Source organism: Stegodyphus dumicola, chromosome 2 (assembly GCF_044657685.1).
Source record: "Stegodyphus dumicola isolate Sdum_Otavi_A_Nest chromosome 2, ASM4465768v1".
NCBI classification, from domain to species: Eukaryota; Metazoa; Arthropoda; class Arachnida; order Araneae; family Eresidae; genus Stegodyphus; species Stegodyphus dumicola.
The window spans coordinates 16163811-16235899 of NC_140769.1; the positions used below are offsets into that span (position 1 = coordinate 16163811).

General features: G+C 32.4%; 1 protein-coding gene across 1 annotated transcript; it reads right to left on the reverse strand.

Annotated features, from left to right (window-relative positions):
* Positions 1-316: 316 nt before the first annotated feature.
* Positions 317-30962, reverse strand: 14-3-3epsilon (tyrosine 3-monooxygenase/tryptophan 5-monooxygenase activation protein epsilon). Its single transcript, XM_035371473.2, has 5 exons — positions 30685-30962; positions 18294-18493; positions 12596-12702; positions 12042-12385; positions 317-3365 (listed from the first exon to the last, which is right to left on the reverse strand). Exons 1-5 carry the CDS (start codon positions 30746-30748, stop codon positions 3310-3312), a joined length of 771 nt encoding a protein of 256 aa, XP_035227364.1. The 5' UTR covers positions 30749-30962; the 3' UTR covers positions 317-3309.
* Between the last annotated feature and the right edge of the window lie 41127 nt (positions 30963-72089).

Here is a 72089-nt window from a genome sequence, read left to right on the forward strand (position 1 = left end):
CAGTTCTTGAGGCATCAGAGATTTTTATAATTGTTGTGATTTCTGGAAAACATGTGCTGCTATCTAGTGACAAATTTAGCATGTATTTCGTTGCAGTAACCTTTTTTTCTTAGATAAGTGATTTGTAGGTAATTTTAAAAAATATTGAGTCTGTTAAATTAAAATAAATCATATGTTGCAGAAATGCAACAGTGGGAAGTTAAGGGTTAAATTAAAACTTACTTCACCACTTTTTATATACTTTAACATTAATTTTACAAAATAAAGGTGGATTTCCATTTGACATAACCAAATACATATAAATAAAATCAATCAATAGAGGAAACAAAATTTGTGACATTTATTAGTTTATTACATCATAAAACACACTTTGAGATATCTTCTACATTCCGCTGGAATGACTGTATATATAGCAAGAACTAACGAATATGTTGTACAAAAAGCACACAATGTTCTGTTCTACAGATGGAATGAAAAATGTGAAAAGATGTCAGTCAAACCACCACATTACAGTGCCACTTAATGTTACACCATCTCGCACAATGAACAAACAAAATTCCGTTTACAAAACATCTGTACAATTTCTTAGGTCCTGGCTCAACCGCATACTCAATGGTACAGTGCTGGTGACAGTCTGAATGTGCCATGTATATTAAGATAAAAATAAGATTTCATTTTGTACAAAAGGGCTCCAAATAGCTTTGAAAAATGAAAGCAAAAATATATTAATTTAGATATAAAGATGCATTTTGCCAAAAAGGGCACTCACCAACACTACCCATGAGCATTATAACTAGTTTACATTATTTCCAAAGAGTTACATTATGTGTGCAAATATATGGAATTTCAAGAGAAAGAATTATTAAAATACAAAATAGATACAAAAGTTGTTAACTCAGAGCGTAAGCTACAATTCATTTCTATTAGGATAATAATGTTCTTTTACATACATACTTTCAGGCATAACTTTAAAAAAAATTACAATAAGCAATCATTTGACAAGCAGATCGTAAATATATGCAATAAAATAAGACAAAGAAAACATCTACTTCCAAACTAACCAGTAACTATCCCAAGGCACTGAAATCATACCAACTATATTCCTGTATTGATTTGATACCACTAATTCCTTGGTTACAGAACACTTTTCTGTCATCTTTACCACAATGCTATCACTTTTCCTTCAGATAAATAAATATATAAAATTTTATGAAGAAATACACATTTGAAAATAGCAGATTTTTATCAAATATAAAAAATACACAGAGAAGGTATAAACAAAATGAAAAGAAATAAATTTCATTTCTTTTACTAAAAGTTTAATTTACATAATGTACTTCATACATTTAAAAAGAAGCATTTCATATCACCCCAGTAAAACATCAAAAAAAGAAGTTCAAAACCATCAATGACTGCAATGAGGAAATGCTCGTGAAGTTTATCTATGACGACAACAGATTACACTGAACACAGAACACTCGACATCGATACATCCTTTTAGGAAAAGCTACAAGAATTTTAGCACCAGTTTCACGAGAAAAATACAAAAAAATTTCTAAAATTTCAAACTAATAAAAAACACACATTTCAATGCACAGTGAATTAAGCAGATACATGGCAAAAATCATTTCCAACTTTAATGGAATGAATACAAACTGCTAGAAAGTGAATTTATTAAAAAATCTTAAAAGGAAAATAAAAAGCCATTATTATTCTGAATAAAAATGCTATAACCAGTCCAATATTGGCAACCTGTTATAGACAACATGCATACTTCTTCAGAACAGCCCACATAAAAAACATCGACTGTTGTTTCGATGACATGTTTATAGATTTCTAATTCTTCATCGAAATTCTTTCTAAGATAGTTATAAAGTATAGTTAATCATACAGGAGTACAAAAGTGGTTTTCTGTAATCGTGTTAGCGGAAGTCGAAGATCCCCCCCCTAACAACACGGTACCTAAAGGGATTCCTCAAAGCATGCTCTTCAAAAAGGAACAAAAATGGTTCTAAAATAGCATGATTCTAGCCAGAAAGAGAAAGGGATTAAATAGCACGAAACTTGCGCTAACGTGTCCCTGTGCATTGCCTACAAAGATTTTAGTCCCAAATAGTTTCCGGCGGATGTGCCGTTTTTCTCCCTAAGTAGATCGATGGTTTGTATCGAGAGTACCTATTTTTTTTTCTTTTTTTTCTTTCCAAAAAACCTATAGTATACTAATGTGACATATAGATCTATGCTACTTATGCCTGAGTATGAAAAACTTCATGGAATAAGTTACATATGTGAAATATAATTTTCATTAATATATATATATAAAGAGGATTCATAACAAAGCAAAACATGAAGATACAGATGCTTTATGCCAGTTTTTTTTTAGTTATAATTATTCCTAGTATGAAACTTTTTAATACACATAAAAGAAAACACATTACTCTTCAATACATGTTGCTGTCACATTCATAAACTGCAACATGTTTATTACACTTAATATATCACAAAACCATGCACTTGAAATGTAAATGAGAGTACATGTGTGAGGTTTTTCAAATATTAACTTACACAACAATAAGCAGAAACTATCAATATACACAAGATTAAATTAGTGTACATAAATCTAAAATGCAAAAGCAGAAATAATACAAAACACACATCCATAATTTAACTTTACATATATATTAAAAAAGGATTACTGTAAAATTTAACTGCAGAGATAATCCTATTAAAATTAATCAAAACCCTGCATATGCCACACATGCCCACACAAATACATATTCCATCATTTTATAAAAGTTCTCATATTGCATTTGAAGGAAAAACATTAAAAAAACTTTTAATAACATCTTTTTAACATGAAAATTTATACAGATGCGTGTTTCCCATTAAATAGGACTAACTCCCGTCCCCTTAAATATGATGGATAATTTTTGTTTATTACATTTAGACTCAAGCATGAAAGTGCATAAAATTTTAGAGGAAAAAACTTTAAAAATTTTATTTTTTTAAATTTATATTAAATGAATTTTATTCTGGCACATTTTGTACACCACAACTTCTGAATAAAGACAAGATAAAAATAAACTCAACCTACAAATATTAGACAACAGTCTAAAATACATAATTACCAAAGATATTTATGGCTGGCAAGCTTCCCCATTAAGAGGAAACTTTTCGCATTCTTACAGACACAAAACATCTGCGGATCGAAAATGAGCAAAGAAAATACCCTATGTTGCAATAAACACAAAACCATCTCACACTGTAACAAATTAATGGAATACGTGTTTTTTATGAATATAAAATGACTTATGAAACATCTTGATCTTCAACATCTTGAACTTGCTCTTTCTGTTCACTTTCACCTGAAAATAAAATTTTAAGTTGAAGACATTTCAAAAAATATTTCTTAGAAAATTCAATGTTTAAAAAGCTTCATATTATTAATTTAAAAATATGAAATAGGCCACAAAAAAAGTAGTATGCCTTCAATATCAGAGAGTAACATATGGAGGATGCCATAGCCCCTGCCTTGCTCTGAATGTCTATCTGCCAAATAAAACAGCATTATGCCTTTATTTTGCTATCCTGTTCAGCCCTATGTGCATTGCATCAGAAAGATGAGTTCTTGCAGGAACAATAAATAATGACTACAGATGGCTATGTGGGAAGGAAAAACACGAGGCCTAATTCCCATCTCCTTAAACTGTGGCAAATACGCAGGAGTTAAAAACCACTGAATTTTATGTTCAGTCTGATTCAGAAATGCCAGCAAACTGCCTGTCACAAACACATGACTTGACAACAAAGATTCATGAAATGTTTACAAACAAAAGGTGAACAACAAGAAGTTATGGCCACCACATTCCTCAAACTTCACCATATAAAATTTTTATCCATGAAAAAATTTAAAGCAGAATGTGTATACTAACTCTGGACGAACTCAAAGAAAATAGCATAAACACTATCTGCGACATCGCCGTTTAAGAATTATAAGCAATTCAGCCAACATATTCCACAATGTCTGCAAGTTCATAGACATGAACAAGGACCACTTGCAGCATCCATTGTACTGAGTAAGAAAATAAAACAATCTACTAGCTTGTCTACCATATCATACTATTGTCAAACATGGAATACTTTTCCGTGGCCCACCTTGCATTCTGGTACTTGAATAGTAGTGGATATCAACTAATACACCACAAAAATCCTTTGGGACCTTTTATCAACATCAGTATTTTTTTTTTTTTTTAATTATCATCAAGTATGTTTGACAATTGTATCAATTAGATTGTTAGTCTTTGCCTCCATATGAATGGTGCTAATTAAGGTTAGAGACTTATTTCAAAGCTTTCAGTTTTGATCACCAGCTTCTAACATAAGTTCATCACACAGTTTCACTAGATAAAAATTTTAAATAGATGTTATATTTTATAAATTTTAAATATTTCCCTAAAAAATACATATGCACTAAAATAACAGATAAATGCAATAAAATATGACATGAACAGACATTGTAAAACTTTTCATGAGAAAAGCTTACCAAAAACAATACAATGCAAATGTGGAATTGCTCTAATTGATATGAAAATTGACAATGTACTAAAATAATTATTAAAAAAACTTTCCACCTTTCTTGAGGACATGAAGAACTACTCCCCAAAATCACATCTTTTCAGAAGAACCCAGAATAACTGATAGGATTATTGCAATGGTTGCAGGAAAGCAGTCATGGGTGATATTGGGGATATGACAGGTGACACCGGCTTATAAACAAGTATCAATACTTTTATAAGCAATTTCTTAACAATGAAATTTCACAAACAATGGACAAATTTACAGATGGAATGATTTATCACTGTGTAAATCTTGATAAGCTCTCATGTAAAAACTTTTTACCAAGAATCATTTTCACTTGCAAGAATTTTTAATTAAAAATATATATATATATATTTTTTTTTTAACCTTTAATTTTGAAAGGGTGACAACACTCTCACAGGCAAATGGCTGCTATTTGCCAAACCAGAAACTTTCACAATAGTGCATAAAGGTGCTAGCACTCTCAAGGTTTGCTTTCTTCAAATGAAAACTTATTTATATAAAGGTACTGGAACTATCCCACCAGAAAGGTATATGATGACAGCAATAATTTCTTAGAAATGATTTTTTGAATGGTATGTTTGAAAATAATTTCCCTTGGTAAATAGGCACCATGCAAAACTTACAAATACAGTCAAAAGTCGTTAATTCGGACACCCATAATCCGGACCTCAAAGCTACAAACTTTCTGCGCATGCGTCGCGTTGACAAATGCGAATATGCGTGTGCGCATGCCCAAAATATGTTTACGCATGCACGTTTAATGTATAACAGACGGTATAAGCTAAGCTAAAATTATCTAATTCAGTTAATGTTGCATATTGCGTTGTTCCTTAATCTTCTAATTGGATCCGGCTAATTATTTTTTGCATACTATTTGAGCAAATTTATAAAAGTTAGCTTGAACTTTCGACTACTTCAAATAGAATTTCCGATATATATTTAGTAATATGTAAAGGATCTACAAAGCGAAAGTTTGTTTCGAAGTCCATTAAACAAAAAGTGGAATTGCTGCAAAAAATGGATAAAGGCATATCCTTTGTTTGTCTAACCATTCCGAAATCTGTTTATCAATTTCACGCTGCTCTGTGATGGGGGCATGCAATGAATTGGAAGTTGATCTGTAAGCACTATCCTTATCTTCAGGGCAGATGTTTTTATTTTATTTGGCTTATAATTCCTTACTAAATGTAGTATTTCATCTCGATGTACTCCATCTTTGATATGATTTAAATCAAATTCCTCGTCATTATAATTCGCTTCCGATAGCGAAGAAAGTACAGTAAACAAATAAATATTAAGCTTTTTTTTTTGTAAATTTTGATACCCTTTAGATCACAATTGTTCTTTATTTCATAAATTACGGTTTCATATTTTTAATTTTATAATTTCTGCATGCCATCTTACCAGATTTAAACTGATGATCTATAATCTGGAATCGCTGAAGTCCCGATGAGTCCGGATTAACGACTTTTGACTGTATACTCTGTGTGTCTCCTCTTTAGTTTGCAGTGCATACAAGGTGGTCATAAAAAAACTTCCCCAATATATGAACTCCTAGCAGCTTATCTGTTCAATTGATCCAAATGAAATTTCAGATACTGTTGTTTGAAGGTATGGACTTGAGATTGTGATAAATTAAAACAATAGAGCTCTTACAGTTATGTTTACAGTGAAAAAATTTTAAATTTTCAAATGGAGACACCCATTTTCCTTCTAAGGAAATTGATCAGTGCACTGAAAAACCATAAATGGCACTGGCATGACAGATATATGATAAAAATTGCTGACATAAAACATTTGCAAAAAGCACTGTAAAGGAGTAATGACAATATAAAGAACTTAGCTTAAATTCACATGAAAAGACAATAGAAACACCAATCACAGAACATCAATTGCAAAGCACTGCTTGTGGGAAAAACCTTTAATAATAAGCAGTATGGTAAAATTGTTTCTTCAATCTGGTGTCTGAACTTGTTAACGAGATGACACTTAAAGGCAACAATGAAGTGGATCGATAAAGCTGTTTTATTTGAACAGGGGAAAATGCTGCTAAACTGTGCAAATTTAATGGCAAATAAACAAAGACGAGGCCCATGTTCCATAAATACTACATGTGATTCGATAAACAAATTTTAAGAAAATGGATATGCAATCCAGAAGACCATGTGTTTTTGTTGAAGTAATCATAGAAGTGTATAATACAATTACTGCAGGTCTATTGCATACCTCAAGTGTTGCCTGCATTTTGAATAAACCAAAAACCATAATCAATCCTCAAGCTTCTGAGCTGTGATCTACGGACGTTTCCTTATCGATTCCAGTGCATCCAGATTTTCCAAGACGAGCAATAGCATGTCAACTTTGCAAATTCTTTTCTCATCAGATATGACAAAGATAGCATGTGACCACAGTGTATATTATGGGTGGATACGCTAAAGCAAATGCGAGGTGCGCCATTGCAAGCACATTCATTCTCAGTCCACACTTCTTCAAAGTAGTCAGTTCTGTAGGTATGAAAACTTGCTCCATCACAAGTGCCTGATATAAAACAATGTTGCATAATTATGCAATTCCAGAATTACAGCAACGAAATGCCTTTAATGATGCTGTATGTATACAAGATGGTATTTCTGCTCACATTGTCACATATGTTTGGCAAGTGCTACAACAGCATTGGAGATAGAGTTGTCTCCCATAACTTTGCAGTTTCATGGCTATTGTGATCCCCAAACTCATTCCAATGATTTCTGGTTCAGGAGTTATTTGAAATCTAAGGTGTACACATCAAACTTCAGATATGTCAGAATCGAGAGATGCTACAAAAACTGAAGTTATACAGATTCCTTCTGAGATGTTACGTTCATCATTGTTAACAATTTCCCGCATGAGATGCAATATTGCCTGCAAAGGTGGGTCACGCTGAAAACTTACATTTCGAATAAAAGGTTTTGTTCCCTCTCCTATCTTGTATTGTCAATGTTCTTTGCAGATGTTTTGCCCCTGCAATTTTTGTCATTCATGTATCTATTGTTTCATTTTTCACTGCAATTATAACTGTTAGAGACTACCGTTTTATATCATCACAATCTGGAATGCATACATTCAAATAATATCTAAAATTTCGGTACTTTTCCGTTTCGCCGGCGCAAATCTCGCCAAGCAGACTTTATTGGCGACAACATACAGTATACACATAAAAAATATTTAAAAAATTTTAATTCTAAGAATTCTCTTTTTGAAGGCATAAACATTTTAATATCGTTTAAAACTTTATAAAAAGCCAATAAATAAAGACAATAAATTTGTAAAAAGACATTAAGAATTTACTATGCTTTCATGGTTCAACATACTAATTCGCCGGTTCATATCACGTGACCCCAAGCGATCCCATCACACGTAAACTACTCTACAAAAATCTAATGCTCTCAGTAATTATCTACATTAATTTCAAGTTAAATCTTAATTTGGAACACAAGTTTAAATGCAAGAAATATTTCAGTGCGTACGAATAGCTTACTCAGAAATTATGTAAAACTGCAGTGCTTCACTAATGCATTCTCATTAGAATTGATGAATTTAACCCTTGACTTTCCTTTTCTATATTTTCGGCTTCGGGTAAGCGCTGTAATTGCATCCTAATTGACTTAAACACCGAAAATGGCCTTAGACATAAAATTGAACTATCTGATAAAATTCTGTGTAATAATATGCCAGCATTGAAAGAAACAATCAATCTGATAAGAAAAAGCTGCGACTTGTTTTGAAAATGAGGCGTAAAAGGTTACCAGCGAGAATATTCTGTTTGGCATCGGTTGTACCATTATTGGCGACTTTATCGCCTGCGCCGGCAAAACGGAAAAGTACCAAAATTTCATTTCATTTGGTTGAGCTGATATGCTGCTAAGGGTTCATATATCGGTGAAGTTTTTTTATGAATGGCCGTACATGGCATTTTCTCTTTGCATTTGTTCATTTTCCCCACAATATGTTATTGCCCGATATTTACAAAAGTGGATTACTGTACGAAATTGAGTATTAGCAAAAGCCACACATAATATAATCAATATTACCGTACCTAATTAAAGCACTCAAAATATGACAGGAATTTCAAAGAATGAAGTTACTGCACGAGCAATCAGAAGATAAAAATGAGCATCTTTCAACATGCATAGCTAAATAACTATAAATGCCAATTTGGCTAATCTTTAGAATATGGTAACAGGTAGTTTGGCGACATTTTGGTAAGAAGATAAAGGTTACTAGCTAGGACTTTAGCAATAATCTGAGAAGTACACAGTTCGTATCACAGATTATTTTGTCTCAGAGAAATGAGAGATCACGAGACATGTAACGTGACATTTTCCGTACAATTCCGATCGTGATTTTAGCTAATAAGCACTTAGAAACAATTTCGCTGCTAAAGTGCAGAATCGCCCACTTACTTGTTTTGCGCTTTTTACAAGTGTAAGAAGAATTGCATTTTTGTCAATTTTCTTTGACTTTTTAAGTGAAAAATAGGTTGATGTGTACATAGATAAAGTCAATGTGTGCGCAGTGCCATTTTTGTGCAATTCTGGGATTTAAGTGAAAATAGGTCGACGTGTACATGGACACCGTGTATGTGCAATTCTTAAAAACACAGCAAGCAGTTTGCGATTCTGCACTTTCTCCCAATTTCACACCTAATCTTCATCGTGATTAAGCATTTTTGTTCCATAAAAGTTCTATTATAAGCGTAATTCGGCTAGCAGGTTGTTGGAAAAAATGTTAAGTGTAATTAAAAAAAAAAAAAAAGCCTTTACTTTGTGAAAACAAAATGGCGTCCAAAACAAAATTAGCAAGTTGCTGTAGCAGGGTTGGTCACCAAATTTTCGCCAAGCTACCATAATCTAAAGAGTCACTGCCAATTCACATCTGCTGTTACAAAGAGATGAAAAACAAGATGACAACTTGCGTCTCCCACCAAGTACACCGTGTTAATTTATGTTCAACACTTTTACTAATAGATAAAAGGCTAAAAAATGGGACTTTCTATTTGCAATCATTTCCCACTTTTGGTAAAAATTGCTCCTTTCTGGTGTATTTTTGAGTATACACACAACAATAAATAATATATATAAGTATCACACAGCTGTTTTGAGAATGTGAATTTACTTCCTTACACATGCGAACTTAAAATTTTACATTCATGTTGCTTCACTAAACAGTATCCATGGGCTGTAAAGAATGTAAATATTAAATATTGAATTTTTCCATCTTCATAAAACGCTTAATTATTGTTTATGAACAGAAAAGAAAGTTACTTGGGATACGTAAAGAACAGACTCTTCCCATCCTAAGTCACAAAGTTGCAAAAGAGTTTGTGACTTTTCATAGCCACATTTTAGTTAAAAAAATAAGCACCTATAAGCACTTTTCAAGCACATTTGAAGAAAAAAAATAAGCGCCTGTCTTATTACATTATACACAACTGCATAACCTTAAAAGAAAAATTAGACTTGCAATTCAAAATATGAGCAATGCAATATTTATTAAAAGAATAAGCATTACCTCAACCATGGAAAACAATTAACTTTTTTTAAAATTTTAAATGACAGTTCAATTTACAGAATTCGTTTACAATGAGAGAAAAAAAAAACTATGCAGAACTAAACTATATTACAAAATTTAATGATGATATTTCAGTTGAAAATATAGAAAATAAATAATAATAAGCCATATTAATTGTATTCGCTTGGCACCTAATAATAAATACAATTTATTTTTCCTCTTATATTAAATATTTAAAGAATTTAACTTAAATCAAAATTCTGAACATTTTCTAAATTTTCATTGCATAACTGTTTTCCCTTAACATATATTCCAAGTAAAGTAATTTAAGTAAAAAAGAGGAACATTTCTGAAATCTGGAGTCAGGAAATTGCTTCATGCAGTCATCCTTTAACAGTAAAAGCTTAACTAATCCGCATACTTGGAAATTGCCGAATATTCCGCATTCGAGCGTAACTGGAGGAGGGGAGATTGTAGCCGTTTTTTAGATTGCTCGGCTAAATAAATGATTTTGACATTCCGATATGTGCTTCATATAAAAATAGACCAACGGAACTGAGAAATATTCTGTATTCTGCTTAGAAAGAACAGTAAAACTCTTATAAGTGTTCATAAATAAATCTCAGACTGAACATCAAAATTAATTATCTCTGCAAAATACCGCAAACATTATTGCACAATACGTGCGGAGTAATTCTTCCATACGTGATATTACGCAATCGGAATCAACAGCTGCCGGTATTCGAACAATATAGAACTAAATAAAGGAAAAGAAAGAGACTTACTAATCTGGGGTGTTTTTGATTCTAATTTTGAACAGACCGTTAAATTTCCGGAATAGAATCATTCTTTACTTTGGTTGGGTAGACCGCAAAACTTTTAGTCCTATTCAATCCAGATTGGACAGTATGACAAAAAAAAAAAAAAAGTCCGCTGCTTCAATGTTAGAGATTTTGCGGAGAAAGGGGAAAACCTCCCAACCTCCGTACTGTATAATGTATTGGGGGGGGGGGAATTATTCTGACTATTCGATTACTTTCCTTTTATTTAAGCCATTCTGAATATTATTCCTTAGAAAGCTAATCTGTGTAAAAATAAACCCATTTTTGGAAGTTTATCTACACTTCAGTAGCTACTGCAACTATATTATATTCAAACATATGCTCACAATATAAGCATAATGATCATAATAAACACGAATATGAACTGACCACGCGGAACGAGAACATAAATTATTAAAATCTTGATAGAAATTCAAACATGTGTAGTATTTGGGTGGGAGGAAAAGAATACCGAATGTACCGGAATTTCTACGGTTTTCGCAATTCTTTGACCAATAGAACGACGTGCACCTGTCTGTACTCTCGCGCGCACCATAGGTTACAGGTTACGTTAATGCAGAGAAAGGGGGAAAAGCTATTTTTGGGAGTATGATTCACCATCTGATGTTCCATGTAAGGAAGAAAAGTTGTTTATTTAGTTTCGGCTTTGGTACGGGGGAAATAGCGCGTTCATTAAAAAAAGCACTAAAAGCAAAAAATAAGCACTAAAAACAAAAAAATAAGGGCTTTAAAGAAAAAGTAAGCACCTATAAGGGCCTTTATATTTTATTTTCAAATATAAGGACTTATAAGCACTTGTCAGAACCGCTACGAACCCTGTAAATACAAATAAGTACATACAATAAGTACAAAAAAAAAAAAAAAAAATGATAAAGAAAATATTCCAGGTTGCATTTAAGGTATGCATATTCACACAGCTTCCTTAAGCCACACAGTGATATTTATTGTACACTTCTACCAAACAAAATTCTGCTTTCTAAATGCATGTACTGTACAGTTTAAAACAATTAACAGTAATAATGGTTTGAAAAGTAATAATGGTTTTACCATCGTGTTGCATATCAGACGTCCACAACGTCAGGTTGTCACGCAAAAGCTGCATTATGAGAGTGGAGTCTTTGTAGCTTTCTTCACTCAGAGTATCAAGCTCCGCTATAGCATCATCAAATGCTGCCTTTGCCAGGCGACATGCCCTGTCAGGAGAATTTAAGATCTCATAGTAAAAGACTGAGAAATTGAGAGCAAGGCCCAAACGAATAGGGTGAGTTGGTGGAAGCTCCGTCATTGCAATATCACTTGCAGCCTTATACGCTACAAGACTGTTTTCTGCAGCCTCTTTCCGATCATTTCCAGTGGCAAATTCTGCCAGGTAACGGTGGTAATCACCCTTCCTATAAAAATAAGTCAGAATTAAAAACTCTCACATTTGCATAAATGATTATTTAAACAGCAGAGAAAAATTTACAACTGCCAACTGGAAAATTACAGGTCCAGCACACACGGTCTTAAAAAGGATGAATTACAGCAAAACATTAAATGTTTCCTCATAGAATTTTAAAATGCTCTTAAAATAAAATTTAATACAGAATATAATAACTTACATCTTATAGTAAAATACTTTAGATTCTCCAGTAGAAGCTGTAGGAATTAAATGTTTGTCCAGAACATCAAGTATGTCTTGACAAATATCCTTCAACTCAGTTTCAACCTGATTTTTCAATAAATAAAATATAAAATTTTAATTTTCTCAATTTCTCATTGTCAATTAAAACTTTAAAAGTTGAAGCTAGTTTAACATACAATTCCTAAAATTTGAATAAGAATGTACAATAGCTGTGATAAGTATTTATTATGGATACCTTTTGTTCCTGGCCCATTTTCAAATTTTGCTTACATAGGTTGCCCAGAAGAATGAAAATTTGAAATAAATTAATATTTGAAGTTTAACTTGAGCAATGCATTGTATAAAGATGACTTATATTTCTACAATTTAAAATATAAAAAATCAATTGAAATCTTTTAGATATAAATCTTAAAAAATGTGATCATATGCAAAAATGTCTGTGCTTTCAAAATTTATGCTATTCAACCTCTTTGTGCTTTGTAACTGAATTTATTTCTTTAAATAAACAAGTTTTAAATATGAACTATTAGTGTGTTATATTCATGATAAAAATTAATTATAGAAGTTTTTTCTTTAGCAAATCAATAAAAATAATTTGTCTTCTACTTCATGTCAAGTCCGTTACCTTGAGATTATTAATTAGTTTGTAAATCTGCTAAAAGGGGCAGTACATATTCAGTGACAAAGTAGTCAAGTTGTTTGACTACTTTGAATATGTACTGCCCCCTTTAGGCAAATTTATTAACTAATTGGGGGTAAAATAATCTCAAGGTAATGGATATGACATGAATTTTTATTTGCTAAATTTATATCTAAAAAATTCAATTGATTTTTATATTTTAAATTGTAGAAATATATTTATATTTATGCAATGCATTGCTCAAACTTTAAATATTAATTTACGTTGAATCTGTTTTTTTCTTCTGGGACAGAATATGTAGGCAACATTTAAAAATTGGCCTTTCTGCATTAATTTTACATATACGTAACTTTTCCTAAAAAGAAATTTACAAGTATATATATATACATATATATTTGTTAAATATAAGTACTTCATTCTTCATTCAAGAAGAATCCCAAATGCAAATTTCACAATTTCACTCAAGGCATTTTTATTCAAATTTTACATTTTACGCATATGCTAATATTTTCACAATCAACCCTTACATCTATAAGCTAGAATATATATTAGGTTGATAAAAATGTTGAGAAAAGAATTTCTCTACAAAACGAATAACTTGGGAAATAAACACAAATCTTTGAAAATTGCATTTCACATAAAACAAGTTTAAAAGCAGGGTTTAAACAAAAATCTTTGAAAATTATATTTCACACAAAACAAGTTTAAAAGCAAACAACCCATTGGAATGATAATGTACTTCACAACTGTGAATTACAATTCATAAGATGAAAAATAAATTTCTCTGCATTTTCTTTTTGCCTTAATAATACAAGGTGTGGCTATTAATTTCCAAAACTGTTCTAATAACACCAGAACAGAATTTAAAAACATAACCTTTTAATATGTTTCGAAGTAATTCCCATCTGCCGTAATACACTTCTGTGCTCGGCTGTATAAGTTGTGGAAACAGCATGTTTTCTTTTGGAAGGCTCTTCAATGTCGACGTCATGCTCTTCCCGATGTCTTCAACATCCACAAAACGTGTTCCTTTACAGTTTTGAGTTTGGGAAATAAAAAGAAGTCTGCAAGAGCCAAGTCAGAAGAGTATGGCGGATGATGCAGCTTCACGACCTCATGCTTGGCCAAAAACCTCTTCACTGGCAATGCAATGTGGGGGTGGGCATTGTCATACTCCCATTCTGTCGAAAATGGGAACGTACTCTGTGAATTCTTTGTCGAATCCGGGGGCAAGAACTTCTGCATAAAACTGTCCTGTAACAGTAGTGCCTGGTGGGACAAATTCATGATGAATAAGTCCTTCACTATCGAAGAAAACAATTAACATGACTTTGACCTTTGATTTTTGAAATCAAAATTTTTTCTGTTTAGAGAAGCTGGGAGACCACCATTCTGTGCTCTGTCTCTTGGTTTCAGGGTCGTATTAATAGCACCATGATTCGTCGCCTGTCACTATCAAATCCAGGAAAGCAGGGTCAGCGTTGTCAATGAGTTCACCACAAGTGTCCATTCTGACTTGCTTCTGATCGTCCAATAAACAGTGCGGGACAAATCTGGAATACACCTTGCGTTTCCCTAGGTCTTGCGTCAGACTTTGGCGAACTACCTCTTCGTAAATGTTCAGTTCCCTGCCCAGCATTCGAATAGTCAGTCGCCGATCCGCTGTTACAAGCTCTTAAACTTTCTCGATTGTTTCAGGTGTACCCACGAAAATCAGCCTTCCGGCGTGGGTGTTATCTTCAACACTTTCACGGCTGCCCCGAAAACGTCCATACCATTCAAATGTGCAGGAACGGGATAATGCTTGCTTCAACATTGCATGTGTTTCTGCCACACTTTTGCCAAGTTTAAAGCAGAATTTGATGTTCACCCTTTGCTCCATTTCAGCACTTCGACAACAAGACTTCACCATATATGTTTACACGCATCTTTCCTAGCCAAGCTCGAATCTACAACTTACGCACACTGCGGGGAGCATGTGCTCTCTCGGGTGAGTGATTGGTTTCCTGCTGTGACGTCAGTCCTGGATATTAATAGCCACACCCACAAACATCTGTGATCATTTAAGCTTTTCTTGGTATTTCCTAGGTACTTTCTTTTCTCAGGGTTGCCATGCAGACAGAAGAATGAACTTCTCCGATTTTTCCAGGTGGTGTTTCATGAAAATTCCAGGCTATCTGCATAGTGCACATTGGCTGCGATGAGGGTAAATTAATTATGGTACCACTTGAAAACAATTTTTTTAAATTACATATGACTTACTATATACATATATTCCAAAAGCATTACTTTTGTAATTATAATGAGTTGTTTTCTCTACTGAGGATCGAGATTTGAAGCTGACCAATTAGGATTTAAAAATGTCTTTTCTGCAGATATTTTGCAACTAAAGGCAGAAAGAAATCTAATATTTTTAAATATATTTAGGTATTTTATATTTACTTAGCAGCATACATAAATAAAAAATATATGCACTAAATTTCGTGATGGTATGTCATCATACTGCTAGAATTAGTTTCAAAAGTATGCCAGAGAAATTTGAAAGTATTATTAACTAATGATAAATTTAGAAGGAAGAGGACACATTAAATGATACGAATAACATTAAAATAAATTACTTTAGGATTAAAAACTGAATTACAAAAATTCGCAGCATTTTGGCGAATATAGTTTAAATGGTTAGCCTAGGACTGATAATTATAAATTTTTTTATTGTAAAATGGTAAATAAGCCACTTAATAGAGAACAGGTTTAAACAATTTTGTTTTATACCAGAATCGGAGGGGATTTACTTTCGTTCAACATGCACCTCACATGCGATTCTCTGGTTACTCGAGGTTATTGGAAACCAAAGATGTTGGAAACTTGCTTTGCCTTTCTAAAAGACAATTTGATTCGCACTGGGAAAACTGGCTCTACGGCAGCAGTCTGAATGTCGCTAACACGATACATGATTCACCACTAATGGTGCGAAAATCATTTTTTTGGGGATCACCATATGAAATTCTCGATTTTGACTGAAATATTTAAATTTCCCGACTTTTTGTTCAATTTTTAAATTCCCCGACTTTTCCCAGTTTTTCAGTTAGCATCGCAACCTGTTTTCTTCTTGGTACGCAATTAATATTTTCTTGAAATATTACCAGTAACATTTTTATAATCACTATCTGTTCTTTTCTAGCTACTGCTTCAGTCTGTGACCAATTCTATACACAAAAAAAGGGGGGCTGAAAGTTATATATCTCCTGTTCTACTGTGCCAACTTACAAAATTCAAATTGAGTTTTCCATGTCTCGAAAGCACGACTTAGGATATGTAATAGATTGATACATATGTAGCATTGCTCTAATTTAGTTATTTTGAAACAAAATAGGACTTTTTCTGAAATGACATGACATTTTTTTTCCATATTTCAATTCTACGACTCGAATTATGCTTAAATATTACATTTTGTAAAATTTGGTACGAAATTTAGGGAGAAATTCAAAAATTTATCTCTGCAGATTTCTTCACTTTGCGCCAAGAATAAATCACTTGGCAAACTTCTTAATATATGGCAACTTATTTCCTTTTCCCTTTTTACATTGTGCACCAGCGGAAAAAAATGCACATCATTCCCGCTTTCAAATAATTCCAAAGTGCCTAAACTACATTTGATGTTATTATCTCTTTCAATAAATATGGCAAATTTCAAAACGCGCTAATAAATAAATTCACGTATATTTTCAGAAATCTTGAATAAAAAACCAACTTTTTGCAGGAATGCTTGGAAATACATCTTTTTTAAAATGATAGTAAAAATTCTAAGATTACAATTCAAAATTTTTCTCAAAAAATTTGTAATAATTATTTTAAAATACAAATTTAAAAAATAAATCATAAAAAATGGGTGATTTATTTGGAATGAACCTAAATTTCAAAACGTGAAAGGTAGAATCAAATAAGTTTAATAAAAAAAGGAGATTAATAAATAAATATATATCAAATTCAATTAACATTGAGAAGCTGAGATTCCGAGAGCTAATTTTTTTTTACAAACTACTCGCACGATTTTATACAAAACCTGGTAGTTTGTCATAATATGAGTCGTATAATAGAAATATGGGAAAAAATTCACGTCATTCCAAAAAAAGTTCATATCCTAACTCACGCTTTTGAGACGAAACTCAAGTTGAATTTCGTCAATCGGCCCAGTAGAACAAAAGAGATAGAACTGCTCCATTTTTTTTTGTGCAGCTAACCTTAAGCTTCGTTTAGACGGGGGCGTAAAGGGCATAAGTTGTTAAAGCCGAGCTCTGTTGCCATGGCAACCAGTCTGTGCTACCTCACAAAATCTGGTTTAAGGCTCCAAGCATAGGGTTCAAAGTTTTCAACTTTACGCCAAGTTTGGGATAAGCGTTGACCAATCAGAGCGAAGCTAAAACGAAGCGGCATTCTACAGAAGATTTCACTGTTACAAAACAAGCAGAGCGAACGCTGGTAGTCAATCGAGCAGAAGAACAGCGCGGGAAAGATGTAGACACATCCACGAATGCGCAAATTTAGCTTCTCCCATTGGGCACGGCTTACACCCCGTTCTCGCAAGTGTGAACGGAATTCCCGTATTTTATGCCCTTATGACTACGCCTTACGCTGCCGTTTGAACGTAGCCTTAGACAACAAAAAGGGGGAAGAACTAGGAATAGGAAACAGCTAAGGATTACCAAAATGTTTCTGAATATGTTACCAAAATGTTTCTTAAAAAAATAAAATCTTAGCTAAAAAAAATGTGAGTAAGGATAACCGTTCAGTATTCTTTCAAGCCAATTTATATCTTCTCAAAGGTACGTTTTTTTCATAGCAATTTTAAACACATTGCAATACTCAGTTATTCTAATTTAAAAAGAACACAGAATCTGTTTCTAGACTTTAATGCTTTCTGAGAAACAACTTTTAATTTGTATGAATAAGAACTTGCTGTTATATATAAATCAGAAATGAGTGATACAGCAATGCTTTACATGCTATATGTTTAAAAACTGCCTTACACACATACCTGAACTCTGTAGGTTTTTATCATTTCCAGTCTATTTTCGGCTCCTTTATTTTCTTCCTTCTGCTCTATGCTGCTGATGATCCTCCATGAAGCTCTACGAGCTCCAATGACATTCTTGTAGGCCACAGAAAGCAAATTACGCTCCTCTACTGTTAATTCCAGATCAAGAGAAGCTACTTTTTTCATTGCTTCTACCATTTCTATTTAACACAGAAACAATTGTTAAATTCAGATTTGCATTAGCAACTAAAAAACAACTCTGAATTATTTTATAATAAACCATATAATAATCAGTATTTTCATTCTGACATCATTAAACCTTACACCTCCCCCTCCTGTTTTAAAACAATCTACTCTGATCTTCAACTGGAAATACACTAGTTTCAAAAATTAAGCAAAACGACAAAAATAGCAATAAAGCATTAAAAAATAAGCCAATCTGCATAAAATTTGAATATGTTGTGAATTAATAATTGTAAAACTGCAAGTAAAACTACACTATGCAAATCAGTGGCACTAAATCCAAATACATCATCTGCAAGCAGCATAAAAATGCATGTTTCATTGCATAAAAAATTTGGGATAGCCAATTTGTAGCAATGACCTCCAGTTACAATTTCCCCGAAGAACTGCGATGGAGGAGAAAGACAGAAGTAGCCAGATGGCTAAATGCGAGTCCTCCTGTGGTTCATAGACTTTGGCAACAATTTCTAACCACAGATTCGGCATTCAGGAGGTTCAGATAACGATGGCCAACTGCTACAAGCTCTGATGTCAGATATTCGTTGTTATGCCAAATGAAGGAACAAAACCTCAACTCAGATCCTCCCTTGCTGCAGCCACTGGAAGGTTGGTGTCAGTGTCAAACGTGGACAGGAGGCTTCATGAAGGTCTGTACGCGAGGCGACCAGCCATTTGCATGCCCCTCACCGTCATATGGAAGGGAACATTTGAGATGGGCACTTCAACATGTCCACTGGACAGCTGATCAATGAAAGGTTGTTCTCTTTGCAGAAGAGTCTAGGTTTAGTCTCTAAAGTAACAGTAGGCATTATTTGATTTGGAGAGAGACTGGAACCCATTATTATTTATCAAACATTTGTGAAAGAGATGCATACGCAGTGTCTGTGTTTAGGATGGTATCTCTTTGGGTGAACATACAGACCTCCATGTCTTTCCATGTGGAATCATGAATGCTCAGGCCTGTAGAGATGACATCCTTGATGCTCATCATGTGTGCCATTATGCAGGGGCAATAAGTTATAACTTCCTGCTACAGGACAATAACGATAGATCATACAAGGCTCACATCGTGGATGATTATCTTCAGCAGAACACAATTCAGCACATGAATTGGCTAACTCAATCACTGGACCAAAATCCCATCGAGGATGTTCGAATGCTTTAGAAAGAAGTACAGCTGTTCTCAATCCTCTTGTTCAGATCCTTGCCATGCTTGCAACTCCTTTGCAAGAGCAAAGGCTCTTACTTCCTATGGAACTGCATAATTGACAGCATCGCACATCGCTGTATGTGTTGTATTGCTCCTAAGGGAGATCATATTCCATACTGAAGGTAATTTCTTATACCAAACTGACATATCTGATTTATTCATTTTACACCTAGGCTAATTTCTATAACACCATACCTGTCTGGTAATTTCTTTTCATGTTACTTTATACGTTACTACAGGTTGTATACTGTAAGTCTCTCATTAAATTCTACAAGTAACTTTTTCAGCTATTATTATTTTTGTAATTTTTCCTTAATTAATGATAATCAGTGTATAAATAGCACTTATTTCAGCTGGCAGAAGTTTCAATAAAATGCCAGATCACCATGCATCTTGGGCAAGATAGAAAGACAAATGTTAAGGAGAATCACTGATATGTAATCCAATTTCATATCAAAGCAAGAAAAACTAATATAAAAAACCCTTATTTAATCAAATATTATACAAGGCTGCATGTTATGAAGTCAACATATATAATTTAGACAATTTCTAAAATATAAAATTGGTGTATTGGATGAGAAATATGTAAATTATAGAATTACTTCAAAACTTGTATAAAAAAGATCTACATCTATGATAAGTGAGAAATTATTGTCTACCACCTTTTAGTTTGGGCACCAATTACACAGTCATCAGGGTTTTTGATGCTGGAGATGCCAAAAACGTGCAATGCCTTCACCTGGGACTTTGAACCGTGGACCTCTCAAATATACTTTCAATTACACCATAAAGACATGTAAAAAGGAGGGAGAAAAATAAACTGTATCTTACAGATTCCATTTCTGACTTTAATTCTTGGAGAACTGATAGCATATCATGCCAGTGTGGTTCGAGCCAAACTAAAAAAGTGTTATCAAACGACATGAATCTTATGTCCAAAAAGGCAAATTTAACAAGCCTCCAATAGCTAATCATAGAAATTTAATCATAATTTTGATTTTGGGTCTGCAAACGTTATCCATAAAGCTTCTTCCATTGATGAATAGGATTTTCTTAAAAGGTTTTTATATTCAGAAAGACTTATCTTACTTAATAAATGATTTTAAGTCTACTGCAGTTCCTTCTAATGCTTCTAAAACTTAATTTTTCAATTTTCTTTGCTATTTCTGCTGACAGATGGCAATTTACTCCTCTCGTTCGTCGTACTCCTATACAATATAAATATGACTGCTAAACATTCATGTAATAAATGAAAATCATAAAACAGAACTTCTTCATTGTGATGATAATGCCCCAATCAATCAGTCAACTAACAGATGGTGAAATCTGTAATATGATTCTGAATAAGGTGACCAATCATCCTCCTTTGGTAGGTTCTGTCCTTCCTCAAGAAATGTCCTCCTTTTCAATATTTTATAACTAATCTCTTTATCTCTGTATTATTTAAAGATGCCGCATCGGAATGTTACGATCGTCATGTGATGGTGCAGTTCGAAAAAAAAACATGATTATAAAACGCATACACAGCATACTCTGGGCATATCAAACTTCACGCAGCCACACTTGTCTCGCACCTTCACACTTTTGTGCACTTTACTTTGTTTATTTTAATGTGTCTATAATACACTGCAGGCCACCGTAAATGCTACACCCTGCAGGAAGCAAAATCTGCCTTACAAAATTCTCCTTAATTATTATAAATATTGGCTGTATCATGTGTAATAAAAAGCTCTATAAATATCCCAATATTAAATACACCAAAAACTAACTTCAGCAATATAACAACTTCTAAAATAAAGCAGTTGACTGTGAAAGAGTATTCAATAAAATACAATTACGAAATTTTGGAGGAAAGTTACAACTTGTGTCATACAGCAATCATTTATTGAAGTTTAATTAAATTACCTTTGCAGTGACTTCTACTTGTTACATTATTTTTCACAAACACTGCTGTCACAGATAGCTGAGTGGTCAGCACGCTGCTTTGCAAATGGAAAGGTAGCGAGTTTGAACCTCACCCGTAGAAAGTATATAATTCAGTTAGTTTTTCTCATTTTGAAACATGTTTCTTATATTTAATCATGAATCATTATATTCTTATTTTACCTATTATTATTGTTTTCATTTCTTATTTTATTCATTATTGTTATTGTTTTTAACTTAGTTAAAAAATGTGCAATTCAAATAAAAATCCTTATGTAATAATATATATGCATCTATCTCTTTATCACATATCGTCTATATAACTCTTTATTTTTACTTTATTGCATATTTTATCATGCACATAATTTCTCATAAACTGTCCAAAGTTTGAACCTCATTCTAAATTCAAAAACAAATGCAAAGAAAAACAAAAGACCAAGGGAGGGAGGGTTAAAAAATATGAAGTTGGTTTTATTACATGGTGGATGGTGGATATAAAGAGAATTAAGTAATTTAATTCTCTTTATATCTTTGTATATAAAGAGAATTAAGTAATTTAATTCTCTTTAAATTCTCTTTATATACCGTATTCCAAACCAATTTTATAAATCCTAATTTTCATACAATATAGAATCTGCAAGTCTGTCAAAGTGGTCGATACTCATCCTGAAGTAATTAAAAAACAAGTAATAAATTAAAAAAAAAAAAAGTCAATCCCTACTTAGGTCCACAAAGAAAAATTTAAAAAAATCCAAATAAATAAATAAAAATACAAATAGAATTTTTTTTAATTAAAAATTTAAAAAATTTTAATATGTGAAAAAGCTGTATTAACATCAAGTGTCATTCACTACAAGTTTAAAAAATTGTATTTGAACTTGAGTGGATGAATAAAAAGCATTTTATGTACTGAAAATTTGCACAAGATATAGGGAGAGTGTGGGCTAATACAGTCAAAAGTCGTTAATTCGGACACCCATAATCCGGACCTCAAAGCTACAAACTTTCTGCGCATGCGTCACGTTTACGGCTGCAAATTTGCGTGTGCGCATGCGCATAATACGTTTACGCATGCACGTTTAACGTATAACGGACGGTATAAGCTAAGCTAAAATTATCTAATTCAGTTAATGTTGCAGATTGCATTGTTCCTTAATCTTCGAATTGGATCCGGCTTATTATTTTTTGCAGACTGTAAGAGCAATTTTATAAAAGTAAGCTTGAACTTTCGATTATGTCAAATAGAATTTCCGATACATATTTACTAATATGTAAATGATCTACAAAGCGAAAGTATGTTTCGAAGTCCATTAAACAAAATGTGGAATTGCTGCAAAAAATGGATAAAGGCATATCCTTTGTTTCTTAACCATTCCGAAATCTGTTTATCAATTTTGTTGGAAAATATGACTAATTGTAACCCTTTTTCTGCATTCTCTCTCCTTATTGAAATATTTATTAGGCTTACTTCTTATTTTGAAGGGATATAGTAGTTACTTCTACTTCTTTTTTTCCACTGCCACTGTTTGTGTTGAGAACGGACTGTTTCTCAACAATCAGTCTAATTAAAATGAAAAAATGAAACGTGATGTTACGTCATCTGGAAAGCCGAGTCGTGCCGATAGCTGATTGGTTGCCGTGAGATGATGTCATGCCTACTTCTGGTATAAGTATCTTGCATCGCTCTGGCTCATCCCTTCTAGTTCCTGCTTTCTTGGCTCTTGGGTGTGCGGTTTTCAGCCCCTATTGAAAGACGTCTTGCAATGCGTGCAGTCCGGGGATAAGTTCCGAAGTTCCAGTCTACAACATGGTTTTTCCCGAATAAGTTCCTTGGTTCCAGTCTACAAGTTGACTTTTCCGGAATATGTTCCTTGGTTCCTGTCTACAAGATGAGTGACTGCCGTGGGCGGCATCCATGTTCTTCTTGAAGGCGGCATTTAACATAAGTTAGCGGCGATGTTTTACTAGGCTATGATTCCTCGTGTTCAACTACAGTGAGCGGAATTAGGCCGGATTTAAGTGCTCTCAAGGACTCAATTTAATTTTCAGGTGCCTTTTTGATCATTAAGCGTGGACCTATTGACAGTGTAGCTAATTTCATATAAAACTGCATAATTTCTGTTTAGGATACGTTTTTCACGTATTGAATGCCAGTATTTTGGAAACAGGTAAAATACTATTTAATATATGAAATTTTGATAATGATGGTTATATTATAATTTCTAAGTTACTGATATTGTTTAACTTTATTCATTGTTTTTTTTTTTTTTTTTTTTTCTATATATATTGTTAATAAATTGGTTAAGTTTGAAACCTTTTACTGTCTTCAATGTCTGCACAACATATAATCTTAGGGAGCTTCTATTGCTACTGTTGCTAAATGTTTAATTTTATAAACTTTAAACTTTGCTTTTGCATCAAATTTGACGCTGCTGTGCGGGGAAGGAGGGACATCGCGGTGCGCAATAAACTGGAAGTTGATCTGTCAGCACTATCCTTATCTTCAGGGCAGATGTCTTTATTTTATTCAGCTTATAATTCCTTACTAAATGTAGTATTTCATCTCAATGTATTCCGTCTCTGATATGATTTAAATCAAATTCGTCATTATAAATATCACGAATACACATCAAATAATTTTCTGGTTGCAATTTTCTAATTTCAACTATGCGTAATGTATGCTTTACGCATGCGCGCTTAGAAAGAAATGTTTAATAAAGTAAACAAATAAATATTAAGCTTTTTTTTTTTGTAAATTTTGATACCCTTTAGATCATAATTGATCTTTATTTCGTAAATTATGGTTTCATATTTTTAATTTTGTAATTTCTGCATGCCATCTTACCAGATTTAAACTGATGATCTATAATGCGGAATCGCCGAAGTCCCGACAAGTTCGGATTAACGACTTTTGACTGTAGTAGGAATTTAATAATTTGGGATATTCATTTTGCAAACTAGTAAAGTTTCAGCTATAAAAAAAAATCACCTGATTCGGACAACTTGCCGCAAACATACAGAAGCACAACGAAGTAATAAGATACAGCTCTGTTGATGCTATATTACAGTGTCACGTGATTTTTGCGCAAAATAATTCTATTGGTTAAACGCACTCTTCGCAAGCATACTCGTTTGGATGCTTTTACGCTGGTAACGTAAAAGCGTTTTCGGCAGCTACGTTTCGAGCGTACTCGTGTGGATGGGCCTTATCAGAACTCTGGAAAGCTGTTCAGGAGGAATGGGATAGAATACCTCTTCTGCCACTTCAAAAGGCATTATTATTCTGGAAATTGTGGTGTTGAAAGATAGTTCAGAATAAGGGGTGTCAAATAGAACATATAAAACACAAGAATTTTATGTAATTTAGTTTTGTGAATACAATATAGATCATCTAAAAAATGCGTGGACAGCCTCTGTATTTTAGGGTACACCTTGGATTATCGCCAAATAATTTAATTTATGGTAACCTGAGTAGTTGGAATGTTATGGAAACCCTATTATGACATGATTGGTTGTAATGCGTCATTGCGGTGATTTTGATTTCTCTGAGCTTATTTCTACGCTGGATGTCACATCGGAAATACGTTGCTTATTTTGTGCTGTACACCATAAAATGACTGCCTGTGATGAGGTTTCTGTATGATTTATAATGAATGGAAAAGAAGCGTTAATTGACTGGTGTGTAAATGAAGGTTTACTTAGTAATCAGTGTCCTGCTTGTACGATGGAAATGCATATAGTCGAACGTGAAGATCATTCAGATGGCTTTAAATGGGTTTGTTGCAAGAAAAGTTTAAATGCTGGCTATATAAAACATTCCATTAGAAGAGTCTCATGGTTTGAGGATAGTCGTTTTGAGTATTATCGAGTTGATTTTTACGGGGATGTGAATGTCTGAAGCTAATACTAAAATTATTAAGACCAAATTCAATTCGATTCTTATTTTTTTTTTTTTTTTTTTTTTTAACGTGACAACGCCAGTATACAGATTCTAGTTCAGATAATTTTAGACAAATTTTGAATGCTGTTAAGGAATTATGTGTCACATATATCGAATCAGCAGAAATTTTAAAATAAGGTAAATCGATATTTCCTTTTTGTACTGCGTAGATTAGATAACATGCATTTCCATTTTTATGTTATTTCCTTTTTTTTTATTTAAATCATAATCATATGCAGTTTATTGAGATTATTTTCTTTGTTTTAATTATGTTTTGGATGCCATTTTACTGCAGAGGAAGGGCACTAGCATAAACAGGAATGGGTTAATCTTCAGATTATCGTAACTTGGCGATTTTTTGGCGACCAACCCTGCTACAGCAACTTGCTAGTTTTGTTTTGGGACGCCATTTTGTTTTCACGAAGTTTTTTTTTTTTTTTTTTAAACTCAACATTTTTTCCAACAATCTGATACCCGAATTACACTTATACTAGAATTTTTATGGAACAAAAATGCTTAATCATGACGAAGATTAGGTGCGAAATTGGGAGAAAGTGCAGAATCGCCCACTGCTTGCCGCGTTTTTAAGAATTGCACATACACGGTATCATCCATGTACACGTCGACCTATTTTCACTTGAAAAAAATCCCAGAATTGTACAAAAATGGCATTGCACACTGCTAAAGTCCTAGCTAGTAACCTTTATCGCCTTACCAAAATGTCGCCAAACTACCTGTAACCATATTCCAAAGATTAGCCCAGCAATGGCACCAAAAATTCACCATGGGATATCCTGAAATATACACTGGTGTAAGAAATTAAGAGAATTTTCATATTTGATCTACGATCTCCAGAACTACTGGACAGATTTTAATCAAATTTGGTGTGAACATAGGTTGATATAATACAAAATAAACATTCAACAGTTATAATAGACACATGGTTTGTGTGTAACATTCATAGAAGTCTGAAACAGCGGTTGCAGAAGACAAAAGAAATGGGTTAATAGGGGGTATGATCCCCTCTTACAGCCATACAGGCCATGCAGCATGATATACTGGAAATAAAGCATGATATCATACTGGAAATAAGGCAGTTTATCAGTGCCTGTGGCAATTGGTCCTACTGATTCAACAATGCTGTTTTCAGTTCCTGAATGGTTCTCACAGGGGCAAGTTGCAATTGCCTTCCCCAGAGCATCCCAGACATGCTCTATAGGATTGAGGTCTGGAGACCTAGCTGGCCAATCCATCCGGCGAATATCCTCACTTTCGAGAAATTCGTCAACCAGAAAAAAGAGCTATGTGGCCTCGTGCTATCATCCTGTAAGATGAACTTGGAGCCCACTGCACCCTGGAAAAGGCTAACATAGGGCTCCAAGACCTCATTCTTATACCTCGCACCAGTCACAGAGCCTCTGTCAAAGACATGAACAGATGTGCGGCCATTCAACATGATACCTGCCCAGACCACTAACCGCCACAATTGTTGATTTCGCGGACATTGGATGGTAGGTAGCGGGTCCCTGGCTCTGTCCATATGAAAGTACGACGAGAATTGGTGTTTAGGCTAGAACGAGACTTGTTGGTGAAGGTGAGCAGAATGGTTGCCCATTGCTCTGTACTCCAATACTATGCTGTCTGCACTATGCTAATTGCCTTGTTACACAGGTTCCTGTGGTTGCATACGGGTTGCGAGAGAGCTGAGAAGCTGCAGCCTGTTATGCCTCGCTAAAATGGACAAATAGCAATCTTTTCTGGCCGTCGTGGCTTTTGGATGACCTTGTCCAGGCTTTCTCTTGATGGACCAGTATCCTGGAACTGTTTCCATAGGTTACACACGACGAAGGGTATTAAACTCTCTGCATGTCGGACTTGCGATTGGCCTGCCTCTAGCCTCCCCACAATTCACCACCTCATTCCATCATCTAAACGATGGTGGTTACTCATGTTTACTGTTCCAATGTGAATTTAACCAATTGCTGCAAGATAACACCAAGAATTCGCAGAGGTAGAGGTGTGCTAGCGAACGCCCTCCACGCGTTTATAAAGTCTGTTTTTCTGCTGGCTATGCCTACACTCATGTGTAGACTTATGTATTTGCCGTACAAGATTTGCATTTTTATCTAGAAGCAGAGGTTTTTCCTTCAGTTCAGTTCTTTTCATGCAATTCGATAAAATATGCAAATTCTCTTAATTTATTTCACCAGTGTATTTCTTACCTATTTTTCATATATTGAAACATTTAAAAAAAAAAATGTTTTTTTTTTTTTTTTTTTTTTTTTTTTTTTACAGGCACGAATTAATCACATTTCAATTAATTTCAAGGGGGAAAATTGATTTGAGAAGGGAGAGTTTTTAACATACAAGCTCAGTCATGTAATGAATTAAACTCCTATCTCAAGGCACCAATACACACTGTTCAGCATACTAGTGACAATGGTTGACGGCCTAAATTGGAATCACTCAGCTAGACATCTGTAGCTTATCTGTGGTTTATTTAAACAATGTAATTATTAAATAACATGATAATTAAACTTTTCCACCACATTCTGCTTTTCATTTATGAAAATATCCTGTTATAAGACCTATCAACTACTAGAACAAAAATAGATACTTTTCCATTTAAAGCCATACCATGGGCACCATACTGGTACATTTGGGCTTCTTTTTTTTTCCATACCTTTGGCTCAACCTAGGATGAAATGGAACAACTGGGAGCAGCATACTTGACAATAGGAAAGATACTTGACATAACAAGGTGACATTAATTTGAAGACAAAATCCTCCAAAAAAACTTGCTGGTTATTTTTTTCTTTTCATGAAAGCCAATGCGGTTAATCTTTGAATTATGGTAACTTGGCGATTTTTTGGTGAAAATTTGGCAGCCAACCCTGCTACAGCAACCTGCTAGTTTTGTTTTGAACCCCATTTTATTTTTATGAAGTAAAGGCATTTTTTTTTTACTCAACATTTTTTTCCACAATCTGCTAGCCGAATTACGCTTATGATAGAACTTTTATGGAACAAAAATGCTTAATCATGACGAAGATTAGGTGCGAAATTGGGAAACTGCTTGCCCGTTTTTAAGAATTGCACATACACAGTAAGCTTGTACACGTCAACCTATTTTTATTGCCTTACCAAAATGTCGCCAAGCTACCTGTTACCATATTCCAAAGATCAGCCGCCAATGCTTTTTTTGAGGGAGACAAGAATAAGCTTTTACAAATTTTTACAATTGCAATATCCTTTAATCCCTTAATTTTAATATCAGGATAAGATAACAAGGAATTGACACATACCTCTGTCATATATTATTCCTATCAATCATGCTGCGATTGATTTGAAGCCGATTCGAAAAGAATCTTTGCTAAGAATACCCCTTACTTGAAGAATCAGGATAGGCCTTGAATCATTTCTCTACAAATTTTAAGTTGCAAAACCCATTGAAAAAAAAAAAAAAGAAAAATTACATGACACCTGCCACTCAAGAGAATATGCTATTATTGGCCTTTCAAAAATAGAGAAAATAAAAAAAGAAAGAAAAAGGTGCAAATAGAGCAGTTTAATGCAAAAAATCTTACTTTATTCCATATTTGTCACTAAATGCAAAAATAGTTTTTTTTTCCCTGGCTAAAGTAATGGAAACAGCCATCTGAAAATTACTAGAAATTTAAAATGGACTTTTCGTAAACATGAAAATATTCAGTAATTTACTTTTTTATTCTTGAAGATGTATATAATTTTCTTCTACTAAACAGCTGTCACGCAAGTTCTAAAGAAACTGAATGCCAGTCCGATTCTTTTATTAATGCAATTTCACAATTTATCAAATTTTCTGGTACAGCTTCTACAGGATGGCTTCATATTCCTGGAGGGTTCAAACACACTTTCATAAATTAAGAGCTTTCTCCTTTTCGATATTTTTAGGTCTTTTATTTCACATGCATTATAGGGAATTTTACCAACACATCAAGAAAACGCATTTATGAATATATAATATTATGTTTTGTTAAAATTCCATAATGTATTTTCATGCTTTCTTCCACCTCCATCAAGAATCCCCATGAAAAAACCACACGAAGTATTCCTTCATATGAAAGATAAACATTTAATTTTTTACCTAAAACGATTGAAACTATATTCCAATAATTTTTATGCAAAAATTTAACATTACGAAAAATACATCAATCAATAACAATATTTTGAAAACATATTTCAGTTTGCAACCTGTTGAAGAATTTTAATTTCCTCTTTAATTACGAAAAGAATATTTCGTTTTATGCATTTAAATTACCATCAATTACTTACAAAATGTATGTGCAAGACAGCATAAATTATGAATTCATAATATTTTACGTTCACTTTTCTACTGTTGATTACAAATACATACAATACTTGTGCATAATAAAACTTATTTCCAATCTGAATTATTAGTTAAAAATAGTATAAGAATATTTATATGTCAGTGACATTAATATATTAAAAACATATTAATGTCACGGGAAACTAAAACAAGTAATAATTATGTCTATCGAAAATATTTTTATCGATTTCTCCTCTGAAGGAGCCAGTGATTTGACAAATTCCATTCGTATTAGTCATGGAGGATTTGTGGCATGTTCTTTCATTCATTATAAATTAAAAGAATACTTCGATAAAACTCGTACAGAATTTCCGACTTTTTAACGCTATATCCTAACAAGTAACTACGGAGTTTAAAAAAAAATTTTTTTTTAAATACAACGTGAAATTCAAAACCTCAGCTAAGTTACGTCCCTAGCACTTGGGTTAGTTAGATCTACGACTTCAATTCTATGATTTTTAACATACAAAAACTAACTTTCGTTTCCATTATCATAATAATGATTACAAATATGAGGATTGCACATGAGCAATATAATACACGAGTATTACACAAGGGCGCCGAAAGCGAAAGTTATGCTTTTGACAAGAAGTTTAAAAATAAATCCTTTAGGAAAAGAAACTAGAACGTTCTTATAAATGGCAGAGCTTATGCACTACTTTATTTTTTTTGGAAGAACAAGGACATAAAATAAATTCAGTCATACCATCATATCGCTCCGCCTGCTCGGCAAGTTTAGCTTTGTAGACATTATCTTCCCGGTCGGCCATACTTCACGACAGCGTAAGCAATAAATTATTTTAAGATTTACGGCACACCCTATTAGTACACCAGACCCTACGGAAACAACACTAAAGTGGCGAAATTTACACGAAAATTAAAAGTAACTTTTTTTTCCCCTTCCAGTTAATTTCTAAGACGTCGGTCACAAAACACCCACAACCTTGGAAAATGGCCGCATTTCAGTAAAATTTTGATGCCACTCTTCAAGTTAAAGTGAAACCTTCGCTGGGACTATTATCCTAACCTTTAAGAACAAAACAAAAAAAAAAAAAAAAAAGTGCTGAAATTTACAGATCAAAATCATAAGTATCACTATATCTATGATCAAAATCATAAGTATTACTATATCTATAATGAAAATGCATATTTCAACAAAATGTTTATAATCTGAGATGGTCACAGCAATACAGCTGATATGACTACTCAAGATTTTTAATACTTGAGTAATAAAAGTATTAGAAAACAAGGGCATCCATCTCTTTATTGAAATAAAGTTCTTTAAATATTTTCAAATTCAGTAAAAGTTCGATTTTTTCCTTTAAACAACATAATGCAATCATTAAATATGCAATCAAGATGCAAATGTCTAGAATTGCAGAAAATTAATGCAAAAATTTTTAGTCCAAAACAACTTGTCCCTGAAGGACGATTGTTTTCGTTTTGCGTTCAATCATTAGCAATCTTTATCAATCTTGCTTTTAAGCAAGAAGAAAGGAGATGCCGTTTCCTCCAGTCCGTGAGGAAATTACCATGTGTTTTTATTTTTCTGAATCATTATTTAACAAGGAGGTTAGAATAGAAGGAGGGAAGGTTCAACTCAAACGGTGAAGCTTGGCGGCCATATTCCTGTTATCACTGTGACTTGTGCAAGGAAGTCTGTAATTGCAATATTTTTTTTTTTTTTTTTTTTCTTTTCTTTTTGAAGCATGTCAGCTTGTGTTGTATATGGATGCACAAACAGATTTTCGAAAAAGATTCCTGGGATTACTTTTCACGCGTAAGTATTGATTTTCTTTTTTTTATGTAATTTGATAACTATGGTAAAAAATATCACAATGTCATGTTGTTTTCTTTCCAGATGTGAAAAAAAGGACTTAATCAAAATATGTTAAATACATTTTAATGTTTCTGTTTATAGCTGACATCTTTGTTTCTTAACATACAATGATGTATGCTAGGATTTAAACTGTATAATTTGAACGTTTTAGGTAATTCGTTTGATAATTTTCATGAAAAGTAAGACACCAATTGTTACTATTTTTATGAATTGTAAAGGTGTTAAATAAAATAATGCTTTTCTTTATGTATTAATTATAATTCATTTTAAAGTTTTTGAACTGTTAAGAATATAATTTGTGCATTTGATCAAGATAACAAAAACTAAAATAACTGCGCATCAACTAAAATAACTGAATTCACATAATTCTGTTTTATTTTATTAATATTTTTTCTTGTTATAAGTACGTTGGTCGTGGAAAGAATCTATTTAAAACTTTCATTTTAAAAAATGCAACCTGTGACTATTTTTTTAGATAATTATCTGCTATTAATTTCAGGTTAAATATATTTTAAATGATTCTTTAATAAATTACAATATTGTGAATAAATCAGAAATATCACTTCTTAAAGGAAAAACTGGAAAGTGCACCCAACAGGTTGCTAATAAAACCTAAACAAATTTTTGAAATATGCAGAAACATTATTTTTAAAGGCTTTAATGTTATGAACATGCATTTAGATTTCGACCTATTTATTAATGATTTTCTGTACTTAGTAAATTACGCATATTATCTTTATAACTTTAAAACAAAAAACTAACAGTAGCGAAGTATTTCATTATGAATTTTACATATTTTTAGTGGAAAACACATGCACGGAACAGCTTAAAAAACACGTACGTTTCATTGCCGTAATGCAATGTTTTGAAGTTACAAATATGGACGCCTCTTGTTCGGTGGAGTTTCATTCCCCGATAGTGGAGGAAACTGCGAACCCTCCCTCCTTCTATTCTAACCTCCTTGTTATTTAATGTCCGTTTCACTTTTCAAACTGTTGCCACCAAATGTTAGAGTCCTGCATTATATTTGAATAAATTAAATAATGAAAAATCTGCATAAATGTACACATATTTATCGCATTGTGATAAAAACAACCATACACAGAGCCATCGAATTTTGAATGACGTAATACTCCTACGAATATGGTCATATGGAAGACAAAATTTGAAATTTGTTTTATTATCGATTTCATATTTTGTAAAACTTTAACGAATTTTTGAGTAACAAACTCAACGATTTAAAAGCGAGCAATGGCAACACTCTACAGGGAAACAAACCTTTTTATCTCAAGGAGGTTAGAATAGATTCTAACCTCCTTGTTTTATCTCCAGGGCGCGGAACTGTGTATCGGAAATTCTAAAGGTAATATTATTTTAAAATTTTTTGTGACATTGCTATTGAACTGAATTTTATGTTTTAAGTGCAAAGAGTTATGATATTTAATAAATACAGATAACACACAAAACGTCAAAAAAAAAAAAAAAAAAAAATACCGCCCCTTTGGACGTAATTTAAAATCTCTTTCAGATTTTCTAAAAATAAATAATATATAAGTTATGATTCGAGAAATAAAGAAATGCAGAATCTGAACACAGAAAAATAATTTAAAATAGTTTGTAACAGACAGATTCTTACCTTACTCTCTGTTGGTGGCCTTCGAATAGAATCACTTTGTGATTACTGCACCGGATTTGTAAGCGAGAATTCCAGATTCTAACCTTGCCACTACATGCGGCGTTTATAACTGCCAAATCCACAGCTATTATTAAACAGTGATCGAGTTTTACATTTCGGATTTGTGGGAGATGAAGCTTTACCAGTCATGAAAATGTTTTATATCTTATCTTATTAAACATTCCTTAAATGAAAGATTTTTTAAAAAAATTATATAAATTCTCGAGCAAGGAGATGTGTTGAAAATAGTTTCGGCATATTGGTTTCTTGGTAAGTTCACTTAGCAGTTTCAGCATGCTGTTACTTTCAGAAGCAATAATATAGTAAGCACTATATCTTATCTCGTTCATTTGCATTTTGATAGTTGAAAATGATGGTTCCGTTAAAACCATCGAAACTAGTCCTGTTAAAATTTGCAAATACTACGCTGATTATTGTTGTTTGACTTCTAAATGAATATTTGTTCGCCGTATTATTTTATCTTAATTCTATTTAGTATTCTGAAAAATTTGAAACCATATTTTCTATTGCACTAAACAGTATATTTTAAAATTTTTATTGTAACTGAGCTTATGAATTGGAGATAATTTGATTAGATCTTGATTAACCGTGAAAAATAATGCTAGCCAAGGGTCTACTTGCTTCAATATAATTGGCTGAAACTAAAAAGATTTTGTTTTTCTAATTGAACTTAACATTCCTTTGGATTCTCTTCTTGTACGATTTTATATGCTTATCATCATTTGCCAGAAAAATTTCTAAGAAAATGCTGTCTCTTACATACAGTTATATGGGATAATTCCTAGTCATGAAGCTGTCGGAGCAATGCAGATTGATATTTGTTCTAAATTAAAATATTAATTTAGCAAATATTTGTGGTAAGGGGAGGAAACGAAGTTATGTATGTTTAAGTTTCTCGTACTGCAAAGTATAACCCAATTATCGTATTTACTCGCATATCCTGCCTTTTTTTGCGAATTTTATACGTGAATAATTTATTTCCCGAAGGATGCGATCACAGACAGGACATAACAAATTAAAAGTGTTCATGGATAAGCTACTGGTAACTACCACAGCATTAGTTATTTAAAATAAATCTTTATTTCAAAATGAAGCGTACTAATATTAAAGTCACAACACGTAATAAAGTATCTCAATTCTACTTGTTTGTATCTCGAATCTCGCCCGCTCTTTTAATTATCAACTTCTGCTACCTAGGCTTCAAATTATTCAAGAGTGCTGGAACTGTGGTCAAATTATTTAATAGTAGTGTCTGAGGTCGTCTTTTGCAGATTGCAAGTCATTGCGATTGCCACAGTTGTTATCATTCAGTTTTTCTTCCTGCATGGAATAATTGTAGAATTATCAAGAGCGTTAGATTCCCCAGTTTTCATTAAGCTCCTTATTATTATTGGAAAGGAGGAAGGTTCGACGTGAACTTAGCAAGTACTTTGCGGGGATTTGTTTGTAAGGCAAAAAAAAAAAAAATTTCTTGGATGAAGTCATTTTAAAATTTACAGGATTTGCTTTCTAAATACCTTAATGAAGTAAAAAATTACCCAGATATTTAAAAAATTTCAGAACCTTAAACTAAAAGCAGGATTCGTACACATTTCTGCACATGGAAATCAAATAGTTTTAAGTACTTTGAAGGATCATCAATAAAAAAAATTAAGCTAAATTCATTTACTCTTATCTATTTACCGTTGCTTTCATGGTATCCCATATCTCTCTTTATTTCCTAGCTCTAAATTCCTGCGTTAACTTTATCTTAGGTTAGAGTCTCTTTAAAAAAACGGGATTTTCTTTTACATCAGAAAGCAGCATATTCTGCTGTTGGTCATAATGCTGTTTTGGGCTACTTTTTTTAGAACTACAAATACAGCGTGTGAGTTAGTGAAATAATGGGAGAATATTTATGAAACTTCAGCCAGCGCGCGCTATAAATTTCATCACTCGTCTGTACTGCGATTCGTCTAAAGCTCCTTGAAGCCTTGTCCCCTTTCCATAAAGTTAAATGGACCCACCCGCCCTCCAACTGAGAACCACAGAATGGCTTTCTCCGATAAGTTGTGTTGGCTGTTCATACCGGTTTTTTTGAGTCAATATTGTTCGCTCAAGTTGTAGACGTTTCCAGTCATCGTAGAATAGGTATCCAGGTGACTCGTTGGTGGTCGCCATCATTCGGGCAGTTGCTATCGACAGCGTTGTACGCAGCTCAGTTCTCTTGAATAGCTTGACTTTCATTTTAATTGCAGTAGTGCAACCCTACTGCAACTAATTTGCACTTCAAATTAGTTGCAGTTCAAAATGTACTATTTTAGGACTCGAGATGATGACAATTACAGTGACTACGCTGACTCTGAGTATTCAGTGAAATCTCAAAAAGTTATTTCAAAAAGACGTGATGAATTTCTGAAGTCCATCCCTGTGGCAAACAAGAAATCCAGTAAATCTCAGTGACCTTCGACTTCTACGGCAATCTTCGATACTCAAAAAATAAATAAATAAATAAATAAATAAATAAATAAATAATAATAATAATAATAATAATAATAATAAAAGCACAGATAAGCAGAAAAAGAGGAATCTAGCCGGGACTATTGGTACTTCGCCTCATTTAAATGCAGAAGATAACGCCGCTTACCTAACGGAGCTCATTAAAAACAAGGAGTTGGGAACGTCTTCGAATTGCTAAGAAAAGAAACTAAACCAGCTGAAAAAGACAATCAGTCAAAGAAAAAAAAGCGCCGAATAGATGAAATTATCACTCAATAAAAAAGATGATGAGTGGAAAACCCCCAGAAAACCTGTTGAAGCCTCTGTAAATTCCGAAGCCATGGAAACAGCTTAAGAAAATCATTTTCCCAGCCTGGAAAACTTAAAAGACGCAAAGAAAGAAAATGTGGAAATGAAAGAAGAAAATGCTCCCCCAATAGTTTTGCCCAAAATTCTGCAGATTGATCAAAAATTGATGAAGTGGGCAAAAATTTGCTGTTGCAGATAAAATTAATTCGAACAAGTAATTTTGGTATATGTCTTCAGCAATGGCTTTGGCAAGAATGTCGATTTGGTGCATTTCTATGTACGTGAAAAACAATTATTTATAATTATTTATGATTACTGATCTGTATGCATTTCTACAAGCGTCACTTTAGAATGAAACAATTTTTCGTTTGTGCTCATAGTTCACATTTCTTTGGCTAATGCAAGTTTTTGTTTTAAAATATAAGCAGTATACATTTTTTTAACGGTTACCATTCTGCACATATGCATTTTTTTTACCTTTGAGTTTTAAAACAATTTTTCCTGTATGCTTAGTTCATATTTCTTCAACTAATGAAAATTTTTGCTTATCATGAATCTAACTGTCTATTTTGAATCTAACTTCAAGTGAAAAAGAAGCTGTAGTTTTTTACCAGAAGAAGGCATTTTACTAGAAGAAAAAATTTGTGAAAATGGGCATAATATACAATTATATGTTGGAAAAATAATTTGAAAGTGCAATATCAGCTGATAGAAAAGAAAAGCCTTCGTATTGAAATGTACAAATCAACATATTTACCAAGGGCGCTGCAAAAGACGAGTATCTTAAAAGTTTCTTTCAGCCATAAATTTGCTATTGCAGATAAAATTGCTCCAAATAAGTAATTTTTCCCCCTTGCTCTTTTTCCTAATAAATTTAGTAAGATACAAAATCTGTATACTGATCTGCCCTGTCTCGTTTGGATCTATTTCTCCACTTTACTGATCTCCAGAATTGTTCAATATTTAGTGTGGTTGCTACTTTTCCAACAAATTCACTCTTTGGAACAATTTGCCCAGCATTATTTTTCTTTTCAGAAAAAACTCACCTGTTTTTGTCATTATGTTAGACAAATATTTTCTTTCATTACAGTTTTTGTAAATAATTATTCCAGTGTAAATCCAAATATATATATGTGATGTACCAGCTTTTTTCCGGAATAAATAGATTGGTGAAGAATCATAGATGTAGTCGTAGCTCAAATTATCAGACGATAAGTTTAAAAAACAGGATCCATTTATTATTATTCAGGAGAAATAGCAGTTACAAAATCAGATATCCGGAGTAAACAAAAATGAACTACTAATAACTTTTTGTATGAAGTTTACTGCATCGTTACATTAAAGAAAAAACCACGATATTCCTTTGCGATTCCTTTTATAGCCTCTGAAAAGGCGGAGCTTCCAAGAAAGGACGTCAGCCTTGCAGCCATTCCAGTTCGCTTTAAATATCTCCAGAACATTCTATAACTGTACGTGTAGAAAAGGCGGGAAAAACAACTTGACTACGGGGCTGTGAATTTAATTCCACGTACTTTCAAATAAGAGACCGTCGCCATTAAAAATGAAAAGAGCATACAGTTAGAAATTTTAAGTGTATTTTTGACTATTGACTTTTATTATTACAAAATATGTATATATTATTTCTTTTTGAATATCCTTCATTATTAGTTTTATCCTGTAGCATCTATTAATTTTTCTAATATTTTATGCAGTACCTCCTCTGACCCTTAATTGTAGTTATACTGCTAGTTCATTTAGAAATGTAAATGAAGACATTTGAAGTTCAGAAAGGCTTAAGTATAAAAGAATTCACTTCTATTTATGAAATTAAGATGGTATAAAATCTTTTATTCATTTTATGTTTTACCAAACTTTGAATTCGTTAGGCACGAGGAAGTTTTGATTCAGTGAATAATGGTATTGAAATGATAAGATCAGGTATTTAAATATTTGCTCATTGTATTTGAAACAACATAATAATTCTAGATTAAAAGGAACCTAGCTTTACTCTTTGTTATTGTATGCATAAGGAAAATGGCTTGATAAGAAATATTTAAAAAGCCAGTTAGTAAGGATAAATATTGTCTTAGTAAATGAAATGAATGTCTAGAAATAGACATTTACAAAAATTCACCTGCATTTAATTATCAGTTCTCCAAATTTATTTGTATGAAATACTGACCTATACGTATGTTCTCTTTATGTGTAGTATGTAATCACTTTGCTGCTTTGGTGAGATCAAATCTTCTGTTGAATTCTTCTTCAATTCTTCTTGAAAATATTTTAGTTGAATTTAGACAATGTTTAATATAATTTTCATTAGTGAATGTATTGTGTTCAATTATGCATTGTGAATATTAGCTAAGCTCTGCCATTAATATTCAAGGAGGGAGAAGTTTGTAAGGATCTTAAGTTTTACTAACGTTTATTTTATTTTAAATCTTTACTATCACTTCTTATTTTCTACTTCCGGCCAGAATTATAAGCGTGAAGGTTTTTATGTAAAGTTTGTCTGGCGAACGCCAAGTATTTAAGTGTGGCCTTTTTGCCAAGCGAAAGAGAGGAAGCAGTAAGTCAACGCAGGCCGCTTACCTTAGAAGTTACGCAGTTGCTGTTCGCCTTCCAGGCCAGAGGTTTTAATCCTCTTGATAAATTAAACGTATTGTAGTGTTCACAGTCTCTGTGCTACATACGCTTCCTGTTTTTATAAGGCCAATCTTCCACGTGTATTGTTCTAAAGTTAAATTAGAGTTTAGTTTTATTTTTATACTTTTTTACGTTAGACCCCGAGTGGAGGGTCAGTGTATTCCGAAGTACGGAAGTTATTGTATATAGAGAAAAATAAAGGGTTTTGTATACCCTTCGTCTGTATCCTGTCTACTTACCACAATTAGTGAACATAGCTTTAGTAAGCTCTCTGTTCCGAGTCAGGTCCTTGTATGTTCCCGAAGAAGGTTAGAAGGAACATTGAACCTGATAAGTTAAATTCAATTTCTTATTGTGAGCTGATATTATATGTACACATCCAAACCTTTGTGTCTTTTCTTAAGTATCAAGTTATGAAAAGTCATTTGTATTTATTTCTTAACATTACATGTTATGATTCTATGTAAACAGGTTATAATATTCACCCATTAAAATCTGACTTATTTTACAAAGTATGCAGATCATGTCTTAAATGAGAAAGAATATGTCTGAAACATTTTTGAAAATACATTCAAAGGCCACTTCTAGCCAAGTTAATAAGACCACTTAACATCAATAGTTATATCATGGATTTAATTTCCAGCCATGGCAACAGTCAGTTTGTATGGGCGTTTTATTGGTTGTCCCTCAAAATATCATGTGTTAAACTTCCTTTTTAATCCTCTTCCTCTTTTCTTTCTCTCCTCCTCAAACTTTTCTTATGTCTTTTCTCTCGTTCTTCAACAAATTCTATTTAGTAAGGAAGTGCTTGAAAATTTTGCCATATTAAGTTATGTGTTTTCATAAAGATGGCATATGGTTTCTTTATACAAAATTACTCAATCCACTAAAAATATTTTTCACTGCTGTATAGAACACGCAGAGGCATGCTGTAGTTTCATTAGTGACTACCATCAGCCATCATCTTTCGTGCCATGCTCTAATACATTAAAGCTCAGAGATGCAGCATATGCTCAAGCATGTGCAAGCAAATCATTTTATTAGTTCACTAGCTGTTTGTCTTTAAAGCTAAAAGCTGAGATCTATCTTTGATTAAAAGCACTTGTTAATTTCGGAAAGCCTTTTTGACATATTTAATATCGTTTGGTTATCGGGTCCCAGTCATAATTGTGTGCCTAAATGCCAAATATGGTAACCTAGTTATTTTAGATCAGTAGCTATGTTGATACCGTATCAAATAAGCAAGTAAACAAGCATTAACTCCAATAATTTGCAGTCTTTCAATGTAAACTGTAAGTTGCTTCTTTTTTGTGCTAATACTTGTAGAGACATTAGGTAATTTTTTGAGAGCAAGAGAGATGAAAAATGAGCCGGGAATCGAACCACAGACCTCTGGAATACCAGTCCAGCGTGCAAAACCACTACACCACGAAGGTACGTTTGGAATGTGGGAGAAATACCTTATATACTCCCCTTTTTAAAAGGCGACTGGGGTTTTCAAGGAACCCAATTGCCAAATCCTTGGAGTGGAGAATCCTCATCTAACACCCTTTTAGTTTGGGCGCCACTGTAGAGACATTAGGATTTTTTTTAGGCTGAAGAGATGAAAAATAAACAAGTGCCTTCGCTGGGAATCGAACCACGGACCTCTGAAATACCGTCCCAGCATGCAGAACACTACACCACGAAGGCACATTAGGAAAGTGGAAGAAATACCTTATATACTTTCTCTTCAATTCTATAAACAGACTTAATTTCTTGTACAGTTACAAAGTTCCACTGTTCAAGTCTTGTAGATGCTGCGTGGAGAATTCCGAGTAACTTGTCAATTGAAAATATTTCATTCAATAACCTCTCTTTCACTTTCTTCAGTATCGGGAGCAGTATTTTCTGGGTCTAAAACCATACTACAGATTTCGTCGTCCGTTAATTAATTGATGATTGGAGCATTGTCATCGCAATAAAAAACTTCTGTTATATCATCTTCATTTTGTACTGCTTCACCACATTTCTTTACAAAATCTATTAATTGGAAAATTTCACGTATAGTTTGCGATACCCGAAAGCCTTCAAATTCGCGGCTATCGTCTTCATCCTCCTCACCATGAAATATGGTAGCTGGCCATAAATTATGCCAAGCATTTTTTAAAGTATCTGGAGGCACATCCTTCCACGATCTTGCGATGCTCCACACAGCAGATTTTATGTTAAAATATTTAAAACATTCTTTAATAATCGTGCCTTTATTCAAGAAATTTAACATGGATTTTAAAAATGTTATTTTATATTTGCATTTCAGCAAGCTCTCTATTCTGATATTCATAGGCTGAATGATGGGTGTAAAGTTTGGAGGAAAGAACAACACGGATACATTATCTTTCATTAAAACTTTAAGTGAAATAAGAGCCGAACAGTTACCTACAATCAGGACAATTTTTGTATCATTAGATAAACCAACCGAATTCAAATTTTGCCGAGCTTCGGTTATGAAATGATTTTCAAACCAATCGTACATTAATTCTTATATCATCCGTGCTCTTTCATTTGCATGATAAATAACGGGAAAATTTTTACTCCTTTAAAATGCTCGAGGTCGTGTATTTTTACCAATTACGAAAACTTTTCACTTGTGCATTCCTGCAGCATTTGCACATGCTAAAATTGTTGGTCTAGCTTTGGAATCTTTAACACTAGTTGGAACCTTTTTTGTAGAGGTTGCCAAGGTATTTCGCGGTACATATTGCCAGACAAGACCAGTTTCATCAGCGTTGAAATTTTGTCCTGAAGATAACATTCCACTATTAATGAGTTCGATGCTCTGCAAATAGCTCAGCAGCTGCAGTATTAGCTGAAGGTTTTTCGCCTGACATTTTTAATTGCATTATACCGTGGTGATTTTTTCTGTAACTGATCTGTCAAACATGTGCACTCATCTTTTAAGTTCATTTTATCACGAAATATTATGGCTTGAGCATTGGACCCGTCAATGGCACGCCCTCACTGCTCTGACCATTTTATCATCATTTTATCATGATTTTCACCTTTTGCATAGCGAATAATTTTTCTGTTATTCATTGCGAGTGGGGTGTAGGAATCCACAAAAAATTCATAAAGTTCCTTTTTCTGTTATGTCATATGCAATGCTATACTCCTTGCTTAATTTTGAGAGGGATATACCTATATCCATTTTTTTTTTGCATCAATTCCACTTTTTGTTTAATGGAGGTGGATCAAATCAGAAAGTTAAGGAACAGTGTCACGTCGTGGTATAAGGTATTTCTCCCACTTCACTAGCGTGCGTTCGTGGTGTAACGGTAGCCCTCTGGGCCGATATTCCAGACGTCCGTGGTTCGATTCCCGGCGAAGGCGGTTGCATATTTCTCATCTTTTCTACTAACCTAATGACTCTACAGTGGATGCTCCAGTTGTAAGTTAAGTACACTGGTATTGGCCATGCATCACTTTTTATTCACAGCACAAAAGATACAAAATTTAATTAATATATTTAGAAAACTGTTACGAGATATCCAAGGATGGTGATACGATCAGAGACGTTAAACAAGATGGTTCTTGTCATCAATCGACGAAAAAAAGTCTCCAGACCTTAGCTCACTGGCGGAGCTTCCCAAAACTCTCTCTCCAACAGGTGTCTGAACAGAAGTCTCTTCTCTTTTCGCATGCGCATTACTCAGTTACGTCGTTGCCATCCACAGTACTTTAAAATAGGTATTAAAATGAATTATAGTCCTCCTAGTGTGAGGAGTCTGCTAACGAAGTTCTCTCTAGTCGAGAGTATCGTAGGTCTCTCTAGTCGAGAGTTCAGGAGCGTTCTTTATAACAGCACATTCTGTTATATTAAATGAAATTCTTTGGAATCAGTAAAGTATACTTTTAGCCTAGCATAACAACATCCGTTATACGTTATTGGCTATTTAGCATGAGACTGGAGAAAAAAGACAAATTGATCTGTTAAATTTTGTCTTGCTTGTTGTATTAATTTAGCTATTTTTTATACTTGCATCTAATTCTTGCACATGCTTAAGGCTTATCAGTCTCTGCGGGTTTATCATCCCTTAATTTTGTTACTCGGTGCTTCTCTAAATTCTAAAAATTTTGTCTTCCCTAAATTCTGCCGCCCAGTGCGGCCATACAAGCTCTGGCGCAGGTACTGGGTTTATGTGAATAAAAAAATCAGTTATTTTTAATTCAATTTGCACTAAATGTAGTCGTTTGGGCTATAAGTATCATTAAAAAATCTATTATTAGCATATGGAAAGAAATTATCATTTTTCCATATCTTTTTGTTAACAGCAAGCACTTCTGTGCTAAGCTATGGTCAGAGGATTGTGACTGGTAAAAAAAAAATAGAAAAAACTGAAGTCAGTTTCCTACCCATAGCTGAATCTCCTAACAAATAAAAACAATGAAATTTTCGGTGTATGTGTGTTAGGAGTGCTCTTAGGAAACAGCGGGCGTGTGCTAGCAATCCTGTATCCTCCGTAATAAGAGGAGGCAAGGAGTACACATAGTATAAAAACTCATGTTGGGGAAAAAAAAATGTATTCATTGATTGAAAATCTGGTATTGAATCCAGATTTTCAATTCTAAAGAAAAATGTAGTGTTAGAGTATTTCTCTCATCTCCTGGGCTATGGGGGATGTATACAACAAATTTAGAGTTGAAAAACTCTGGGAAGAAGGAAAGGAACTCTGGGAAAGGTCAAACTCAGGAAAAATGAATTATCATAATTAGGTTTTAAGGTCTTTATCGGGTTTTAAAATGTCATAATCCGGAAAATTTTTGATGCCGAATTTGGAAAACTAAAATAAATTAATTTTGCACAGAAAAAGGGATTCTGCTATTTCTAACCGTTAATTTAAATTCACCAGCTGGATTAAAAGTTCTGAGTCCGGTTGAGAGAAGAAAGTTTATGGGTATTAGGATATTGAAATTCTTCATATCTTCATATCTAAATCACCTATTTTAAAATTACTGGATTTATAATGGGTGTCATATCTTTATTTACATTATTATAATCATCATACCTTTTGCGGGCAATTTTTCTAGCTTCTTCAGTTGGTGGTTATGTTTCTTGATTTTCAAGTTGAGGATCACAACGTAATTTTTCATACATTAAATAAGATGGTAGGAATTTTGTTACAGAATGTGGTGTATTATTATATTCTTCAGTAACCTGTGAATTTTTCAACTTCTGTCTGTGAATTATTCCTTTTTACAAAAGAATTGACTTTTATACGTTCACTCAATAAGGAAGATCATAAATTTTACCAACACATCTTTCGATATATTGATGATGTAATAGCCTTCAACAACTTCAACAAGATTGAAAATGCTAATATCTACCCTTCATGCCTAAAACTTAATACTGCAAATACCGTGCAACATGATATAGTCTACTTTGATTTGCATATTATAGATTACAAATTTTTGAAAGTCTATGACAAACGAAGAGAATTCAACTTTTCAACCCTTAAATTAACCGACTGGAATTCCAATATTTCTAAAAGAGTCATCCTCAACACAATTTACTCACAGCTGCTTAGAATTAAAAGAATTTGCAATACAACAAAATACCTTCAAGAAGTACTATACTTCAAGTACTATACTTCGTCACAATATTGAAAAATAACCTTATTCCTCAAAAAATAATTAAAAATACCTTAAAAAAAGCTGGCATTAACCTTACCAATTTTTAGATTTTTTGAGTTAGATAATGACATTTTATGCTTAAAGCCATATGGAAGGTATAATGTGGACGCCTGATTCTGAAGATCTAACGTATAAATGTACAAATAATTCCTGTCACAACGTCTATATTTCCTCTTAAAATTTGGCTCAATATTTTTAATTCTATTTTTAAATAGTTTTTAAAAAACTGCTGGCCAATTCTATTCTGTTATTAACTTAGGGGCTATTTTCGTTTCTGGCAGCTTGAACGCCCTCTAGCTTGAAGAATTAAGACTTTAATTAACATATTACTATTTTTTCATTATTTCTGCTTACTTTAGAGGCCATTTTAGGTAATATTTTGTTGAATTAGGCATTTTCTCTTTTACCCAGTCCAATTTTCTTCAAACTGCTATTACAAGACCCCATTTTGAACTTTTCCCGCATTTTTCAACACATTTACCGGCCCCCCCTTTGCAATGAGTCAGATTTGCTGCCGACAGTCAGTCACTTTACATTGGCTATTACCCAGTGACATTGTTTACCCCCTATACGTCATCCAGCCAGTTGGAGGGCAATGGAAAGGCTCGGGGGTTTGCCCACCCTTTTCGAGTTTCCTCGTTACCAAGGAAGACGGCTCTGATCCAGGTATGTTTCTAATAATTTTTTTCTCTAAAAGATTTTTTCTAGGTCTTGGCAAGACCCATGCTTCAGTTCGTCTTTTATATTATCTTTTCTGTTTTGATTTAAATATAATTTACGGTACTTTTAATTCTTTAAGCTCGCAGGTCCACCCATAAGATCTTGTATATTTTGACTAATAGCATATTGCTATTTATTTTTTCTGCATATCGGAATTGCCTTTTCATTATTTATTATTTATCTTTTTTACACCTTAATGTGTCAAAGTAAGCGGAAGAGTCGGGAAATTGGAACAGAGAATTGAGACTAAAGTTTTTGACGTAGTTTATTTAATTCATTGAAAATAGTCGCGCACAGTTTCAATTGTCTGTTTCGGCGAAACGCGTAATGGAGTTAGCTTAGTTCGAAATTCATTAAAAAAAATTTCCCTGACGAGCCAAAATGAACTTCGAATTGGGCTAATTAACCATTTAACGCTTCTTAATTTTAATTTTTATTTTTACTTGTAAATATTCAAATGTTGTATATTTCTCTTTTTTCACGCATTTCATAGCAACTACATTTGCTTATGTTGAAGTTTTCGCGGAGCCACAGTTTTTGGTAACTTTTTAGCGTGCGTACTAAAATTTATCTTCTAATTTCCTTAATTTTGCAGCACAATGCGCAAATTTTTGAACACATAGGTATTTTTTCGTTTGTTCTTACTACTTAACTTTAAATTACTTACTACTTAACTTAACTGTCTTGAACAATTTGTATATGTGTATTTGTAGTTACACTTTTAGAAGCAAAAGTCCATACATAACAAGTAGCATAATCAGTAATAATTTGAATATATTTCTTAGTAGAATTATGATAATTTAAACCACCAATAGTATCAATAGACAATAATTCAAAAGGTTCACTAATAACAGGTAAGGCTTGCATTAAATCAAATTTCTTTTTCTTATTAAGCTGACATACTGTGCAGAATAATTTCTAATATCTTTAACAATTCCTGACCAATAATATTGAGGAGACAATAAATTTAGAATTGAGGACACGCCAATAAATTAAGATGAGCTTATTCAAGTAGTACGAAGAGATATTGGTATTGTATAATCCTTGTTTTTTAATAGTTAACACATCATTAATTTTCTTATACTTAGGATTATATACATTATCTAAATTTTAATGTTGTTTATTTTTTTAATGAAAATAAATTAACTTGCAAACCTAAATGTTGACAAGTAGGATTTCTAGTTAACATATCAGCTGCAACGTTAGTAGAACCTTTTTCATATTTTACATCAAACTCATACATCGATAATTTAAAAGATCCTTTAAATAACTTACCTGTAGGATGTTTAACTAAAGCAGCATGATCAGTATGTACAGTAAAATGATTACCATGTAAATAATAGTAAAATTTATCTATAGCATCAATAATGGCTAAACATTCTAATTTAGTAATAGCATAATTCTGCTCGTAAGACCTTTGTTTTATAGAATGAAAAACAATTGGATGAAGATTACCATCCGGGTGTTCTTGTTTTAAAACTGCACCTGACAGCTTCTTTAGATGCATCTAAAAGTACATTACAAGGATATTTTGGATTAAACAAAGTTAGAAAGGGTCTTGAAATTAATGCATCTTTTTAATTTTGAAAAGCTAATTGACATTATGTTGTCCATTTATAAGGAATGTCTTTTTTAGGTAAATTTGTTCAAGGGGCTCTAATTTTTGCATGATTTTGAATAAATTTATGGTATACATTTATACTTCCTAAAATCTTTGTAGTTCTTTAACATTTTTAGGGGGTTGTAATTTCTAAACAACTTCAATATTTGCATTACTAGGTTGATATTTTCCTGTTTGAACTTCATATCCTAGAAATTTTATCTTTTCTTTAGCAAAGTTACACTTAGATTGTTTTAATTTTATATTCTCTTTTGCACTTATGTCAAATATTATCTTAAGATGTTTGAGATATTCATCAAAATTTGGGGGAAATACTATAATATCATCAAAATAATTTAAGGCAAACTGAAATCTGATATTTGTTAAAAAGTTTTCTAAGGACTGTTTGGAAAACAGCTGGGGAATTTTTCCAACTAAAAGGTAATCTGTTGAACTGTTTAGAGCATGGGTGTCTAAAGTGCTGCCCAAAAGCCTTTAAAATGCGGCCCAAGTGCAAATTATGAAATTATTTAAATTTACACATTTTTATTAAAAAATAACTGTTTGAATTTTATTCGTATATAATTGATTCGTTGACATTTAGGAAGCATTTCCGCAAAGGTTCCGTTAAATGCAAACATTGCCAAAAATGGCGATAACAGTTCAAAGCTGGTAACCGGGCGAATTGGTTTGTCGGAAGTAGCCAACCTGGTTCGAATGTTTCTCGTTTGTTCGGGGCTCCGTTTTGCCGCTGGCTAGCAGCGCGCAAGGAGGTTATTCTTTGGTTAGAATAGATGGAGTAAGCATGCCGTCACAAAATTGAAGCCGAGGAAGGATCGACAGCGTGACGTCACGACTGATGAGCCAGCATGGCTGCCGTGTAGCGTACGGATAAGACGAAAGCTTTGTTTATAATTGTATTAAAACTGCTCAGCCAGATAAAATTGGTGAATGTAGTGAAGGATGTCAATCATTCCCGCTGCTACGCAGCTAATTTCATAAGTAAATGCCATAAACAGGTATTTTAGTATTTCTATTATTCTGACTTTATTGCTACTCGCTATTAGTTCAGCATAGCTTTGTTGATCGTTTCGACCTGATTTTGAGAAATATGGATAGATGTGCTGCACCAAATTGTCAAATCATTCTAGAAATAACTTTAGGATGTTTTGTTTAGCAAAAAATGAAAAAAGACGAAGAAGAAGTAATTCTTTCTGTTCGAGATCAACGGATTTCGGTCGCAGGAGCGTGTTTTTGTGAAGTAAGTGCAGCTTCGTATTTTTTCATAGCATATGAGAAAAATTCCCTTATTATTTTTTTCAAAATGTGTACTTTCATTTAGCTGTCACTTATTAACGCTGAAATGATATTACAAATATAAAATCAATTGTGGAATGTGTGTGCATTTGTGCAGCAAAATATCGCCAATACTGTTTTTTACTGTTGCTAATAGTTTATACTGTTTGTAAAATTGTATTCTATATTTCATGTAAACTTTGTCTCGGTTGGGATTGTAATAGGCGTTTTTTTATTTAAATTTTACTGTACGAATAGTGTATTAAAGGTCTATGCTGTATTTTGATTCTGATGTATTGTCGCCAAATATATCATTTGGCGCCAGTCTTAAAAATTGGTAAGTATAACATAAATTATAAATTGTTTAGGTTATTCTGTATAGTGAGGTAAATATATTCTGTGTCCTTCAGGAAGCTTCATAAACTTAATTATTTATTCTTAATTTTGTCCTATTTTCATATAAAAGTTAAAATTTTTCACAAAATTTCATTCTTAATAGTGTGATTAAATTCATTTAGTACATGCAACTGTAATTAAATACTAGTGTTTTTGATTTTAATGTTAAACTTCATACATGCTTTTGTTAAATTTGAAGGTGCATTTTGAAGAAAACCAGTTTGAATGTTCTAGGAAAGATGGGTTTAAAAAACTAAAGCCTTGTTTAATGTGCCTAATCCAACACAACTCTTGACCCCACAGCATGTAAAAGGCATTGGGTTTACCAAACTACCATTCAATGATATCCAGTTTTTAAACTGTATGTTTTTTTAAGTTTTATAGTTTTCATAAAAAATGTTTCATATTAAAAATGGACCAATTTGTTTTATAAATAAATAAAAATATTGAAATTCAGGCATTATATGATTTAAGCTTTAATTTCAGTGCTTAAGAATAGATTAAAAATTGAAATTTTTAATAGATAATAATTCATAATACTGTTTAAATTTTGCTGTTATATATATATAATTAAATGTGTATTTTATTATAATAATCATATTTAAAATGAGGCATAAAAGCAACCTCAATTTGATATAGTTTTTGATTAAAATTACTGATTTCGAGGCCTATCAGACACAGGTCTCATTTCTTCAGATTTGCCCCTAAAAAAGAGAAACCTGTATTTGATTGCCTTCAAAGTCTACAGAGGTTTGTTCAAAATCAGGATTAAACTAAAATAACTTTTTTGCTTAATTTTAAATTTTACATATATATAGGAATATGCATTAAGTAAGCAAAAGAACAGTATTATTGAAAGTAATAATTTTGAGTAATATAATAATATGGTAATGTATGTTTTAATGTCCTATATGTCTTGTCTAAGTCCTCGCTTTCAGAAGTGGGGCTTCATTGTTTAAATAATGTAAAGTCCTTCACCTATTATAAATTTCAGATTTTACATAGAAATATCATACAAAGTAAATTTGCAGTACTCAATTACATTATTGTTTCCATCATTATTGGATTAATTTGAAGTTAGTCATTAAGGTTAAGTATTTATAAAATGTTTGTATTTTGTTCACAAAAACTTCCATCATGTAGCAGTTACTTTTATGTTATGGAAGATATCAAGCTCTGCTAAATCAAATTTACTTTTGTGTGACCTTAAATCTTAAGCACCAATCGTAAATTTGTTTTGGCACGTTTTTAAGAATTTGAATGAAAAATTTATTGCTACTGTGAAAGAATGATCAACTGATGTTTACCTTACTAATCAATGTCTTACAGTGTTGTAATGATTCGCAGGATTTTTCATAATGTGATGTTGCATATACGTTTTGATCTTATCAAATAAATATAAGGAATGTATTCCTAATCAGATATTTCTTCTTATGTAAGATTATTATCTATCATGATGTGATGCTTAGGATTTGTTTTTAGAAGCCAAAACACTATTTTTTGAGATGCTAAAAAAAGCAATGTATTTTATTTATTTACTTACTGCTTTAAAACAGGTTTTGAATTAAGGCTTTCCCCTTCCTTACAGTATGCACATAAAACTCACTTAAGCTATATTTTTAACATATTAATGAGATATATGTAAATAAAATATGTCTCCTAGGGTAGCTCCTTTAATAGGGGGGAAAACTGAACTAAAATGGTATACCTTAAAAACATTTTATTGAAAACAAAAATACTATCATAACAGTGTCGGCTAAGATTTATTCAGATGGTTTTTTTGCATTTATTCTGGCATTTCCCCATAAATTCATATAAATAAAATTTCAGTTAAAGTAGGTCTAGCATTATATCATTCTATACAAAGCTGTTGACTTTATATATATTCTATATAAAGGTGTTGACTTTAATGGAAAAAATCCAGTAACTGTGTTTTAATAAAATTTGATTATAATGGAATGACTTGCACTGTGTTAGAAAAAAAGAGTGAAAAATAACAATTTTTGTTTTATTTTCACTATAAGTACAAGTATTTTGCATATGTTTGTTATCAAAAGATGTAGATTTAAAGCTAAATAATACTTTTGTTTTTATTTATGCAAATTAATTAATAAGGATATTAACTAATTATAGAATTATTGGTACTCTTCTGTTATCGGGACCGGATTCAGAAATCTCTATATGGATGTATATTGAATGTATGTATATATGAACCATGCATATGTATGTGTGTATACGTACATTTTTTATTTCCATCCCGATAACAGAAGAGTACTGAATTATCATTAAATATTCAGATATGTGTAATAATATATTAACAACATTGTTTCACGAGAAAATAGTAAAATTAAATTAATTTTAATAATTTTCTTGTGCCATTGCTTCAAGGAATGAAATTTGAATTTAACAAATATTCACTATTTCTATAAAGCAAATATAAAATTCTCTACTCATATAAAGCAAATATAAAATTAAAATTTTAAATTTTATGTATGTTTTTTCACTTGTTTAATTCATAAATTTACCAGTTTTTCTATGTACTGTATAAAGTATTTTCTCAATAGCAAATGTATCGGTAAATAGTGTCTAAATTTTGTGTGGAAAGGTATTCTTTTTATTTTTTATTTATTTATTTATGTGTGTATTTATTAATTTTTAAAATTTCCTTTTTAGCTAAATAAAGAACAAAAATAGTATTTTTGATATGGAATTTTTACATTGCTAAATTTATATAAAAATATATTTTTAAAATATAGATTCCCACAGCCATTAGAGCATTGAAATAGTTTTTATAGCATTCTGCTAAAACATCAAAATTTAAAGGTGTATATCTCAAATCAGTATTTAAAATCATAAAGCTTTTAGCTACCTTTTTCTGGATATGCACACAAAATAACATTTTTAACCAAATTGTTGCAATAATAGACATTCGATTCCATGTGAGCAAACTTCAAACTGCATATTAAAAATGATAAACAAGACGTAGATTAAAAATGAAAAACAAGAATTATTATGCAGACAAGCTATTAAATTTTTCAGAAGTTTAAAATGCGAACTTGCTAGATATATTAAAGCATCAGCATGTATTTATCCACTTATCATATAAAATTTGCTTACAATTTTAGAAAAGTAACTTTTGATTCAGAAAAGCTTTAGAAACTTAAAAATTACTGAAGTTTTCTTCATACAAATTTGTAGCCACAGCTTTAATGTTCTCTAAATAATTTAACATGTAATGTAAATAAAAGTAATATGCTTAACTCCATCAGTACTGAAATGGTATAGTTAAGATATTAAGAATTATCATACAAGTACTGTACTGAAAGGCTTATAATTTTTATATAATACATGAAACTACCTTGAATTATAAAAGAAAAGTAGTTACATAAATATGAAAACGTGATTTCAAACCCATTATAACCTCATGGAAATTAAGAATACAGCTGCGGGAAATCTCTTGTCAAAAAGTACATTTTGAGTTGTCTAACATTATGCATGTATGTAAAAGTATAAACTGAAAATTCAGAAGTAAGTTGACAAAAAAGTGTTTGTAACTTATATATGAATTTGAAGTATATGTGAAAATGTTTTAAAAACGCATCATGAATCATATGAGAAATTCGTCATTTTAAAAAACTACGAGAGAGAAGTCACACATCTCTATATGAGTGCGAAAAATCGGAACTTAAGATTCTCTAAAAGGTCCTCTAAAATGTTAAATAATTAAAGTTTTAACTAATACGGCTAAAGAGCCAAAGATTGGCCCCCAACCGAAATTTCAACCCTAAAGGGTCGCAAAAACATGGCTGACGACTCACACATATCAGTCGTGACGTCACGCATCGTGACGTATCATGGCTTCATTTTCATTGCATGGGAACATACGGGGAAGGCTTACTCCATCTATTCTAACCTCCTTGGCAGCGCGTCTCTACGTGGCCTTCGAGATAACATGGCCTGGTTAGCTGCGAGTGACGTCACGAAAAGCGTCCGATCCTTCCGTGACTTTCTTTGCTTCAGATTTGAATGCGAGCGTTTCGTTCGATGTTTAGAGTGTTTTGTTTTTAATAATGCATAATAATTAAATTTTCAGAGACTTGACGGGAAAACGTATATAAAAGGTCGTATATTCATTTGCAGTTAAGATTAATAACTTAATAAATATTGTTTTTTAAGAAATATTCACGAAATTTTCTATGCCATGTTTTAGGTTATTTTGTGCATTTTTTTTACACTGTATTGTAATAATTTGTTAGGATACACTCAAAAAAGAAGGTTTTGAAATAAGTAAATAAAAAGGCTGTTATTTATTAACATAAAAATGTCTTTACAGTTTGAGAAGGAGAGGAATGAAAGGAATGAAAAGATTTAGAAATATAAATAATTCACTAACAAAAGTAAATATAATTTAGCAAATTAAAAGACATAAAAAATTATTTTTCCTTAAAACTATAAATATTTCAGAGCTTCCAAACATTATGCAAATGTATTTTTTATTCATTTAAAATACTGTCTAATAAAATGAACAGCAGATCAAAAGCCACAGAAAAAATTTAAATCTCAAAACTTTGTAAATTAAATAAATTACAATTTTGCTGCAACATTACAGATAACGAATAATTTTCACATATTTATATGTTATCTATAGCAATAATTATAATAATATTTACATTGTTACTTATATGTAGATGCATAGTAAATAATATATTTACAAATAAAAGCCATCCATATAATATTTCACAAAAGCATAAAGTCAATAAATTTGCCAACGAAAACCTCAAAACAACTATACATAGAACAAACCATCATTTCTGTCTAATTAGCAAAGACCGTGCAAGTTGTACTAGTATACTGAAGCAATAATTAATCGCAATTGATAATTTATTTTGAAAATCATGAAGTATTATTTAATAATAAGGAAACAGCAAAAAGATTAATAAATTTAAATGTAAAAGATACATTATTGAAAATATATTTGAATTGCATCATATTTAGTACACTATTTTAAAAATATAATACAATGTCATTTACATACCACTCATATCTTTTCATCACGTATTCTTGACTTTTTTATATTTTGATTTAATTTTATACTTTTCTTGACTTTGTATACATATTATTTTGAAGAACTTTAGTATAATTGTTTAAACAAATATTTGAAATAGTGCTCATTATTTTTTTTAATCTGCTAGAAAAAGGTATTCCACACATTAAACAAGTTTCATGAACATCAAACATGTTAATGTTTTGTACATATATCTCGGTAAGTTTGACCAGTAAAGAATGTTGTTTCTGTTTAGAATTTAGAAATAAAATCAGGAGATATCAGATAATCAGGAAAATAATCAGGAGATAAAAGTTTCTGAAATATTAAGAAACACACTGTCACAACAAATACAATATTTGAAGCTGGAAGTTTTAAACCACCTCGGTTAATAAGGCTTAAATAGTTTCTGTACATCACTTCATTGCTATCTGCGTGCATTTCATGATTTTCATTATCGCAAATCACACTCTTATCAGTAAAAAATAACGACTTGCACGAAAAACAGCCAATTTTCAGTTTAAACACGCAGTAGCCAGACACATATGTTAGGACTTCAGCTTCAGCATTATTCACTGAATCAATATCAATATCATTTAATATATCTATAAATGGAGAACAGTTAATTTCTTCAAGAGGTTGTACTGCACAGACATCAGATATCAACATTTTTAACTGAATTTTTCCATATCTGTTGGAAAGTAAATGAAGAATCGATTTTATTTGCAATTTTCTCTCGAATTGAAGAATTTCTTGTACAGATACTGTAATATTTAATAATTTGTAAATGGTAACATTTAATATTTAGTAACTTGTAATTGGCAACACTTTGGATAGAGATTGAAAAATAGAACTATGCTGGTATTGCAGTTCTCTGTGATTATACATTCTAAGATTGTAAATAAATAGTTTCTAAAAATTAAAAGTGTACCCTCATAATTTTATATGGTGTCAGAAGTGTTTTGCTTTCAAAATGGAAAGTTTAAAACCACCAGAGCCGATGAAATTTGATGGAAATCTGGCTTCGAATTGGCAGAGATGGCTGCAATCATTTGAAATATATGAAGTAGCTAGTGGATTACATAATAAAGAAGAGAAGGTAAGAGTTAATACTTTTCTTCATGTAATAGGAATTCGTGGTCTTGAAATATATAATACATTTCCTATAGAAGAGGGTAAAGAAATTAAATTAAGTGAAATTAAAACAAAATTTACAGAATATTGTATTCCTAAGAAAAATATTACATATGAAAGACATTTATTCTTTACTAGAAATCAAACCGCGTCAGAAACCATAGATGAATACGTAACTGATCTTCGAAATAAAGCTAGAACATGCGAGTTTGCACAATTAACGGATAGTTTAATAAAGGATAAAATTGTTTGTGGTATTAAAGATGATATAGTGAGAGCAAGATTGTTACATGAAACAGAATTAACATTAGAAAAAGCTCTTGATATATGCAGATCTGCTGAAATAAGTGCACATCAAATGAAAATCATAAAGGATGAGGAAACTGCTGTAAACTTAGTGAAAAAGAAACTAAGTAAATATAATAAGAATACCTACAAAGAGGTAAATACCAATAAACAAAAGACAAAAGTTTGTTCTAAATGTGGAACATCTCATGAGTATCGAATGTGTCCAGCATATGGAAAAATCTGTCATAAATGTAAAAAGGCAAATCATTTCGCGAGTCAGTGTAAAAGCTATATAATAAAAAATGAAGCAGTCAAGGTAAACAAAAAAGATAGACAAATTAAATTAATAAATCATGACTCTGAGAAAGAGTTAGAATTTTATGTTGGCACATTAAACCTTAATTCAGATAACAAGGAAGAGAAATGGACTGTTGACGTTAATGTAAATAAAAGTAAACTAAATTTGCAGTTAGATACTGGAGCAATGTGCAATGTTATTTCTAAAAGCAAACTGAAATTGCTAAATGTTCCGATACAGAAGTCTGAAATTAAAAGATTAGTTACATTCTCTGGGAATAAAATGGATACTTTAGGAAAAGTAGTACTTAACTGCCAATATGGAAAAAATAATTATGTTGTGGAATTCCAAGTTATTGACAAAGAAGTACCTTCTATATTAGGATTAAAATCATGTTTGCAACTAGGTTTGATTCAGAAAGTAATGTCTGTTTACACTGAAGACTTACTGGAGGAATACAAAGATGTATTTGAAGGCTTGGGTTGTTTGAATGGAGAATATAAAATCCAGTTAAAACAAGATGTAACGCCAGTCATTCATCCTCCAAGAAAAATACCCATAGCTATACGTGATAAAGTTAAGAAAGAATTACAAAGAATGGAAAATTTAAATGTTATTGAGAAAGTAAGAGAACCAACTGAATGGGTAAATTCAATGGTTACAGTTGTCAAACCGAACAAAATAAGAATATGTTTAGATCCTAGAGATTTAAATAAAGCTATAAAACGAGAACATTATCCGATGTTAACCATTGACGAAGTTGTCACTAGAATGCCTAACGCAAAAATATTTTCTGTTTTAGATGCTAATAGTGCTTTTTGGCAAATCCAGCTTGACGAAGAAAGTAGTAATTTGTGTACATTCAATACACCTTTTGGCAGATACAAATTTAAAAGATTACCTTTTGGCATATGTTCAGCTCCAGAAATTTGCCAAAGAAAATTAAGCCAAATAATAGAAGGTCTAGATGGTGTTGAATGTATTATAGATGATATCTTAATATGGGGATCTAATGAAAAGGAACATGAGCTACGACTTAAAAAAGTACTCCAGAGAGCACGAGAAAATAATTTGAAGTTCAATAAGGCTAAATGTAAAATAAAAGTTAATCGTGTGAATTATATAGGACACGAGTTAAGTGAAAATGGACTAAAACCTGATTTTTCTAAAGTGGAAGCAATTGTTAAAATGCCAGAACCTACAGATGTGCCTTCGCTACAAAGATTTTTGGGAATGATTAATTATTTAGCCAAATTTATTCCTAACTTAACTACTATTACTGCACCATTAAGACAGTTGCTTGAGAAAAATGTCCTCTGGCACTGGACTGAAAAGCATCAAAAAGCTTTCGAAACACTTAAAGAACTGATTGCAAAAGCACCCGTATTAAAATTCTATGATGTTAATAAGGATGTAACTCTTTCAATAGATGCAAGTTCTGAAGGATTAGGTGCTGTTTTACTACAAGAAAACCAACCAATTGCTTATGCTTCCAGAGCTCTAACAAAAAATCAGAAAAATTATGCTCAGATAGAAAAAGAGCTTTTAGCTATTACTTTTGGATGTTCTAAATTTCATCAATATATATATGGCAAACGTATTACAGTTGAAACTGATCATCGACCATTAGAAAGCATAACTAAGAAACCTCTTTTTAAAGCACCACAGCGATTGCAAAGAATGCTGTTAAATTTACAGAAATATGATCTAGATGTACGATACAAAAAGGGGAAACACTTATTAATAGCAGACACTTTGAGTAGAGCATATTTGAATACAACAGAAGAAGATAATGATGAAGATACAGAAATTTGTACACTGATTCCAGCATCTGATGACAAAATTTATGAATTAAAGAAAGAAAGTGAATGTGATGCTACACTACAGTGCTTAAAGAAAAATATTCTGAGAGGCTGGCCAGAAAGGAAACATCAGGTAGAACCTCAAGTCAAAGTATTTTGGGACTACAGAGATGAGTTGACAATGGAAAATGATTTATTTTTCAAAGGAGGAAGGGTAATTATTCCTTTATCTATGCAAAAGGAAATGTTAAATTTAATTCATGAGGGTCATTTTGGTATAGAAAAATGTAAGAAAAGAGCTAGAGATGTTTTGTTTTGGCCATTTATGAACAAGCAGATAGAAGATAAAATTTCAAAATGTTCTATATGTAATGAATACCAGAACAAAAACATAAGAGAGCCTATGATACCACATGAAATTCCCAATTTACCTTGGTATAAAGTTGCGACAGATTTATTTGAGATTAACAAAGATGTATATTTATTAATTGTAGATTACTATTCCAACTTTTTTGAAATCTGCAAACTACCGGATACTCGAAGTCAGACAGTGATCAGTTACATGAAATCTCATTTTGCAAGATACGGTATACCATTGATAGTGATATCTGATAATGGACCTCAGTTTGCAAGTAAAGAATTTTCAAAATTTGAAAAGAAATACCAATTTAAACATATAACAAGCAGTCCATACCATCCACAGTCGAACGGATTAGCAGAGCGTTCAGTACAAACGGCGAAGAAATTGTTAAAGAAAGCTCAAGCAGATCATGCTGATCCTTATTTAGCATTGTTAGCTCATAGGAACACTCCAACTAATGAGATGCTAGGATCACCAGCTCAACGACTTAAGAGTAGAAGAACAAGAACGATTCTTCCTACATCTGAAGAATTACTTAAACCTCAAGTTGTGAGAAATGTAAAAGAAAAAATCAACCAAGAAAGAACTAAACAGAAGTCATATTATGATCGTCATACAAAAACATTACCATTGCTAAATAAAGGAGATTGTGTTCGGGTATATCAAGATAATCGCTGGAAACCAGCAGTTGTAGAAGAAGTGCATAAGACGCCTAGATCATATATACTTAGATCAGGTGGATCAGTATTGAGAAGAAATAGAAAAGATATTAGAGGAAACAGTTTAGCTGTTGATGAGAATATCAGAGGAACAGAACAAGGAGTTAATACACAGAAAACAGATGTAAAAGGATATGATTCCAGATATTCTCAAGGGCAAAGTTTAGAAGATCAACTACCAAACTCTGCTAACTCAGAAACAAGGAACGGTGAGCTAAGAACTAGAAGTGGGAGGCTGATTAGAAAGCCGGCCAGGTATTTGGACTGATTTTAGACTGTTAAAACTTTTGAACTTTTTAAAAAAACGGAAGATGTAATATTTAATAATTTGTAAATGGTAACATTTAATATTTAGTAACTTGTAATTGGCAACACTTTGGATAGAGATTGAAAAATAGAACTATGCTGGTATTGCAGTTCTCTGTGATTATACATTCTAAGATTGTAAATAAATAGTTTCTAAAAATTAAAAGTGTACCCTCATAATTTTATAAATACAATTATTATGTTTATTGAGGAGTTGCAGAATTTTGTGGTTTTAGAGAAGCGTCTATCTATTACAATATGTGAAAGTTGAGGGGCTGCATAATGGTTCTGGTTATGATCGTTCTGGTTATAAGATAAGATCCTCCCGACATTTGCCGATATGAAGAAAACCTAGATTCTAGATTATCTGTCTGAAATTTGGCTGTAAGTATATATTTTGTGCCTCTCAACAAAAGATGTTTAGTTATGAGAACCATTGTGGATGTTGTGTGAGTTAAAGCAAAGAAAGTTTTTTCACTTTAGCTACCACATCTGGGTTTTTGATTCAGCTTTTTCCATTCTTTCAACCAGTTCGAGAATGTTTCCATGAAAGTTAATCTTTCGTCATTTACTGATAGAAATGGTTCACAGTTGTGATTTCGGAGTCTAAATCATTTCTTCGGATGATTTACGTTCATTATGTCCCACCATTTCTTTATTAGTTTTAAAAATGATCCTGTATCGTCCCAGTTAAGAAAAGAAGAATACTGACTGGCACACATCTGTAAAGCTGCAGAAGTACTTTCATGAAAAATGTTCAGAGCAAGTTGAACATTTTGACGATCGAAGTTTGAGGGGTATAATGTTTTAAAATTTAATCGATGCGCGTATCTTATAATGGATTCTTTTTCAATGCTAAACATTTTCCTCAAGAATGAAAATTTAGGAGAAACTGTCTTGTAAAAATCATTAAAGTCGGGGCACACAAAAGTTTTCTCATCATCAGTTTGGTTTATCCAATTATTTCTGATCGACTTTAACAAATGCACAGAATCAAAAGGGAGAAATAAATCCTTTGATTCATTGACTGGATTTTTTATATGCCCAGATGCGAATCCTTTGCTAAGTTTCTGAAACATATTGCGATTTATTCGGTTATTATCTGATATAATGCACAAAACATTAAAACCTGCATCTTCTAATAACTGCAGAACTTTTAAAATCAAACTATGAAGATCCATTGCAGTCATTTTACTCACTGGTACTAATGCAATGATGTCTTTGTAATCTGATAATAAGGAAGAAATCATGAAGGATTGAACAGACGTTGCTTCAACACCTTCAAAATTTTCAGCAAAACCAATTAATGCTTTTCCTTTATATGTCAACTTTTTTTTCAGATGAACTTCATCAATCAATAGATTCACCAGTTTTTCATGTTCCAGTAGTTTTTTAGCTTTACCTTTTACATATCTGCTATTAGCTTCACTACTTGTCGATATATCAAGCTTTAACAGGCCAAGGAGTTTTCGGAGATGATCAATGGATGGAAGGCAGATTAGTTGACTGTCATAAAGGCAACGATAACAAGCAGCTGATTTGATATATAATGAGTATGCAAAGACCAAAATGTCACTACTATACCTCCTAGCCATTTTACTTTTATTGCACATCATCATTTGTTCTAAAATAAAATGTTCTGTTCCGTAAGTAAAATTCTCAAGTGATTTTTCTTCAATATGTGCTTCCCAGTTATATACTGATAAGTCATAGTTCGATTTTTTAATGTCTTTAACTACCATTCCTTTGGCATAATTATAAATGCTTTCAAATTCATTCCATAAAGTAAGTTTATTATTCTCATTTAATATATTTTTAAATACTTCCATTCCAATAACTTCATCTCCTATATAAACTGCTATATTCATATGAAGTGATACAAAGATACTTTTCTCGATTTTAGGATGTGGATGAAAACTGAGCAATAAAATATAAATGCCATCAACAGATTTGTGTAAAATAATATTTGAAGTATCTGAAATATTTAATTTATTCGGTAACATAGAAGAAAAATCCTCAAATGATGCTATTTTGTCCTTTCTCAAAAATTCATTAAAAATATGCTTCTCCATCTTAGCTCTTTTTTCCTCCCTGTTCATCCTCTGAGGTGTTGGACTTTCAGATAAATATTTAGGACAGCCAGAAAAAATGCATGGGTAAGCATCGCTTTTAATTTAGGATGCCCTCTACACATCTGAATAAAAGTACCTTCGTTTGTTGGTAAATAATCATAGCGAATAATATCATCTTTTCGAAAATGATTTTCACACACAACGCTGCGATCACTTGAAATAAAATTTTTCCTTGGAATTTTTTTGATCCATAAATCTTGTTTTACTGTATCTTTTGGAAATTTAAATACTGATACATATTCATCGGTGCCGTCGTAATTGGATTTGCATGCTGGAACGCAACATCGTGCAGGCATGATGAAGACAGCTCTACATAGACCTCGATCGTTATTCTTGTTAACAAATAAGTTAACTAGTAATCTCAATTTAAAAACGAAAATATTCTTAACAACATTAACTCAAATTTAGCAATAAAAAAGACACGAATAATAAAAAAAAACACAGCACGCAATCAACGTAATAAGAAGTCTTCGCTTGCAGTGTCCACACAATGCAGTGCGAAGGGTGAAAGTTCAGACGCCTTACGTGACGTCAAATCACGTGATTCTGCAGCTGACCAGGCCATCTAATCTCAAAGGCCACGGTCTCTACCGGGTGAAATGGTGAAAATCCATGGAGCTCCATGTGAAAATCGGCGGAGGGGAGGGCTGAATAAAACACGGCTTTTTAGAACAGTAAGGCTGTGTTTTTAAGTAATTTTTTAAAAGACTTTAAACACGCAGAACCACAGGTCTCCTAAAATATTATGATTAACGTGGACCACAATAATATACGTTTTAAATAATTAAGTTTTTATTTTTATTACTGTTATTTTTATCTAAAATAATAAGAATTAAATCAGTTTTCATGCTTAAAAATTTGATATATTTTTAATGCATTTTTAAAAATTACTTTTCAGAGGATGCTAGGTGTTTATATACAATAGATGATTAGGATGACAAAAAAAAAAAATTATTGGTTCTCTGAGATGACAAAATACTTTTATGTATTCCCAGGGTCATCAAAGTTAGTAAACCACTGCTTTGAGTAATTAATCAAAGTTTGAATGAATCTTGAAAGATAACATGATGTATAATGTTTATTCTAGTTTTATTTACAATGCTACTTTAAAGGATTTGAATATTATTAAAGATACTTGGCATTGTCAAATTTATTATGAAAAAGACAGTTGTTTCAAAATAAAATATTTTAAGCTATTAGCAAGTAAATTCAAAAAACAACTTTGAAAAATTGTTTGTGTAAAATGAATGTTTTAAATGTATTATTTAGTAATGAATCCATTAATCTATTAAATGTACAGTAGCACTAATTATTAAACATAATTTTGAGAATATCGACAAGAAAAGCACTTAATGAAAAAGACACTTTTTACTAAAAATATTAGTATTCTGTATGAATGACAAAGAATATATGTAATGAATACCATGGCCAAATATCTATATAAAGAAAAAGAAACACACACACATACACACACACACACACAAAAAAAAAAAAAAAAAAAAAAAAAAAAAAAAAAAAAAAGTAGTATTTTCTACCTTGACACTTGCAAAAATAATCCTGCTATGCAACACACAGTTAATTTCTGATTACATGATATTGCAAGCATTTTCTTCAGATTTTTCCTACAACTGATATTGAATACTGGTAATTTGATCTGGTTTCATATCATGGTTAAAGGGCTGGCTGCATGGTTGATTTTTCTAGTTTTCCTCATATGTAATGCAAATACAAGCCGGTTTTCCTTAGAAAGTTGTTCAAAACGGCATCTTTCTTCAGGTCCATAGCCGGTATTCTTTGCCATATTCGAATAACCTAAACTTTTCTTCAGATTCTATATTGACATGATGTATCTGTTATAAGCAGGACAATGATTATTCCGCCTCTATCCGTGTAGCAGGAGTGTATTTAAAGCATGTCAGAATCATGGGATTCATAAAAAAATAGACCATGTTTTAATCTTGAAAACTTTATAAATTTTCCCGATTTTCTTACATCATGGATTTCACTAACAAGATAGTCATACTTTTGTTCAAGTTCACAAGCAGTTGAGCAATACTATTGCTGAATACTGGTAGTTTGACCCAAGTTTGAATCTTCAGTATTCAGTATCTTGGGCCATCACACTGTCATGCCCCCTAAAGTCATTACTGCTTGGCATAATAACAATCTCATTTGACCATGTTACCCACTTTGTCAAAGCTAATATATCAGCTGCAGTCTCTCCAAAGAATCTCACTATATAACAGAGATTTAAAAATATCTTTCTTAGAATAAAAATAAGTTTGTCAACGTCTGGCAACAATTTATGAACTTTTCACGCAAAGCATTTACGACTCATTTCAGATACAACATTTTGAGAAGAGTTTCATCTGCCTTTTTTATACGTAGGGCTGCATCATTCAGAAGAAAATGATGTTGTCATGTTTAATTTCATTAGGGGTTTTTCCCACATCTGTTATAAGGAGAAATAATTTCATTGATATCCTGGAACTGAAATTATCCTAGGGTACATATTAATTTGTCAACAGCATTGGCTATTTCATAAATGGAAATGAGAATATTGCTTTTTCCATTCTCACTTTGGATATTCTAAATTGCACTAATGTATATAGCATTGGATTAGGTCCATTTTACGATAAATTTGCAGAACATCATTTCTTATAAGTTTCCAAATATCTTTTCAGAGGTGGACTTTCTTACAAGATTAATGAAGATATTGTAATATTTTGTTATTTAACAAATATATATTTATTATTGAAGTGGCAACGCCAGATTTGTATGATGTAACCATTGCTCAGCAATGTAAGGAATTGCTTAAAATGAGAATTCTGAAGTTTTACCAGCTAGTAGTTGTATGAAAATTTTGCTACTAAAAAATTTTATTCAAATTATCTATCTCCCTAAACTAAAAATAAAATTTATGTTTTATTAAGAAGATCATCTGTTATTTTGTCAATTACTGCAAAATACTTTACAATATATTTAGTGATCATCAGTCTGAATCAGAAAAAGAGTGTGACTCTACAAAAGACATTCCTTGTGATCAAACTGCCTATTTTGTAGGAAAAGATAAAACAACAAAATGGAAGAAAGAACACTTTCGAATTCAAAGATTCCCATAATGTCATAAAAAATTGCCTGGAAATACACATATATCTAAAGATGTGGCTTCATCCATCGATGCAAGGAAGCTAATATTGATGACACAATGATTGAAATGATTGTGAGATGCTCTAATATTTATGTAAAAAATATTTCGGGAAATTTTAAGACACGCAAAACCTATGGAGAAAGAAGAGTTTCTTGCTTTTTTAGGACTCGTACAAAGCTGGATTGCACAAATCCTCCCGTGTAAATGCTAGAGAATTATGGGCGACTGATTGGATATTTTTCATAAAACAAATGAATTATAAGTGTTTTCTTTTCATTCTTCGTGCCTTACGATTCGATAATGTCGGAACACGAGATGACAGAAGAAAGAGTGATAAATTAGCTCCAATAAGAGATTTGTTTGAAAATTTTCTCGAGAATTGTCGGAAATTATATCATGTAGGGTAATATATGACTTTGGACGAAAATCTAGAACCTTTTCGAGGACGATGCTCCTTTTGGCAGCATATGCCTAAGAAACCTGCAAGATATGGTATAAAGATATTTACTGTGGTTGATTTTAGAACCTTCTATACTTTGAACATGGAAATTTACTCAGGTCAGCAGCCAGATGGGTCATACAAGAAAGTCAACAGTTCTTGTGAAAAAGCAAAGTGCATCCTAGCTCCATTATACAATTCTGGAAAAAACATTTTTCAGAATTGTCATGTTTTGCTTGACATAGACAGTTGGTATACCAGTTATGAATTGGCCAATTTCTGACAGAAAAATAAAATTTCTGTCTTTGGAACAATATGCAAGGATAAGAAGATTATCACACCTGAATTTGTGTCGAATAAGAATAGAGAACAGCATTCAACTCTCTTGGGATTTCAAAAAGATATAATGCTACTTTCTTATATGGCTGAAAAGAACAAATGTGCTAACCTTTTGTCAACTATGCACAATGATGACCATATTGATGAAAGCACGGGAGATTTGAAGAAATCTGAAGTAATTGCGTTTTATAACATGACAAAAGAAGCAGTTGATATAGTCGACGAAATGGGTGGCACTTAGTCTGTGGCCAGAATATCAAACTGATGGGCATATTTTTTTCGCTATTAAATATTGCCGGGATAAATTCAAGGATCTTGCTTTTATCTACTACAACTCCACCAGAGAAGTTCTGGAATAGGAGGCACTTCTGATTTGGGCATTGCACTTTTAGATCCTCATTTGAAATCATAGCAGAAACAGTAGGAATACAACGAAGATTCTCTCGAAGAACAGTAGAAAAGAAAATTATTTTACCGGAGATGTTACATGTGGTCAAGAAAAAAAAGACAGAAAATCAAAAACTGTATGTGTGAATTGTAAAAAAAAAATATGTCAAGAACACTGTGGATTAGAAGCTTCATGTATAAACTACAAAATATCTAATTCTTCTTGAGCCTAATTGATTTGAAAATTAATTATATAACTCATTATCCATGTAATAATTCTGCATAATTTGGATTATAATTGCATTCAAAAATTTAAAAAACACAAATTTCTCATAGAAATCAATGATTCCTATTCATCTGAAGTACTTTTATTTGTTATTAATTTTAAAATTAACATTATTTTTAAGTCATTTTATATAATGAATGTTGCAATTAATACAGAATGCATTATTTTTTTGAATTGTAATAATATGTTTCATTCGTATGTCATTTAATTGCGACTCGCGTTCTCTTGTGTGCGTTCAGCGTGCGTCCTCCCGGGTTAACTATACACCGCTAAATGTCATTATCAACCTATTTATTTTACTTCTATATGCTAAATATCTTATAACTTGACTTGTACACCGCTAAAATCATGGCTTCCATATGATAAATATCTTGCAACTTAACTATACACCGCTAAAATCATGGCCGATTAGCCGTTGGTGAGCTTGGCGAATAAATACGCATCGGCGCCAACGGATCCGCTGCAGAAGTGCAAACGGATCCTTTGCGGAAGAAAACCCGACATTTATTTTAAAATAAAAATTTAAATAAAAACATCTTATTATGTCATGATGTATTAAAATCCCCCGCGTACGGCTCACGCGATTTCCACGGGACGCGAAATCCGTCTCGTAATACGTGTCACGTGAAGATAGCGTAAGTTCATTATTTCTCCGTGTAGGCTAAGAATATTATAATATTCATATTTCACGTCTCGTTTTGCACCTACATGGCGCTACAGGTTTATATAATTGCAAGGGAGTACTATTGCTTCTTTCATTCTTGGAGGGAACTAACTGTCTGTCATTTGCAGGACCAGAATTTCAGATTTATAAGTAATAATAATAATAAGCAAATACAAGTAATATTATTAGCTGTGCAAATTAGTTAGCCATATAGTTCAATTTATACTTCTGCAATTCACAAAAGTTCACAACTTGTAAAATATTTAAATACATTCTAAAACCATTCCATGTGGTATATTTCACCAAACATGAGAATTTACGTGTTGAATTATGTGCGTATGCACTTGATTTTATATTTCCAAAAATAATTAACCGTTAATTATCAATGTCTTTTTACCATCGTAAAACTTTTAAAAAGTTTAAATATGTATACAAATTTTCGACGAATTACAATATTTGTATGCAGTATATTGCACTGTATTTTAAGTTCCTAATTCTTGTATCAAATTCTTAAAAACGTATAAATAATTCATATTCATTATGGATATTTGCTTATAAAGATAAAATATATAATTTTTTTAGATGGCCTCCATGTCATTAAAAAAACAAGCAGAACATAAAAAAAGAAAAACTGAAGATGGAAAAAGAGTTTTTAATGAAAAGACGTAGAAATACTTTTTTATTGAGAAGAATAGCAAAGCACTTTGCTATTTGTAGGGCCTTTGTGCCAGTTCTTAAAGATTACAATTTGAAACGACATTATAATCAAAAGCATACCGCAAAATATGATGTAAATATATCTCGGCATTTGCCGTAAAGATAAAATAACAGATCTAAAAAAAAGGCTATCATCTGAACAATTTTTTTTTAAAAATAACAACCATTCAAAATCTTAACATTGCAAAAGCAAGTTATGTCGTAGCAAATTTAACAGCGAAAAAATCAAAACCCTTTATTGTTGGCGAATTTATAAAAGAATGTATGGAAAGCGTAGCAAACATAATTGGCCCTGAAAAAAAGTTGGCTTTTTCTAAAATCAGTTTATCACACCAAACGATAACCACAAGAATTGAAGAGTTGGGGAATTCAGTTGGATAGTCTTTAAAAAGCAAAAGCATCAACTTTAAATTTTATTCGTTAGCCATGAACGAAATCACTAATGCTTCTGATGCGGCACAATTGGCAATCTTTATCAGAGAAATCGATGAACATTATAATATGAAGGAAGAAATGGTTGCTTTAGTATCGTTAAAAGACACAACCAAGTCTGTAGATTTATTCGATGCATTGAAAACGACGTTGAAAAGGCTTCCCTTTTCTACGAAAAATTTATCAGCTATCATAACCGATGGAGCCCCTGCCATGGTTGACAAAAATGGGGGACTCGTTAAAATGGTTAATAATGAAGCCGTCGCTGCCGGCAATATGATCTCAATGGCATATCATTGTATTGTATGTCAGGGCAATTTATGTGGAAACATTTTTAAAATGGAAAGTGTATTAAGCGTTGTTATAAAAATCATTAACTTTATAAGAGGAAAAGGAATTAATGATACACAATTCCAAGACTTCCTTAAGGTAATGGGCACTGAATTTGTAGATAAAGAAGTAAGATGTTTCAGTAAGGGGAAAATGCTTAAAAGATTTTAGGATTTAAGAACTGAAATAAAAGTATTTATGGAAACAAAAGGGAAACTTGACTGAATTTAAGACGAAGATTGGATTAGCTTTCTTAGTAGACTTAATAGAACATTTGAATGATTTAAATTTGAGACTTCAAGGAAAAAATCAACTTATTAATAATGTGTTTCAAACAATAACAGCGTTTGAAAGAAAGTTAAAATTTAGCCACAATCAAATAAAAGTAAACGGTTTGACACATTTTCAGTACTTTGGCTGCACATAAACCTGCGAGTTCCACAAAATATGTAAACTATGCTGCATTCATTTTGATTTAATTCAAGAGTTTGAAAGTAGATTTCAAGATTTTCGAAAAAATGAAGAGTATTTAAACATATTTTCTACCCCATTTTCTCTGGAAATAAGTAAATTACTTTCAAATCTTCAAATGGAATGCATTGAACTACAAAGTGACATTCAACTGAAAGAAAAATTTGAAAATGTTTTTTTCCTGGAGTTTTACAAAGATTGCCTACTTCGCGATAAATATCCTAATTTTCTCAATCATTCTTTATTAATATCTTCAGATTTTGGCAGTACTTATATTTGTGAACAATTATTTTCAAAAATGAAGCATACGAAAAACAAAAATAGAACAAAGATCACTCACAAATATCTTGAAAATGCATTAAGAATTGCAACCTCGTCTATTGATATCAATTTTGTTTGTTCAACAAAAGCAAATTCATTCATCTCATTAATTTGAATTTTTTCCATCTTTATGAAATCCAAACTAAATGAAACGAAACTTTTACAAATTAATAATAAATATGTACCTATACATAACTAATTCAAATTAAAAAAATTAATAATAAAAAGAAGTCAATTTATTTTAATAAAACAACGTAGAGCTAATTTGTATTTCAATTTGTTAAAAAATATCGTATGTGTGGCCCAGCAAATTTTGTTTCTTTACAATGTGGCCCCGCAATTTCTTTCCTTTGCAATGTGGCCCTCAAACGGTCATAGTTTAAACACCCATGGTTTTGAGAGATATGTGAGAGTGTAGAAGTTCAAATGAAAACGCAATCTATTTTTGTCTACGCAAAGAATTTAACAGTCTTTAGGGAAATGTCAGAAACTCTTAAAGAAAGAGACATACCATTCCACACGTTTCAATTATTAAGTGAAAAATCATTCGAGAGTCGTGTTGAAAATACTTGCTTTCGCAAGTGAAAAGGCCACATTAAATTAGACATAACGAAGTTCCCAATTCTGAAGGTAAAGCAAGTTTCCAGATATAAAAACGAAAATCTAAAAGAAATTGTAAAGACATTAGGATTTTTTGAAAGCCAGAGAGATGAAAAATTAGCAACCGGGAATCGAACCACGGACCTCTGGAATACCGGCCCAGCGTGCAGAACCACTACACCACAAAGGACAGTAGGAAAGTGGGAGAAATACCTTATATACTCCCCTTTTTAAAGGGTGACTAGGGTTTTAGGGAACCTAGTCGCCAAATCCTGGGTGTGGAGAATCATTATCCACCACCCTTTTAGTTCGGGCGCCACTGTAGAGACATTAGGATTTTTTGGAAGCCAGAGAGATGAAAAATTAGCAACCGCCTTCGCCGGGAAACGGTCCTCTGGAATACCGGCCCAGCGTGCAGAACCACTACGCCACGAAGGACGCTAGGAAAGTGGGAGAAAAACTAAAATCAAGTTTCCAAGCAGCTCAGATGATCATCAGATTCGCCGAAAAGCGAGGAGTAGACTCGAAAACAAGAGACTTTACTAACGAGGACTGCGAAGGAAGAAACCTGAACCCGGTGGTATGGAGCACAGACGAAAACCAGCGGACGGAGAAAGACTACGGATTCATCTTCTCTTTTGATTTTGTGCTTCAGCATGAACTGTTTCATCGAATTAGCATACTTCAAGCGCTTGACTCCTTTAATTTTCGCTTGACCTTTGGACTACTAGTGAAGAGTGCGATGGCATCCATCGTATTTGGCAAACTACGTTATAGCCTTCGGGCAATAATTGATTTACTGGTAAAAACGCTCAGTAGTTGAGGCCAGTTGTAAAGTGATGATTCCAGATCATGACTGGTTTTCTACTCAACGCGATAAGCTATTTTCATCATAAAAACTGATAGCTTTGCGTTTAGAATGCGTTCCTACAAGCCTCAGATTGCGGGTTCGATCCAAGCTTTTCAGAATTCATTAAAAATGTATTATAATTAAAAAGAATATTGAATGATGAGATGCTCAAATAATGTCATCTCATGCATATGGTTGAAGAGGTCGTTGCCATAAAATAAGAACGATGAAAAACGTTTTCGCTACCACAAAAAGTAAAACTATCATGTATGACGTTATTCAAACATGTCTGCATCACTTCCGGCTGCCACGATTCCATGATGGCGGAGGCCTCAGCCCTTTTCTGTAATATCGCTTGTGGCTACGCCCGGCTACTACTCATAATAGGCTCTCCCACCATCCAGATCTCAACAAAACTTCAGCGTAACAACCTCCACAAGGAAAGTCGGATTATAGCTTGCAGGGATAGGCTTATTTGATGTTAAATTTCTTATTTCCTTCACTCAGTTATTAACAGATTCCCACAAAGATCTTCATTCTTGATCCAGAATAAAACGGTTGAAGAATCAGTCTAACGGGTGCTTGGGAATCCTTTTAAGTCCATAGCTTTTCAATGTTGCACTAAAGCAAGCTCCGATCCAGCATACTTACAATTCTAGTCGATTGATAAAAAAATAACAAGGTATCTTTATCTTTGTTACAGGCACTACTCTACTTTTAGATTCAGTCAAATTGACTTTTACCTCTTTCTCGCATTCGCTTAGCAGAAATATGATGGCACTAGATGCGGACTTGCTTACCTCACAGAATATATGAAAACTCAACTTTTCTTTCAGAGCACTGCCTTGAACATATCTCGAAATTTTGATCTCTGTAACAAGTGTAAATCTTCAAGACAAGTGTTTAACTCTAGGTGAATATCTTCCAGACAGATTTGATACCATTAGAGTTCAGTTATTCTGTATTAGCAAACTGCAAACGAGTCGTCCGTGGACATAGAATTCCAATCGGATCAGAGAAACTGTGGTCTGTTGAAAGAATATATCTCCTAGTAAATGGGTTTTTGCTTGAAATATTTTTAAGATCACAAAAGAGAACATCTTTAATTTTGTCTCTTAATAATCAAAGAACAGGTATAGGTTTCTTTTGGCATTCTTCTCTGGTTAGATTAGAATGTTTCTAGTCTTATTGATCGAAACAAGTTACATCCAGAATTTGTTTTGCTTTATAAATTAATTTCCAAACTTCATCTTGACTAAACACTAAAGTTACGCAATTACCTACATAGAATGCATGCCTCAGCTTCTCTATGGTTTCAGAAAAGCTATTTTTATTTTGCTTCAAATGGAACTAGAGAATGGCAGATAGCAGGAAAAGTTTGCTCGCAAGTCCAAACACTTGTCGTTGGTGACATTAAATTTTTTTATTTCTTTTTTATAATTTTCTCACCGTAGAAATGTTAGAAAATCTTGGTCTTATTTGAACAAATATCTACAAAAATGTATCTCATAAGTAATACAGGATATTTTTCGATAATATTCGGTTCTGTTTTCCATTTTGTTTTTCAGAACTTCTTGTTTTTTCTTGTTTTTAAGTCATTTTTTTTTGACGCAAGACCTTTTTATAAAGTCCTTTTTTTTTTTTTTTTCTTTTACCCAAGATAGTTGTAGTGGATTCTTTTGGAGCATAACCTGAAAGGTTACATGCATCGCAGAAGATGCGGGGAGCAATATTCTTTCCTTTCTCTACTCGTCCTACGAACAAATTTGTAGCACTAGTCAGAGGAGCGGAAGGATATATTGTTTCTTTCCTCTCATTATAACATTGGGTGTAAAACCCAATGGTTATAATGAGTAATATAAACCTAATGGTTATTTTTGCCGAACCAATCTTTTTTCTCATTTCCGTTTCCAGAAAGAGCAACAAATTTTTCCAGTATAAACATTATTTGATGAGTCATTACTGGAATTTATAACAGGATTACGTAATTGAATATCCAAAAGTATCTTCCTTTATGCAGGACTCGACAAAAGAGAAAAGCATTGCCGAATACTTGTCAGATGTTATACCAACTGATTCGAAAGCTCTTAAGTATGCTTCAAATCTCTACATATAATAAAAGAAAGAGTCTGTCTGTGTGTCTGTCGTTCGCGCTGCGCGTAAGCTAATAAACCCACGGCTACAAAATTTGGTACATAGATGCATCTAGACAAGAGCCAGTGCACCTCGAAGCGATTTTTTCGAGATTCGAATTAGAATTTTTTTTTATTTTATGTTTTTATGACGAAATCGCGTCATTTTGAGACATAATGGGCTATAGGAAAGCGAGATTTTACTCTACACACTCCATTTTTACATCGTCATGAAACGTAGACACTTAGCTTATTTT

Bases quoted from the DNA above. Each gene is read 5' to 3' on its own strand.
- 14-3-3epsilon (XM_035371473.2), bottom strand. From the start codon at position 30,748: ATGGCCGACCGGGAAGATAATGTCTACAAAGCTAAACTTGCCGAGCAG. The intron at 12,386-12,595 runs GTAAGTTATTAT...TTATTTTTATAG, and splicing joins AAAGTATTTTACTATAAGAT to GAAGGGTGATTACCACCGTT. The intron at 3,366-12,041 runs GTAAAACCATTA...TTTTATTTTCAG, and splicing joins GTCTGATATGCAACACGATG to GTGAAAGTGAACAGAAAGAG.